Raw genomic sequence first — 71,343 nt, 5'->3', positions numbered from 1 at the left:
TTTTGGCTGCCCTGGACTCACTTTGTAGACCAGGCTGGCCTCGAACTCACAGAGATTCGACTTCATCTGCCTCCCTGAATGCTAGGATTACAGGTGTGCACCACCGGTCCCAGCTCCGTGACAACATTAAATATGGGACAATATTTAAATAGCTTGCTGTAAAAAAAAAAAAAAATTGTAAGCTTGAAACCATGTTCAACATTGTTGCTTTTTCCTCTAGCAGAGGGAAGAGTTGAATATAATGAATAGCTCTGGATTAGAGAGACCTTGTGGAGCCAAAAGAAAAAGTCGTTGAGTTATTGTTACGGTAAGTGTCATGTGTCTGTTTCTATACAAAAGTGAATTTTGGAGTAGTGATGGGACAAGAGAGATGTAAAACATACTTGGGAAAAGGAAGATGGTCTTTTTGGTGCTAACATCGTGGCCCTTTCATAACAATTAAGTACACTTTCTACTTTTCCAGCAGACATGAATATTCACAGTAGATTTGCCCCTCTTTTGGTTTGCCATACAAAGAAGGCACTGTGTCCACCACTCAGGCAGGCTGTAGGATGGATCTTTAAACCCTGTCTCTGTTACCTACCTGTGAGTTCTTGGGTAGTTAGACAACGGCCATAAGCAACAGGTGTTCTATAGTAAAATGCAGACGTTTGTGTTAATATCAGATTTTAAAGTGTTCTTGGGAGAATTAGGTGTCCATAATCCATATAATCAATGAAAACTAAGAGAGGTGATCCCTAATCTAAGGCTATATAGCAAGTATGGTTTTTCAGCTGATACTTAAATATTTACTGTTTGATCATCCCATACATACTTTAATTGAAAAGATTCCTGAGTTCTGAAGTTGTGTTGCTCAGCCTGTTTGTTTGAACTTTGTCTGTTCTTTGCTTATGAAATGCAATCTGATCCTGATCCTGAAGAGATAAGTCCTCTCTTCCTAGGAGGGTTAAGAAAAGCATTTTAGAGACACCAGCCTGGAGCTAAGATTTGGAGGATGTGGTTGTGTTTGGCAGATGGAAACTTAGCTTGTTTTGTTGGAGACCCAAGGATAATGATACTCATTTTATATTCTGGTACTTGTTTACTTTTTAAAAAAATTGTTTAACATATATTTTAAATGTTACAGATACTGCAGTAACCAAAACACAATGTCCTAACCATAGTAGATGTTATGTTATAGTAAGAGAGACAAGCACAGGAACATACATAAAATACTTATCTTAAAGTTGGATAGTGATGTTGAGACAGAAGGTGATAGGAAGGGACATGAAGTCTTTTAGGTAAGGTAGTCAAGGTGTGGTGCTTTTTGAGGTATTAAATTTCCATCTTCTACTTGAATCAAGCAATGGAGAAAGCTACATGGAGGAACAGGGTGTAGGCAGAAGAATCTAAACTTTATGAGGTGCCTGTGAGGATGAAAATGGCAGAAATTCCATATTATGAAGGGCAGTAAAAAACCTTGGATTTTATTCTAAATGTGGTAAGAAACAGTATTTTAAACTTGGGAATTGTCATGGTCTGTTTTGAAGTTTGATAGCCAAACATTTTGTTGCCTAAGAAAATCGTTTCCTGGTTTTAAATTGGTTTTTGTTTATTCCTGTGCACCACACTTTCTTGACTATTGAGGGAAATTGTGATGCTTTGCACTGGTAGTTTAATGAAATAATCTGATCCATTTCCCAAGCTCTCAGCAAATTCAGTTAAAGAGTTAAAGCAGGGGAATTGTAAGCTACAAAGCTAGCTAGGCAACCTAGGGAGAACCTTTCTTAAAATGTAAAAAGGATAGGATATGTAGCTCAGTGATAGAGTGTGAAGTGTGTGCAGGCCTTGGGTTCAATCCCCGTCTCAAGACAATAAAAAACAACATACAGTGTTTTTGTTTGAGCAGTCTACAGTTTAGTTTAACAAAGATTTATTCTAGACTGCTTTGCAAACCATGTTATCTGTCATGTCTCCTGATTCCTTTCAGTGATGAATGGTATCTAGAGCCCAGAGTCTCAGTGTTCAGTAGTGGACATTACTCTGATTGCATTTCTCTGAGCTGACTGCTGACACTATTAGGATAAAAACACATTTTCATGTGTACACACGTCTGTTTTCCTCTATATAGTACAAACTGTGACCTAATTTTGGTACTGCCGTCTTAATTCCAGCTAACTGCAGTACAGCGTTCATTCTTTTCTATTTGTAACTTCCTTCTGTAACTGTGGGGAATATATGTTCCATTATCCAACTCTGATACACACAACAACCAGTATGTACTATGAGGAAAAGCCCCCTAACTAGGGTTCATGTATTGTATACAGTTTGGGAGGTTGTGTGTGCCTGTGATCTCAGTACTCTGGGATCTGAGGCAAGCAGATTAGAGTTCAATTCCTGCCTGAGCTACATAATGAGCCTGTTTCTCAAATAAAATAAAATACTAATTGTTTATTATTAATACTGCCTTTAGTTTGAATTTACATGGTCTCATTCTATATCAGAGTTATTATTTCCTTCTTTTGGGTGATCTTGTTATTTGTTTGGAACAAATTGTCTTTTGGTTTGTTTTGAAACGGCCTTACTTTGTAGGTCAGGCAGCTTGGTATTTTATAACAAAGGCTGGCCTCAAACTTGTGGCAGTTTTCCTCCTTATCTTCAAGTACTGAAATTATAGTTGTGGGCCACCACACTCAGCTGTCATTTGCTTTTGTGTCATTTTACAGCTCTCTTGCCTCCTTGGTAGAGGTAGAGGCCAGTGCTAATTTATTTTTGACCAAATAAATAAGTACAGTTTTAAAAATATTTTTAAAATGTAGTTTTAAATACAGTTTTTAAAAATTTCTACTTTCTTACATAAAATATAGCATTTATTTGTACTTTAAATTTTTTACAATTGGATGCTAGGAAGTGGTGGCATGTACCACTTTTAATCCTAGCACTGGGGAGACACAGGCAGGTGCATCTCTGAGTTTGAGGCCAGTCTGCTCTACAGAGATATTTCCGAGTCAGCAAGGGCTGTAACACAAACACCCATCCCAATTAAAAACATTTTAAAAGAGTCCCTTAACTGCTAAGTTATTTCTTCAGCCATCATTTCCTCTTATTAAGGGAAATGTTTAATCAATATTAAGTGTTTTATATATAGATGATCTAGTATAAAATTTATTTTGTACTTATATTTTATGGAAAGCTGTTTTTTAATTTTGATTTTCTCAAGACCAGAAAGTAAATGATGCTTTTCATCTGTCTAGATTACAGGTAAGCTAATTTTGTTTTGTTTGTTTGTTTTTGTCTTATAAAATAAATCATCTCTTTTTCAGATTGCACCACATCAGAGTTTCTTCCATCTTTTGTGGTGTCTTAGACCTTCTTGTTTATCAGGGTATGGGGAAAATATAATTTTTTAATTTTTATTTTACTATGTGTATTAGTGTTTTGCTTGCATGTAGGTCTATGCACCATGTAGGACTGGTGCCCGTGGGAGCCAGAAGAGAGTGTTGGATCCCCTGGAATTGGAGTGAGAAAAGGCTGTGAGCTGTCAAGTGGGTGCTGGGAATCAAACTTGGGTACTTGGGAAGAGCTGCCAGCGTTCTTAACTGCTGAGCCATCTCGAGCCCAAGAAAGCAGAATTTCTTTGAAAATTCACTTATGACAGCAAGTGCTTTTTAAACACCATATGTACATAGTACTACTCTACTAGGAAAGAACACTAAACTTTTTTACTATATTTTTAGCAGTGCACAGTAAGTTAATAAGTGAATTACGAAGTGTTTTATGATGTGATAAGTGCTGTAGAGAAGGATAAAACAGGAAAAGATGATAGGTAACATTGGCATTGGAGTTAATTTACAAATTAGAGTGGTCAGAAACAGTCTCATTAAGGGGTGATATATGAAAAAATAGTTATTGGGCTATTAAGAGAGCTATGCACATACCTGGAGAAAGAAAGCCAAGGACGGAAGAAAGAAAATGCAAAAATCCTGAGTAGAGTGTGTCTAGAAGAGAAACAGCTTGGGAAGCCATTGTGGCTGGACCCTGTAAGAAGAGTCAGGAAGAAGTTAAGAGAGACAGTGAAGATTTGAGTATGGTGGAGAAACAAAAACCCCAAAAACTATTGAAAAGAGCAGAAGTATGTAATTTAGCTTTCTGTTTACATGGGATTATTCTGCTGCAGGGTAGAAAGTGTAGATAGGGTAGCAATACAAGGATTAGCTTGTTTAGAATTGCTATTTAAAAAAAAAAAAGAAAAGAAAAAGAAAAAATACCGTACTCTGAGTGCTTCAGACAACCAACTTTTTTCCTGTACACTCTGAAGACTAGAAATCCAATATCAGAGTTTGTCTGGAGGTTGTCGTGGCTTACAATAGCTGCTTTCTCACCGTGTCCTCACATAGTCTTCACTTTCTGGTATGCTGCTTTGCCAACTCCGGGAACCCTAATCTCTTGTTAGAACGTTAGTCCAGTTGAATCAGGGCCATCCAGATGACCTCATTTAGTCATTCTTAGAAGCGTTAGTCATTCTTTAAAGATCATATGACCAAATAAATATATCACATTCTGAGTTGGTAGAGATTAGGAATGGCACATAGTTAGGCTTATAACAGATAAGAATCAGCTAAGAAGACAGAGTAGTTTGAACCAGATTGCTAGCAGCAGAAATTAATGAAAAGTTGTTGGATGTGGATTTATGAATTTTCAAATGATGCCAACAAAATTTTGGCACCTTAATTGTGAGGTATAAAACAACAGAGTGCAAAAGCGACCCTTGAAATTTTTGGATGAATTCAGAGCTTTCTGTCAGTGTAAAGAAGGCCATTTTTTACTTCCTTTGACTAGAAGGCAATTAGATTCCAGGGGCTCATTTCTGTAAACTTAGCCTCATATTTAGGGTTTGAGGGTTGATTTTGACAAGGACAAAGAATGCTCTTTGCTCAAGATGTTGTTAGCAATTTTTCTGATAACTGTTTCCTAAAAGGCCTCTGGTGAATAGATAAGCAAATCAGTGTTTGATATGGATTCCTTCCACAGGCAGTCCTTAGCACTCTGATACTCACCATGCATGAATCAACAAAGTGAACTCATTCACCATTTGGTAAGAAATGCATAGAGCAGTATCCGCTTATGTGATAAGGGTGGATATTTTACTGTTTAACAAGGAGTTACTTGATGAGTGTATTCATACTTCCTAGGATACTATCACATGAACAGAGAAAAGGGGCTTAGGATGTGAGGAGTTTCTCTGTGATGCCAAGAGACATCTGAATGATGGCTACTGCTGTGCAGAATGTTGAAAATATTGGACACAGTCACTATTTAGCACAACTGTGACTGCTTATATTTACATGTAATGTAGCTTACATTTCTCAAAAGACTGTTGGCCTTTTCTTATACTTGGTAGCCTTACAAGCACATTATTGTCTTACTTTGTCTATTTGCAGCACGGAGCTACATTTTCTACACATCTGTATGCTTTGCATTCAATTCTCATATCCTCCAAAGCTAAATTTTAAAGCTTTTCCAAGTGACTTTTGGAACACTGGTATCTGTTTATTGGTACTTCTTCTTTTGGTTAAATTTATCACTCACTGCGATAAGCAAGAGTAATGTCTGTGCCTTTCATAAGGAAATAATAAAAGGTGTTGAATGAAAATGAGAACGAAGGCAGGCATGATGGTGCATGCATGCCTTTAGTCCCAGCGCCATGGGAGGTAGAGTCAGTTGAATTGTTTTGAGTTTGAGGCCAGTCTGGTTTGCAAAGTGAGTCCAAGACAGCCAAGGTTAAACAGAGAAACCCTGTCATGAAAAAAGCCAAAAGGAAAAAAGAAAATTAGAAAACTGGAGGTAGTAGATTGATGAAATAAGTCATCTATTGTCGCTTTAGCAGGAGGTGCCTAGTATGCCTTTGAGATCCTTTTGAGCTGTTTTCTCTGAGTTGTGTTCCATTTTATTCGGTGAGCTTTTACATTCTCTAGCATGCCATTTTCAGTGAGTTTTGATATTTTCATTTACAAATTTATATGTAGGCTCCAGTCCAATATCTGTTCCTTGGATACTTGGCCTTTTTGATACATTGTGAATACTCTGCCTAGAAAAGTAGATGTATAGTGAGCAACAAATGATTCTTAGTTTATACAGAAGTCTCTAGATGCCAAATAAGAAGATATGTTGTAAGTTTGGGAACTTCATATGTACCAGGCATTGTCCTAGGTGTTAAACAACAGTGAACAAACTGAATAATAGTAATGGAAGTGTGTGTGGTGATTCTTGTCTATTAGGGCCCACATTCAGTGGAGAAAAATGAAATAGAAAGGATGGAAAGGGTGTTTGTGAGTTGGAATGGTGAATAAGGTGGTCAGAAAAGGCCCCACTGAGAATATCTAACAATTGAGCAAAGATTTAAATAGAGAGAGAAACTTTGAAGACATTTAGAAGAAAAGTCCTTAAGCAAGGGAGGGAGAGGGTGATGAAGGACATAAAGACCTTGAAATGGAAATAGTTCCTGCTTGCTTGAACCATGACAAAGACCAGATTAGGGGAAAAGCAAAGAATTGGCTCAAGCTGGGAGCAAGGAGTCAGGTTCCCTTGATGTTTGCAGGTTTCTAAAGGAATGCGGGTACAAGTTAGGGGTGCATGTCTAATTGGAATATGTTCCAGAAACCCTAGAAGACAAGAGGTGGAGACAGTTAACAGATTTTTGTTGTTTATTTGTTTTTATTAAGTTCTAATATAAAGGAGAACAGAATGGGAAAATTAGTTTGAGGCTGGGATGTTTGAGAGAATTTGCTTGTTGGTTGCATTGTTTGTTTGGTTTTTAATTTTATTTTTTAAAAAATTAAAAATTTTTTTAAAGAAGAGAAAGGATAGCCTGTTTACTAACTAGAAAGGTCCTGTAGAATGTAATAAGTTGATTGATAATGCAGGAGAGTGGCAGCAGAACTGTTATCAGAATGTAGTTGTGAAGAAAGCAGGTGGAATCTTACATAGATTATTGATTGAGCAGCAGCAGGTTGTCATCCTCTGTGAGAGAAGGAAGCAAGCTGTGCTTTAGCATGCACGAGGTTTGCTAGGTGCTGGCAGGAGCACAGGGAAGGTCTGTGTGGGTGTGCACTGATGGCTGTACTTTAATCTTGTTCTAGATAACAGTGTTGCTGTGTGAAAAGATTATACATGATAGTGTGAAGGACTGAGAAGATGCTCATCTTTGGTTTGTTTACTTCCTAAATGTGTGTTATGCCCAGTTCTTGAGACCCCAAAAAATTATCAGGAATCGACTCTGCTGTAAATACATGAGGGTTTAATGTGTACGTGTTCTAACATGGGACCCAAGTCTCCCTGACGCAGCAGTAGAGAAGGGGGACCCTGAGGCCTGGGTGAACGGGGTTTTTAAAGGGAAGAACCACAAGCTGGGGGGGGGTTTCATGCCTTGGCGTTACAGGATTGGGTAAAAGTCATAGGGGCGAGGTGACCCTTTTGCTGAAGCTTAACTTACAATGGCTATTCTTCTGAACTGCTTCTGGAATGTTGGGGAGAATTTTCCCACCCGATTCTGATTGGTTGTTGCCAGAGGAATTATCTCTATTTTCTACCAAGCGTTTAGTCTGTGATATTTCCTGGAAGCTGTTGCTAGGAGAGTTAACTCTGTTTTCTGCCAAGTACACATTCTGTGAGTCTTCCTGGTACCTGAGTTCAGCCCCTGGTAACAGGTGTGCACAGATGGCTTCTTATCTCAAAATGGAGTCATCCAAGCTAACTTAAGCTCTTCATGTGTACTGCTTATTAAACCTGTACTGACTTCACAGCTAAAGGAAGGCAAAAGAAGGGCCCAAATTTTATTGTTTGTTTATTTATTTATGTGTGTAAATGTGTGCACATGTGGAGGTCAGAAGGAAACCTATGGGAATCAATTTTCTCCTTTCACCATGTAAGTCCAGGGAATCATTAGGCCTCCTGGCTTTTCACTGAGCCATCTTGCTGGCCCAGTGCCCTGGTTTTCAAATTACCCAGGTTGATAAGATAATGAACTCCTATTGGTATTTTATTGTGTGTATTGTCTCTCAGGTTTGCAATAGCAGAGAAGAAAACCACAAATTGCATATTCCCTAATCCAAAAAATTTTTAAATTTTGATTGCCAGAAGTATGCTATGAAAATGTCAAATAACAAACTTTGTTTTAGTCACAAAATTATTAAAAAAAATAGATGAGGGCTGGTGAAATGATTCAGTGGGTAAAAATGCTTGCTATGGAAGACTGACAACCTAAATTCGACCTGACCCTTTCTTTCCTCCCCTCTCTTTTCCATGTCTCTCTCTCCCTCCCTTCCTTCACTTTCTTTGCATTTATTCAGTGTGTGTAAGGGGTTGGTGGGTGGGAGCCACGTAGCACCAGTGTGGATACTGGAGGACAGTCAGTTATCAACTTCTACCACGTAGATAGGTTGTAGGGGTAGAATTCAGGTCATCAGGTTTGGCAGCAAACACCTTAATCCGCTTAGCCATTTCTCCAGCCCCAATTAAGAGTTTCTATCAGTCTTTCCTGCAGTGAGTTTGGCCTTGAGACTTTTTAGTGACAGAAATATAAATAATATTTCTACTTTGTCTTATAGGTTCTGAGGTGCCAAGTAAGAAATTAATATAAATAATGCTGGAAAATTCTAAATGCAAACTGCTGATGAAGGAAAGGTTTGAAACAAATATGTTTTTGAAGTTGCCAATGAAATGACTATGAAAACGGGTCAAGAAGACCAATGGAAAACCACTTAGGAGGAAAACATAGAAAATGTACACTTCAGAAGAGAAATGTAACCAGAGAACTCAAAAAAATAAAAATATACCATGTATGCCCTCAGCAGGGGAGAAAGATTTATATTCATGTACATGAGATTACTCAAATAGATAATCAAATATATCAGTGCCTTGAATGTAAACAAAGCTTTTGTGAAAACTGAGAGATCATATACTGGAAGAAACCGTATAGATGTGATATGTGTGAAAAAACCTTCATCCAAAGTTCAGATCTTATTTCACACCAGAGGATCCATAATTATGAGAAACCTTATAAGTGTAGCAAATGTGAGAAGAGCTTTTGGCACCATTTAGCCCTTTCAGGACACCAGAGAACACATGCAGGTAAAAAGTTCTATACCTGTGACATCTGTGGCAAGAATTTTGGTCAGAGCTCTGATCTGCTTGTCCATCAGCGAAGCCATACAGGTGAGAAACCTTATCTGTGTAATGAGTGTGATAAATGCTTCAGTCGAAGCACAAATCTCATAAGGCACCGAAGAACTCACACAGGTGAGAAACCGTTTAAGTGTCTGGAATGTGAAAAAGCTTTTAGTGGAAAATCAGATCTTATTAGCCATCAAAGGACTCATACTGGTGAGAGGCCCTACAAATGCAACAAATGTGAGAAGAGTTATCGGCACCGTTCCGCCTTCATTGTCCATAAAAGAGTTCATACCGGGGAGAAGCCGTATAAGTGTGGTGCCTGTGAGAAGTGCTTTGGGCAGAAATCTGACCTTATTGTACACCAGAGAGTCCATACAGGTGAGAAACCGTATAAATGCTTGGAGTGTATGAGAAGTTTTACTCGGAGTGCCAACCTAATTAGGCATCAGGCAACTCACACTCATACTTTCAAATGCCTTGAATATGAGAAAAGTTTCAACTGTAGCTCAGACCTCATTGTACGTCAGAGAATTCACATGGAAGAAAAACCACATCAGTGGTCTATGTGTGAGAGTGGCTTCCTCTTAGGTATGGACTTCATTGCCCAGCAGAAAATGAGGACTCAAACAGAAGAGCTACATTATAAATACAGTGTTTGTGATAAAAGCTTTCATCATAGCTCAGCCCTTCTTCAACGTCAAACAATGCGCATTGATGAAGAGTACATCTGTAATGTAAGTGAAAAAGGTCTTGATCTCAGCTCTCATGCATCAGAAACCTCACGGATATCTTGACAAGAAGTCACATAACCTTTTAAAAATGTACGTATACATCAGAATTCATTAAGAGAAAGACTTCTAGGTGAATTTCAGATTTCTGTCAGATCTCAGGTGTCATTGGGGACCAGAGAGAGAGTCTACCATCTTAGGACACCTTTATTAGCCACACTTGTGAAGAGCTAAACAAATGCTCTGGGTTTTAGAAAATCTTCCTCAAAAGAAGAGTCATACAGGTAGGAAGCCTTACATGTGCAGTATGAGAGCTCTCCAGCAGTGTTAAGCCCTCATCTTTACAAGAGAATCACACCAGAGAACAACTGTTTAAATGCTTTGTGTCAGCAGTACTCCAAACAGTATGAACACCTTACTGGATATCAGAAAATTGACCCTGGGGAGAAGCCCCAGAAATGACAGGAAAAAGCTTCTAGAATTCTGACTTTCTTAACCCTCAGAGAAGCCATAGTGGTGTAAATGGATATTTGTCTTGAGTGTGGCAAAAACACTTGTTGGAGAGTCTTACTTGGGTTTGCATCCTCCTAAACAAAAATCAGAGGAATGATAACTGTCTAAATGAGAAAATCTTATTAATTTTCAGCTCTTGGGGCATATCAGGGAACTCACTTCAGTGAAAACCCATAAATGCTTTGTATCTGAGAAGCTAGCAGCTCTTACCTAGTTGGACCCCAGAGAACCAGTTCTATTGAGGAAAGTTGCTCCAGTGAGAGTTATAGCTGTGGGTGAAAATCTGTACATAACACTGTGTATAAGAAGAGCTGTCTCATAGTTGAACCACATTGTAAAAAAACTAAATAGAGTTGTATAGAAATACTGTCTTAGTGACCTAGAAGCTTGTTTTGGAGGAGCTGGGGCAAGTCAGCATGGATCTGGAGGGTAACTCAGGTAAAGATTCTTTTCTTTTGTCTGAACCACTTAATGATTGCTCTAGTTTTACTTCTAAAACATAAGGCCAATAAAGGAAACGACTGTAATCTTGTGTATAAGGTAGGATATGGGTTATTGTTGGAAGAAAGGAGTGCTTTGAATTTTGATTTCCATTTTCTTGTTTGATTTTTTTAAGAATCTCTTGGCTAGAATGGGAATGGTTGCTAAGAACCTAGGGAGTATTTAAGTTTGGGTTAAAAATCTCAGTAGTTTCCTGTTTGCATGATCAACCTCAGAAGAAAGCAGAATACTCAGCTGTTTACTTAGTAAGAGCTGCCCTCAAAATTGTCCTAAGTTGTCCAAAGTTGACCCTGAAGTATCTTTTTGAGTCATCACTGGTTTTTGAAATTTCACATTTATAGATCCATGTTTGTTTCAAATCAAAATAACAAATTCTAGGATACTGGTTATAATGGTGTCATAGTATCCAGGTTTTTGTGACTTGCCTCATCTCTTTGAGTGGTAGATACCATATCAGCCACTGTGCAGCAGAAGGAATTGGAGCAAGTTGTAAGGCAGAGAAAGCAGAAGAGAGACACAGTGAAGCATTCTTAATAGAGGAACAACAGGACACTGATTTTTGAGGGTCCTGACTCCAAATCTAATATATATATTTTTAAATTCTATTATCCTGATGCTTGCAGCAAATAAGCTTCATAATGACACAGTTCCTTTTCATTTATTTCAGTTCTGTCAAGGAAAGAAAAATACAGTTTAATCCCAGGGAAAGGATTGCAGTCAACACAATATAAGGTATATTCTTGGTTTGAAATGCAGGATTCTAAATGTTAGAGAAGTGGTTGGCAGATTTACCTAAAGTTTTAAGGATAAACATTGTGTCGGTACAGTAGGCTAATTGATTGTCTTTAACATTCTTTGGCTAGCTCATGACCCAAGCTTCTAAGTGACCATCTAATGGTCACTTCTCATTGTTTTTCTTTTTTTGGCTTAAAATATTTTTAATACAAATATTTTAAGTTCCTGCATAATTGAGACTAATTTTTTTATTGCTAATTACAGTCCTCTGGTTTTGTTGTAATTAATTTGGTGAACACCAGTACTCTAGGGGTTATTAGTGTTTGGAGTCATGAAATTGGTCTGATTCTACCTTACATGTGGCTGTAAGCTCTCAATGTGATTGTTGTTTGATAATCATAATCTTAAAGCCAATGAATTTAGCTCAGTAAGGAATCTGGTTCCAGTTCCTTTTAGAAAATAGGTTGTATCAGTTGTTTGTTTGGTTTGTGTGTGTGTGTGTGTGTGTGTGTTTTGCTGTGTAGCCCTGGCTGTCCTGGAACTAGCTCTAGACCAGGCTGGCATCAAACTTGAAGATTGTCCTGACTCTGATTCCCTAGTGCAGGGATTAAAGGCATGCACCCCCACTGCTTGGCTCTGTGTCAGTGTTTTTGATCTGACACATTCAGTAATTTTTTACAACTAACTTTAGTACTGTGAAAAAAATTTCCTATTGTGATAAACACAAAATATGTTTTTTTCTCTTTGGGAAAAATCATGCAATCATGCCTATCAACTGGCAGAAGTTTGATAATTATGAAATGTAACATAATACTGGGTGTATGGCAATGACAGTAAAAAAAAAAAGTCACTGTGGCTGCTTATTAGTCAGTAGAGAGAAAGACCATGGAGAAAGAGAGAAAGTTTAAAATATTAGTAGTTTGGTGACTTACCCTTTCTTCAGCCTGTCTCACTTGTAATTGTCTATAGTTTCTAATTAAATTAACAGTGGACCATTCCTCAAACAGAACTGTGAGGATGTAAAACAGGCCTGAGGCCTTTTAACTGTGGTGAGAAGGTGTTGGTATTATTTAGCATAACCTGAGGTTGGAGAGGATCACATGGGAGCCTGTAACCAAAGCTAGAAGGTAACTTTTGGGATGGATGGAGGTTCCCTTGAAGCAGTGCCAACCCAAATCTACCTCAGGTAAGTAGTTAGAGTAACTTTTTCAAGATTTCAGACCAAATAAGATAAATTATATTCCGTCCATGTACTCCTCTATGCTTCATGTTTTTGTTTACCTTTAATTCTTCAATAAACATTTGTTCTAAAAAACTATTGTTGTCTTCACTGAATGCTATGAGAAATTAACATGTCCCCTACATTTACATTGGGGCATTGTACTTGATGATGCAGTGTGTAAGCTTAATTTTAAAGTTTGGGCCCACACTTTCAGATGGAGCTGTAGTAATGCTCATCCAGAAAATTTGGGATTTTTCATTTGGTTTTTGTCTATATATGAAAATAAATCATAAACTTACTCTACTGATTTCCTAGGAAAAGCTTATGAATGGGCATTTCCCTTTCCCATCCTCATTTCTTTTAATTTTTCTTAACCTATCAAACTTAACAAAATGTATTTCTGCATCTCGCCTATAATTTTATTTACATCCTTGTCAGGTAGGAAGACTTACAAGTATTTCACGATTCTTGCTCTCTGATTTTTCTTTTATGAATCTCAGAACTGCCAGTGGCACTCACTGCCAGTGGCAATACCAGTACTTGGAAGGTGGACAGGTACCTGTGAGTTCAGAACCAGCCTTCTCCACATACTGCATTCCAGGCCAAGCCAGGGTTATATAGTGAGAAGGAGGAGAGGGAGGGAGAGAGTGTGGGAAGGAAGAAATAGAAGGTAGAATGGCTTTAGATACAGGGAAAAAAGCAACAGGGTTCTAGGAGCCTCTCTCTCATACACACACCTTCTCTCTTTCCTTTTCCTTCCTCAGATGAACATTTAAGATTAAATTTAGCCTCTCCCAAAATAATCTCCCTATCATGACCCTTAATTGAGTCACAACTACAAATGCTGTATATGGTAAAGTAGGTTCTAGGGATGCTGTGTCTTAGTAATGAGGAAGTCTTCTAAACTATATAAATACGATATTCTTAGAAATATTATAGAAAGTATAAGTGGATGAAGAACCAAGTTCATTTCCACATATCATTTTCCTCACACTGATCTGTGAATTAAAATGCAATCCCCATCAAGGCCGCAGGCAGATTTTCTGTGTAAAGTGACTACTGATTCAAAGGAGATGCAAATGGCCAAGAATAGCCATGCCGCTATGAAAAGAAAAGCAACGCAACTCTGGAGAATTACCATTGCCACATCTCACCCTGTCATATGTTTATGGTAATGGCATTTTATGGTACAGGGAAAAGAAGACAAGGACCTCAATGAAATACTAAGTGATTACTTGGTGGACAGATAGACACATAGTGTCACAATTTGCTTGAGGCCATTCATTGTAGGTGATGGAAGTGATCAGGTCATCTTCCCTTGTCCTAAACTAGGACATTTAAGTAAAAATGAGCTACTGAAAACAGTGAGTCACTGATGGCAAACCTCAGAAAGGCTGAAGACAGCACTGTTTCAACCTATTTAAAATTTAGCAGAATTGCCACTGTACTTGGTACTTGAGTCAAAATTTCAATCTTGATATTCTACCCTACAGACAAACTCACACCGTACAAAGCAGTATTGTACAGTGATGGTCCTTAACACTATTTCTCTAACAGAAAACACTTAGAGACAAACGTTTACCTTAACAAATGGTTAGAACTGTGTAGCAATACCATTATTATATGGTATACTGCTGTGGTCAAAAAGATTACAGAATACTAGAACATTCCTGTCTAGTGGCTGTAATTTTCACATTAAATTTATGTATCTGTATTTATAGGAAATACCTACAAAGGACATTGTTTTGTTTTCTCTACGAGATGTATCTTGACAAACTTCTAAATAGTTTTCATTAGCTGAAACCTTAATTTTCCAAAAATAATTGATGCAAAAACTAGTGTTACAGTATAAACATTTGTTATGTGATTTTTATGGTCAAATCAAGGTAATTAGCATTTGTCTTGATTTGTTTTTGGGGACAGGGTTTATCAGTATAGCTCTGACAATCCTGGAACTCACTTTGTAGACTAGGCTGGCCTTGAACTCACAGAGATCAGCCTGCCTCTGCCTCCTAAGTGCTGGAAGTAAAGGTATTCACCACCACACCTCACACACTTCTCTTTTAACCTTATCATTTCTTTGTGCTGGAAGTTCTCTCTTACAGTTCTCTATAAAATATGTAACATTATTAATGATAACCTTATGTTACACTTTTATTCTAGTTGCATGCCTCCTAATTCTTTTAATCCTCAGACAGTTCCATTCCCTGGTGACTAAGCATTCAAATATATGAGCTTTTGAGTAAGTCTTACTCAAACCACAACACTTGGCTTAATTGTTACAGATGTTTAGAGTCCATAATGACTGGCACCGCATGGCAGCAGGCCGTAAGCATGGGATCAGCACCACGAATTTCAGAGCTCACATCCTCAAGTGCTTTTCTATTCCACAGTACTAAAGTTTTCCACATTCTTCAAAACCACTGCCATCACATCAGGTTCTGTACAGCAGTAGCCAACTCTCTGATACCAACTAATATATTATTTAGTTTTTTGCTGCCGTTGACCACAACCAAAAGCAACTTGAGGAGAGGGTTGATTTTGGCTTACAGTCCAGAAGAAGAGTCTGTGCTGACACAGAAGAGACACGACAAGCTCAGGTATGAAGGCAAGAACAGACTGCTTGGAGTTTACATCTTGAACTGTGAACCTGAAACAGAGCATGTTGGAAGTAGATGGTGCTTTTTAACCTCAAATCCTACTCGCAGCAAGACTGAATCTCCTATTCCTCCCAACAGTGCCACCAACTGGAAAGCAAGTGGAGTTCTGGAGTCTAGGGGAGACAGTTCTCATTCAAACCACCACAGCCCTTTATTTATTTATTTATTTATTTATTTATTTATTTATTTATTTATTTTTGGCATAATCTTGGGAATTTTATTAAATTTACTTAAAATTACACCTTGTCCACCATTCCCCACCACTCCTGGCTAGGAATGCTTGGGCACATTCACTCACGCCTTGTCAACAAGGACACGGGATTTCTTTACGAAGACTCACTTTTCCCCAGCAATGTTTTGGCAGGTCCCCTGACTTCTGCACTCACTCTTGGAACTTTCCATGTCCTTTTAGAGGGAAAAGGGAAGGCTGGGCTGTCTACAGATAGCACATTCCCTGATTCCTACTGTGATCTACATGCAGGAATGACCCTCCCCCCCCCCCACTTGTGGGCAGTGCCCTATCTGGGTGGTTGGACTCTACATCCAGATAGAAAACTGAAGTGCAAGCCTTATCTTGACCCCCAAGAGGAGGATGAGCACACCAGCCATCCTTCTGTCATGGGCTTCATCCAAGGCACATGGAGTACTGAGCCTCCAGCTCCACCATCCACTTTGGACAAGAGAGGGAGGCACAAGTGGGGGTGGCAGTTTAGTGTACGACATCATCAAATACAAACCGGTGACACTTGGAGAGGAACCTAACAACCTCACAGAAACCTTCCTAACTTAATCCCCCAGGGCAGCCAGGCAACAGGTAAGTTTGTTGTGCATTCAACACCTTTCAGAATAACTGTGCATGCCTGCCATAAGGGGTCAGAAAGCGGTGATGGTGTTCACTCCCATGACACCCTCGACACAGTGGAGTCAGTGGATTGTCTCTTCCCGCCCTGGGATGGTGGCTCCATCCTGCCCTCCTCTGCTCCAAGCATTATTTATTCTAAAGTCCTTTCAAACATTGCCTCTAGAGAGCAGCAGAAGGAATTCAGGGAAAAAGTAACTAGTCAAACAGGAAAAGAAACAAAATCAAAAGCCACAAACCAAATCTGGTATATTATTTTGCAACAACAGAAAAAAACCCAAGTCCTAAACAATAATAAGACAACACAACCTAGAGGAGAGGGCATTCGGAGATTACAGGCAAGGCTAAATAAGTCCTTACAGCTGACTGCTGAACTTTGCTATGACGGTGACAAGAGCTGTTATATTCCTGCCCCAGGACCTCCTTACAGCAAAACAAGTAGGATGCTTTCTTATTTTCACACAAGAGCAGAAGGCCACTCCCAGGGTTCAAGAGCAGAGTAGAGGTGTGCCTGTTGGGTTCTGGTGGCCTCATTGACTTTTTTTTCCCCAAGCTGCTTATACTTAACCAACAACGTTCCATAATTTCTGAGTGAGATGGACACCTTCAAAGGCAAAGATATGGGCTTCAGGATCAGCTGCATTTCTGTGGGTGATGCCAGTAGCTAGCCCAAACCTAAGAGATCCTCCCTTTATGACTGGAGGCTCTTAGTTAAGATCTTGTTCCTGTGAACACATTTGAGGCACAGCATATTGTCTTCCAGGTGTGGGGGTGGAAAGGTACAAGCTGGGAGCAGGAAGAGGGCAGTCACTTTTCCTTTCTTATCAGGTACCCAGGCTTGTCCAGCATGGAAATGCAGGTGAACCCAGCCACACCACCACAGCACTTTTTCCAGCTTCTGTTCCACAGTGATATCTGAGCCCTTCAGGGAAGGGAATTAGGGGTATACATGTTCTCTTTAGGCATAGAAGTCACCAATTTTGCCACTGGGTCTTTTGTTGTTGGTCTCTGGTATTCGTGTGTAAATAAACTAAAAATAGAATTACCCTATAATAGGGCAACATTTTTGTCTTCTTGAGCACATATATTTTTTGTGCTGAATGTTTTGAATACCTCACTTCTAGTTACACATAGAATATGTAGCAAATTGTAAATAGTATCTACTCAAGTGTGCTATAGGCTTATGCTTTACTGCACCTGTAAGTTTCATTTGTACCATGTGGTAAGGGCCTCTGAGAGCCAGGGAAAAGAAAACTGAAAATAGCTACATAGACTGAGCAATGACCTTGAATTTATGTGAGTTACATTACATCCTCTCTGCATCCCTTTCTTAGGAAGCCTTTTCAGGGGCCTTGGGAAAAAGACAAGGAGACTACCATATGGTTTAGTCTCTGCCAAAATGCTTATGTGGCTTTGCTACACTCCTCTAGAAGCCCTTCCCTCCTCAATATATGAGTCATTTTCAGAATCCTATTCTATGAGCTTAAACTAACCAATAAAATGATATATTACCATGTATGGGAGACAGAAAAGCTAAAACCCTAGGTGGCTGTAGTGGCACACACCTTTAATTGCAGCACTCAGGAGGCAGAGACATGTAGACATTCTGATTTGAGGCCATCGCGGTCTATAGAGGGAGTTTCAGGACAGCAGAGCTACTGAAGAGAAAACTTGAAACAACAACAACAAAACAGTAAATATATGTTAGATTTTAGATAGATAAATGAAAAAATAAAAGAAGCAAAAACCCTACAAAAGGTTCTGCTTCACTGCTGGGTCCTCTGGAAAACCAGTATGAGCCATTTTTCCAATCCTGATTTGTTTTAAATTAGGAATTTGGGGTTGTCTAATTTGCTTGTTGAGTGCTCTGGTTTCTTCATATGTTGAGGGTAGTGATCAAAAGAATAATTTGTGGTTTTCTTCCATTCTGCAGGCTATCTCACTCTTAGTTTGACATAATACCATTTGTCTATTTTTGTTTTTGTTGCCTCTGCTTGTGGGGTCTTAAAAAATTAGTTGTCTATACCTATATTTTGAAGTGTTTCCACTGTTTTCTTCTAGTACTTTCAGAGTTTCAGGTCTTCCATTTAACTCTTGGATCTGTTTTGTGACTCTTTGTATTTGGTTACAGAGAGGGATCTAGTTTCATTCTTCTGCCTGTTAACATGCGGAATTGGTTCTTCCTAAATGGAGCAAAATCTGTTTCAAAGCTCTTCTGCTGGTTCCCCTTGGACTTCCTGCATGGCGCTGTCTATTGACACTGCTGGGCTACAGTAAGAACAGAAGATGTTGCCAGAAAGCTGGATCACAAAGTCCTGAAGGACTCCTGCTCCTCCTTTCCCTTTTAACTCTTCCATGTGGGTTTCACAATCTCCCTGCTCCCCAGTACCATAGGAAAGGATATAAAGCCCAATCACTTGGTACTCCAACATCTCCAGGCTCCTTTGAAAGCTTTGCTAGATATCTTCTTTGTTCTAATGTGTGTGTGTGTGTGTGTGTGTGTGTGTGTACAAGCATGCCACAGTGTAAATCAGAAGACAATTTGTAGGAGTTTGTTGTCTCCTTCCACCTTATGTGGACTGTGGACCAAACTCAGGTTGTCACCGTTAGCAACAAGTGCCTTTACTTGCTGAGCCATTTCACTGACCCATTTGCTAAATTTATTCTTGGTTGACATTTTTTCTCCTTTAATTCTTTTAAATATGGTATCTCTCTACCTTCTTGCCTCTGTCACTTCTGAGGAGAAATTGGCTATTAATCTCATTGGAAAATGTTTTACTAAATGAATTGCTTCTGTTTTGCTACTCTTAAAAAGCTCTCTTTGTACTTCCCCTTTGGTATTTGATTGTAATGAGTCTTTGTAGCTCTTTGAACTTATAATACTTAGAGTTTGTTGAGCTTATTGGATGTGAATATTCATGGGTTTTGTCAAGTTGGAGTTTTCAGCATTAGTTCTTCAAATAACATCCTTACCCAACCAACTCCTCAGAGTCTCTCATGAAGAATGTCTCACCTGACACTGTCCACAGACCATTTAGGCTTTGCTCACTAATCTTTAGAAATTTCTTTTTTTATATACCTTCTGCTTGTTTTTAAAGATTTCTGTCAAGAGAGAGGAACTTCGAGTCTCCTAATGTTCCATCTTACTCCTAAAGTTTCTCATAGAACAACTTAGACTCTTGCAGAGATATTTCTGTGTTGATTAAAAAAAATCAATATAATGGAAGAGTCTTTTCTCTTCTTCAGCTGAAGAACACCATCTTCAATTAAGACAAAATTCAAATTTCCAGGTAACCCGTCAACAGTGCATTGTTCATCTAAGACAAAACACCCTCAAAACCAAATGCAGAAACTTTAAGAGGTGAATGGAAAAAAAAAAAAAAAACAAAGAGAAAAGCAAGAAAACACATTGTATAAGACATTTTGTGGTCTTCATTTTGGAAAACAACTAAATAGAAACTCATCCAGCTTCAACTCTAGATGTAAAAACAATTTTATTCACACCCTTGGATACAATGAGAGTGCATGGTTTTAATTTCTCATTTAGTAAGTATGTAGCAGACACTTGCTCTGAAGCCATGCCTGTGAGAGAAATTGTGTCCTCACATTACTTACAAGAGAGAAGTAACAGTTCTCAAGACAGATGTGACTGTGTACTCCAAGGCAATGGTTTATTGCTTTTGTTGCTAGAACATATATCTTCAAATCTATGGGTCAATCAGTGTGATGACAATGATGATGATTTTGCTAACCCATAGTTCTATAGATGAAGACTCTAGCCCAAGTCTCTCAGTAGTAACTGGAGTGTTGACTGTACCTATTCCATCAGGAGAATTCTTCTCTTTCCAGCTTCTAGATTTCATCTCTTCTTCAGTGTAGTCCTCTTCCACTATTTTCAAAACCAGCAGTGAAGGGCCAGTAACATCTCTTTAAATCCCCTGCCATTAAATTATTTTGGATAATACCACAGAGAGGTTCTCCTTTCTTACTGACTAATGTGATAATACTGAGCTGACCTGGGTAAATCCAGACAGTCTCTCTGTGCTGACTTGAGTGAGAAATGTCCCATTTTAGTCTCTGTTACTTTGAAGACTTGGTTCCCAGTTGGCAGCGCTGTTTGCAGATGTGGTTTGCTTTGCAAGAAGTGTCACAGGGTCAGCTTTGAGACTTCACAGAATCACCCTAGCTCCAGTTCTTGTGGGTGAGGTGTGATTGCTCAGCTTCCTGCTCTTGCAGCCATGCTAGAGGCTTGCCTGCCAGCCTTCCACCATTTTGGCTTCTTAGCCCTCTGAAACCTGAAGCTAAATTAAACTCTTTTCCCAATTTTGACTTTAACATATCTACAAAGTCATGCATGGCAACTCCTCACTGGTTTGAAGAATCCAAACATGAGGATCTTGGGAAGGGTCTTTACAATGTATAAAACAGGAAATTATGCTTTTCTCATTTTTCTTCTTCCTAGATTAATGTCTTGGTAGAATTTGAAAACTGTTTCACAAGAAATTCCAGGAAGGTTAAGTAACACTAATGGAAACATTAAAATGCAGCCTGAAAAGTGTTCAATTTCAGGTCAAACAATGACTGTACTGTAAAAAAATCCTAAGTAGGTCCTCAAAGCATGGAAATCTGGAAGACAGAAATTGCAATTATTTAAAGGGTAGAGATTTAACAGAACACCTGTTTTGTCTGCTTTGTTGGAGCTATTCTTAAGTGAGAGACTATTTTTTTTCTGAAGATGGACTGAGGGTAGGATGGGTACTGGCTCAGCAGCACCACACCTGGTTGCTGTCTTGCTCCCCCTCCCAACTCCCCCTCCCCAATAACATTTCCCCAAGGCACAGGTGCTTTTATCCTTTATCATTTTGGGCTGTCAGAGTTTTTTCACGGTGGATTATCCTGCTGTCATTGTGGGAACGTGGCTAGTCATTTTGTTTCCTCTTGGAAGTTTGAAGAATTAGAGATTACAGCTGAAATAACTAGAAGTGCAATGCAAGGCATGCAACTCCTTGAAGACAAGGCTTCTGGGGTCGGACCTCTGTTGGACTTCTACAGGTCCCCCACACATCATGTCCTCCTTAGAAGAACAGAAGATTTGCAGTTCTCCACCCACACCCACCTGACCCTCAGGCCAACGTTCTTACAGCCTGGATTCTCCCAGTTCTTATCGAGGCTTAGGTTGTTTTTCAGTTAATTCCAGTACATCTCCCATTTTAGCTAGCCCAGTCTTCTAGCTAGTCTCAAAATTGACTTCCGGTTGCTGAGTACTGAGCACAAGTAGGAGGAGATTCTGGGATTTTCCAGCATTCCACCGCATTGCAACATATTCCTATCTCTCTTCTCTGCAGCACTGGCAGGTTTGTGGATCCACTGGGGGACAATTCCATTCACAACCGCCAAGACGCCTAGCTCTGAGCGCCATAAAGATTAGCACAGAAAGACATCTGGGCAGGCAGTTTTCAGTCATTAGGAGTCCTAAAAACTACTGTACTCTCCAATTGTGAGACTAGTACCAAGAATGTGTTGTTGACCAGGCTATAAACAAAGAAACTGCCTTCTCTGAGGCTCGAACTCAGGACCTTCAGATTATGAGACTGACGCGCTGCCTACTGCGCTAAGAAGGCTATCAGGCCTGGCTTCTCGTTATGGCATACAGGAAACATTTACTGGCTTCTGTTTGTCCCCTTCCTCACTCCTGCCACTGTGCTGCGAATTCCTGCATTTGTGTTTGTTTTGAGGCGGGGATATTTCCAAGATAGCCAACACAGACTGTCTTACTGCTGCACTCTTGAAGAGCCCCACAAGCCTTAAAACCATGATGCAGGGTTGAACAAGGGTGCCATCTTACATTTTTGCTCCATTGTGTGTCTTTTTTTTCCTCTTGGGCGTCACCTCTGCCCTGTTGCAACAGTGTCTATCACTGAATACTTAAAAGTATAAACAGCTCACACCTGGGAGAGGTGTGCAAGACAGTTGATGCAGATTTGCAGGTCCAACCGTATTGTTTTTAATATTATCCTCAAAATGTCTCACATTGATACTATCGTAGGGCCTTTGTTTGTTTGTTTAAGGTTTAGTTAATTTTTCATTTTTATGTATACAATGTGTGTTTGCATGCACACCTGTACACCAGAAGAGAGCACCAGATTTCTTTTTAGATCGTTGTGAGCCACCGTGTGGTTGGTGGGAATTGAGCTCATGAAGAGTAGCCAGCGCTCTTAACCTCTGAGCCATCTCTCCAGCCCCCATTTTTGTTTGTTTTGATTCTCTCCCCCCCCCCACTTCTGTGACCCTCAAACCTATTAAGGATCTTATTGACATTATTTCACTCAACCTATCCTTTTCTTCATAAGCCTGTATATCGTTATTCCTATCTTACTGATGAAGCCAGGACTCAGTAGAACAAATCACACACTGGTGATTGACAAAACCAGAAAAGAAGAGAAAAGAAAAGAAAAGAAAAGAAAAGAAATGGCTCAGCTTTAATTTCTTTTCTTTGGAAATTTCATGCAGGTTGTCCTAGTTAGGATTATTATTGCTGTGGCGAAACAGCATGAGCAAAGCAACTTTAAAGGAAAGGGTTTATTTGGCCTCTGCTTTCACATGACTATTCAGCATTAAAGGAAGCCAGGACAGGAACTCAAGTTGGTCAGGAACCTGGAGGCAGGAGCTGGTGCAGATCCATGGAGGCCTGCTGCTTACTAGCTCCACATGGCTTGGTTTCTTATAGAACCCAGGACCATCTGCCCAGAGGTGACCGCACCTACAATGGGCTGGGCCCTCCCCTATAGATCACTAATTAAGAAAAGGAGGTACAGGCTTGCCTTATGGAGACATTTCTCAATTGATGGTCTCCAAGGACTCTAGCATGTGTTAAATTGACACAAACCAGCCAGCCTATGTAGACTAGGCTGGCCTTGTCATTCCACAAATCTTAAGCAAAGCCCCTCCCTTCATGTTAGCTATGCTCAGAGAAAATGACCGTGTTTCAGTATTAAACCAGAATCCTGCTTGGTTGAGAAAGAGCTGTGGAACCTCCAATAGAAAGCTCTGCAAGGGCTCTAGCTTGAGTTAAACTGACATAAACCAGCCAGCATACAATGTATCTTCATCATATTCCCCGCCCATTCCTTTCTTATTCTCCTTACACGTTGCACCTTCCAGTTTCATGAGTTCATGCAGGTAACACTTCATAGTATTCATTTTCGAGAAGAAAAACATCTATTCATGGAACAGCACAGATCTAAAAGGCCACCCAGAGAATAAATGTCAGCTCCACACTGTCTGACCTAGAGGCACTTATCTCTCCAAGTAACCTCACCCTCACCCTGCCCTGTCCCCACTGTCTTCTCTTGGGAATACCCAAAAACAAGGGCTGGAGAGGGAAGGACATAAGCAGGAGAATGCTGGCATCCATCCCTTCCCTCTCATTCTAGACCACTGAGTGCTCTGTCCTTTGAGGAATCCCCCGCAGGCTTTAGCTTTCCCAACACTCCTTTATTTACCATTCTGTGTTGCTGGAGTTGAAATGCAGTGCATCACATATGCCAGGTCAGGTGCCCTGCATGCTCGCTCTGTCTTTAACCTGGTGTGTGTGGCTTCTCTGTTTGGGGCTTGAGGTCTGCTAATTGCTCTTTGTAATGTTAAATCACCAGGTAAAGCCCTTTATGTTTCATTCAGAAATGACTGGACTGAAGAACCCAGTCGCCTTAATTTCTTTCACACTGCTCGCTGTGGTAATCCCTGCTACAAACACTGCAGGGGCCCCGGAGTAGTCCAGTCCCTTCTCCCACGCCCCGAGGGTACAGCAGGACTTCACTGTCTGGGGTCTGCAGCCCTGAAGTCCGAACCTGAGGTCTCCAGAGTGGCTTGGATTGAGACTCCCAGAAAGGAACCGGGAGTCCCGCTTGAGGGTCTGATTTAGCAGGTAATTAAACAGCTCAAGGAGAATCGAGCAGGTAGGTATTTTGGACGGTCAACTTACTATGGGTTTGGAGGTAGCAGACAGAGCTGATTCCTATGATTTTTTTCATCTAACACGTATAACAACGGGATTGGAACTTCTATTTTTTCATAATTTCCCACTCTCGGGTACCAGAGTTAACACAGTGGAACTCCTACTCTCCTCTCCCCGATCCCCCATCTCCCAAAGAAATTAACTATCTTGTTAAAATGTAGTAATTGAGCTCGCTGTGCCCAAGAGCCACACCTCGGCAGAGGCTCAGTAGTTTTGATAATCGAGTCCAAGACGCAGTTTAAGGCTCTTGCGGGATGAAGCTTTCCTGGGACATCCTGAGAGAGTTCGTAAGGCCCGTGTCGGCTGCGCGCGCACAGCTCTTCTAACCGTGGAGAGTACCTGGATCGATACCCGGGACAGGGCCGTGTTGAGATGAAGACCCAGCAGAGCTCCTGGACCGGCTGGCCGGGACCGCGGCCCCGAGGGTCCTGACAGCCTGGCGGTGGGGCAGTTTGCGTTCAAAGCGGAGCGCTGGCTGCTGCGGTTGCTGGGAGATGCGCGCCACGCGTCAGGGGTCGCGCTTCTAATAATTCTCCTTTGTCCGCGGTTGTTGCGGCAGCAGCCGCCAGTGAAGGGACTGAAGCTCTGAGGGTCCCCGGTGAACAGGATCAGCCGTGTCTTTTCATCAATAGTTCGCTGAAGAACTAACGACTGGGAAGGGGGAGGCGATGCCCGGCCTTGGCGCCGTCAGTTACAGGAGGTGGCGGGCGACTTGGGAGTCACAGACTTTCGGTGTCACCGAAGCTCCTGGTGGCGGCAAGGAGAGGAACCAGGTGTCAGAATGAGGAGACTTCAGGCCGGACCATCCCAACAGCCAGGCCGGAGGGAACTCCAGGCATCCAGTCCTGCCGCGCAGTCTCTGTCTGAACCTGTCTGTGTCGCCTTGGGCTTGGCCGGTTGTCGCGGGGGCTCTGCAGACACCCAGACCCAAAGCGCCCAAGGTAAGTAGATTCTGGGTGACCTGAAAATACTCATTTCAAAATCTCAAGTTCTCGACTCCTCCACGACTTCGCTGAAGGAAGAAAATGAGCACAGGATAACCCACTGCATTACCCAGAAGGAATGGTAATTCAGTAAACTTGGGAAGGCTATCGGATAGCCATTTCGGGGCGACAGGGAGAACTGTGCAGCAGGAAAATTCTGTCGGGGCCAGAGGGCGGCCTGCCGTCTATGTGGGCTGTCTGGGGCCAGTGTCTCTGGGTTCCAAAAACTGTGGTCAGAGTTCACCGAATCGAGATATTTGTTGCTCTTACATAGAATTTTCTTTCTGCCGAGAGAAACTTTGTACTTAAAACAAAGCGAGGTTCGTAACTTATCCCGCTTTCAAGAAAACCTTGAATTATTGAATATCCCCCACTCTCCTCAATTGATTATTATATGTTCACACATCTGTCAGGCTTGGGAGATACCTGGCCGGTTAGCTCAGTTGGTTAGAGCGTGGTGCTAATAACGCCAAGGTCGCGGGTTCGATCCCCGTACGGGCCAAGTACGTTTTCCTTTTTTACTTCAATGGGTTTTGCGATAAAAAGGAACCAGGACGACTCAAACCTGACAAAGAGCAAAGACCGTGCTTTACAGCTAAAGCTCTCTAAGGCCCCTTCAAAGACCATCTAGCTAACCTACGGAGACCCCCCCCCCCATTCCACAACTGGGGCTACTTGCAGTCTGAGCAAGTGTCTTAACTGTGCTACTCCAGAGTCCTACAAAATGGGATCAAGAGTTACATCATTCCTCAAGCCATTCGCCAATGTCCAACTGCTTGGTGAGGTCCAAAGCATCTTCTGGCAGTTTTCTTAACCTAAGCTTTGTTCCTTCCACTGCTCCCGGTGAGCCCCGTCCCCAGTCTGTGTTGTGGCATTTCCGGGAACCTTTTGGTGACCTTCCCCATTACATTAGAGAAGGCAAACATCAAGATGTGTGTAATGCAATAATCAGATGTTCTCAGATATTTCTCCAAACTTCTCTAATTAAAGTCCTGGGAACCAATTTAGGGCTTTACACACTAGGCAAGCACCGTGCCGCTAAGCCACATCCCAGTCCTTACATACTTTAAAAAGTCTGTTCAGTGAATTTGTGCTCCAAAGTCTGTAGGAGGCACGCTTTCCTCAGAGAAAGCGTGTAAATGGCAACTCATGTCTCTGAGACCCCACGAAGCCCTGAGTGGTTGTAATGTTCCAAGATCAGGATGACAGGGAAGGGCAGAGTGTGGCAGATGAACACAGAGGCAGGGGGATTCTGGAAGGTTGAACTCAGTGGAGCTGAGCAATGGGAGAGAGGTGTCTTAAGAGATGGGAGTTTCCACTGCACTCATCTGAAGTGAATAAAACAGTGAGACAAATGTTTCTCAGACTCCAGTTGACTGGGTTAGCGATCCTCAGAAGTTACACGGTCAGAACAAGTTCTAGGGGATGATTCTAAGTCTACAGTTTATGAGATCTTAGCTCTTAGAAGAAACAAACTAAAAAATAGTCACAGCCTTGTACAATAGCAAAATGATGAAGGTTTCACACAAGAGAAATCTCAACATTCAGGACTCATCCTCCACTTGCTTCCCTGTGACACCTAGAGAAGTACCTGAGCATGGGGCAATAGGAATCTTTTTCTTCTTCTTCCTCTTCTTCTTCTCCTTCTTCTTCTTCTTTGTGACATTATAATGGAAAAAAAAATGGTTCTGGAGTGCTCTCTGTAAGATCTGCCTTGCCTAGCCTTGTCTCTACCAAGTCCTTTGCACAGATATATATTCAGTCCTCAGATTTTAAGTAAAGAAAAGAAAAATCCAATCATGTTCTCCAAATTTGTTTACTCCTTAAACATTGTGAGCAGAGCAGCACTTGCACAATGTGGGTGAGGATTCATTTGTCAGCTGAGTAGTGCATGACTTTCACCCCTTTTGCGTCTTAACTGCAGTCAGGCACCTTCAGAGCACCAGCCTTAGAAGGTAGCTGCCTTGCGTCCTCCATTCCCTGATAGGGAGTAAGAGCAAATATATACCTGCAGTCCCAGTGTGGCCTGCATCTCCTCTCTACACATCTCACCACACCAAAAGGAGCTTATTTCAATGTGATCAGTCGTCATCAGCACTTTTTTTTTTTAATGTGACTTGGAATTCTCCCAGTCATTCCTTGTCACCCACTGTCAAAATGCTACACAAGCAACTAATAAATCCTGGGTGGCAATGGAGCCCCTTCTTGTCCTCTCTGACGTTAGACCTCAGGGCCTTCTGGCAGGAGATTGACAGACCCATAGCTGCACTGAGACAGACTCTGACCTCAGCAACTATGCAGATCTCTCTTCCCTGAACCCCTCCCACTCACCTATTTTCTCCCCCCCCCCCCCCAGGAACAAGGCATCCCTCCCTATTCTCTTCATTGCTCAGCACTGACTGGTTGTTTAATTAACAATTACAGAGAACAAATAGTAGCATGTTTACACAAACTTCAGACAGGTGATGTTTAAGCATCACAATGCAATGTCCGGATTGAAACCAGATACTGGGGTAGATAATTCAGCATGTGAATGAACAAGGGTAAATTGTATAAATTCCACAAGAACTTCATGCTAACATTTTCCTCTTTAAGTCCAATAAAAGGAGGCTCCTTTTCTTTCAATACAATAATAATTATAAAACAGTTATGACAACTGTTAGGTAAGATTTACATGTGCAATGTCCAGTCCATGTGCATTTGGCAACTTAGGAGAAAGTACGTGATTATCTTATCTTGATAAGTTTAGAGTTCTATACCTAAATTAACTTTTATCTTTATTGGTATTACCTAAATGAAATAATTTTCTTAAATTCTAAACAACTTAAGTTCAATTGTGGAACTCTAACTATTTTGTCTTCAGCTCCACCAGAAACTTGAGAAGGAACAATATTTGTTACTGGAGTAAATGGGAAGTGCATGTTAGCAGCTTCCAAAAAATAAAAATTGACAGAGATAGTTTGCTGCCTGATCACCCAAAACTCTATATAATTTGGAGCGTCATCTTCAGCCTTCTGGCTCATGATATATATATGTGAAGCAGGAACTATTTAGGACTTGCTTACCCTGTCTTGGCAGAGTTTGGCAGTTGACTTGGCCTGCATTTACGCTTGCCCGTTTTAGGAGAATTCTGTCTGTTGTGAAACGAGGTCATTTTCATTTTGCCTGGATGGCTTGTTTGCCATATTTGAAGCCATCTCCATATGAAGGTTCTTTGACGCTCATCTTCTTCTTTGAGATAGTCTGGGTGCTGCTAGGAGATGACCTGTCTCATTGTCAAAAAATCTTTAAAATAAAATAATAAAGGCATTTAAAAATGCCATATTCTGTAGGTGTCTGAGATTTTTTAAGACTTCCCTATCTTTATATAATCATATCTATCTGTTAAACCTAGGATGTATACTCCTGTGATAAATTAGACTAGTGTCTGATATGACTATGAGTTAATTAACAATAAACTTGCATTACCCAATATCCTAACCTTATTTTCTCTCTGAATAAGATCATTAACAACTTATAACCATCTCCCAATGACAATAAACATTTATAGCCACGGAAAACAACCAAAAACCTACCCAACCCCCTTTAAAGCATATTGGATGTCGTTCTTATAAATTTTTTTTAGCTGATTTTTTTGGACATGCAGAAATCCTGTTAGGGGGCCCAAAGGAAATTGGGAAAAAATGGTTAATTAAGCAAGCATTAACATTTGTGGTCCAGTCTTTGAATGTTGAGAAATTTCAGGCTCAATAGAAGTCCTGTTTGGAACAATCTAAAATGCTGGACCAATTGAGATTAGTAGCTTTCTTCAAAGCTTTCTTGGGAGCAGGCTTTGATGAGAAACAGCAACTGAAGCAGTTGAGGCAGGAACAAACAGAATGCTGGAACATGCAACATGCTGGAACAGATGTATTAAAGTCTCAGCAGGATGAATTCTGTCCAGTTTGTTCCAGTGTCTCTGGTGTCCGGTCCTTTTGTTCTACAAACATACAATTTCTCACAAACATTATACCTAAAATTTGAAACTAAACTCTAAATCAGTTTTATCTATGGCAATTAAAAGAATGGCACAATGAATTTTGAAGATATTTTAGCCAAGGATTTATTGGAGCCATGTGTTGTTGAAGTTCTGGCTGGAGACGTCTCTCAGGTCTCAGTCAGTTTCACAGTTGTTCCCATGTGAAGGGATCAGCACTGTATGTTGCCTGTTCTATTTAGTCTTCTTGATTGCTCTCTTCTTGTGTGTGGCCAAGATCTTCAGGTGGTCTTCCTCTGTCATATCTGATTTTTATTAGTTTTGATAGAAGCCATAATTTCTCTTCTTTGTATGAATATAGGCAAAACCTCTTCCCCAGTGTAACACATTCCCTGCTCTCCATTGTGAGGTTTGAAAAATAGAGGCTGAACTAGTTTGGCAGTTTTTTCTATAGCCAGTGTCTCTGTAGCCATTGTTTGTTGTTCATTAACAGTTAAGACATTTAAGGTCAATAAAGCATTAGGTCATCTATCTCTGTGGGTCTTTAATACCCCTCTTTCTTTGTTAAGCTTGTCCCCTAAAGTACAACTGTATCTTTCAATGACTGCTTGACCAGTAGGATTGTGCTGTATACCTGTGATATGTTTTATCTTATAATATGTAAAAAAAAATTATTCCAATTTATTAGAGACATATGCTGTAGCAATATCAGTCTTAAATTCTTTAGGTATGCCCATAACTACCATCATTTCTAATAAACGCATAATAACCGAATCAGAACTTTCAGAACTTAAGGTTGTTGCCTGTTGAACCCCTGAATATGTGTCTGCAGTATGGTGCACATATTTCAGTTTACCAAACTCTGTAAAATAAAGCACGTCCATTTGCCAAATTCCATTTCTTTGGTTACCTTTAGGGTTACTTCCTGCAGGTAGTGGAGTCTGGCTATATAAAGAACAAGTGGGACATTTTCTCACAATTTCTTTAGCTTGTTGCCAAGTGATAGAAAACTCTTTTTAAACCTTTGCTGTTAACATGGTGTTTTTTATGAAATTGAGGCCTCTAACACACTTCCTATAAATAGTTGATCAATTTTGTCATTGCCTTGTGCTAGAGTGCCTGGCAGACCCATATGAGATCTGATACATGTTATATACAACAGATTATTTCTATTTCTAATTATTTGTTGTAATTGAAGAAACAGTGAAGTTAAGTCCAAACCATCCTAAATTCGATCAGCAGTTTCTATGTGCAGAACAACTGTTTCTGCATATTGAGAGTCAGTGACTATATCGAGAGTTCTTGAAAACCTGATAACACCAAGAGAATTGCATATAATCCTGATTTTTGAACTGAATCATAAGGATTCTCAACCACTTTACTCACATTTTCTGACTTATAATCTGCCCTTTTTGTTGTATTGGCATCAGTATAAAATGTGGGAGCTCCAGAAATTTTTACTATACGAGGGGGGGAGAATCCAATTAGTTCTTTTTATAAACTGAAGTCGCTTGCTTTTTGGGTATCTGTTGTTGATTTCTCCGAAAAATTCACTGCAAGCTCTTTGCCAGTATTCATTGTCTGCCCAAAATGAGGCAAACACAGCATTGGTAATGGGCACCACAATTTCAGCTGGATCTATTCCAGCTAATTGACGAAGTCTCATTTTTCCTTTTAGGATCAATTCAGACAGAAACGTTTTCTATACAAGTTTTTAATTTTGTTTGTGTGCCAAAAATGTCCATTCTAAGATATAATCCTCTCTCTGCATAAGAATTCCTGTGGGAGAATGCGTGGAGGGCAAGATAACCAAATTACAGGCCATCTTTGGATCGATACGGTCTATACATTCATCTTGTAATTTCCTTTCTACCAGAGTAAATTCATTTTCAGCTTCAGCTGATAATGTTCTTGGACTATCTAAGTCCTTATCACCCTGTAAGGTTTGAAATAAGTTAACTTAGCTCTTGAGCAGTTAAACCAATGGTAGGCTGTAGCCAGTTAATATGTCCCAGCAATTTTTGAAAATCATTAAAAGTTCTTAATTGGTTCTAATTTGTGCCTTTTGTGGTTGAATTTTCTGTAGAACTATTTTGTATTTTAGGTAATTTATAGAACCTCTTTTTTGTATTTTTTTCAGGAGCAATCTGTAATCCCCAACAGGGCAAAGTTCTATTTACTCCATCAAAAGTTTTTTCTAATGTTTTTGTATCGGAAACAGCCAATAAGATATCGTCCATATAGTGGTAAATTATGGATTGAAGAAATTGCTTACGAATTGTCTCCAACAGATGTTGTACAAAATATTGGCACAAATTAGGACTGTTTAACATCCCCTGTGGTAAGACCTTCCAGTGATATCTGTTTATTGGACAGCTTCTATTCAAAGCGGGTACTGAGAAAGCAAACCTTTCCCTATCATGTTCATTCCTTAGGTAACAAGGAAGGCAATGGGATTCCAGATTGTAAGGATCCCAGTGGCCGAATAATTTTGTTAATTGCTTTGAGATCTGTTAACATCCTCATTTGCTAGATTTCTTTTTGATGACAAATACAGGAGAATCCCAAGGGCTGTTGTATTCCTCTATATGTTGAGCCTCCAGCTATTCCAGGACTAGCTGTTCTGGTGCCAGTAATTTTTCTTTACTCATAGACCTTTGTTCAGTCCAAATAGGTTAGTCCTCCAGCCACCTTAGTGGTAAGGCTGTGGGGGTTTTATCAGCAGTGGCTTTTCAACATGAAGTTGAAAAGATGGCCCCTGCTGTATTTTGTTTATGGACAGCCTGTAACTGTTTTTGATGGCACTTTTTATAATAATAATAATTTTAACTTTTTTATCATTATTATTATATTATTATTATATTTTTTTTGGCTTGCCTCTGAAATTGGGGGAATGTTATTCTGCGTTTTCTATTGTTGTAACAGATCTCTTCACCTTAAGTTCATGGTTATCTCAGTCACATATGGTCTTAATTTTCCTGTTTGACCTTCTGATCATGTACATTTAAGCCACCTGACACTTTGTTTTACTTTAGATAAAGTTCCAACTTCTTGGAATTGGCTATCCACCTCTTGAAGTTGCCCATCTGAAGGCCATGACTTAGGAGTGATAACTGTGACATCAGCCCCAGGATCCACCATGCCTTCAATTTCAATATTATTTAAAATTATCTTTAACTTTGGCCTTTGATCACCTATTGAAGTTTGCCATCATATTTGTTTCTTGTTTCCTTCTTGGCTTTTGATTTATCTATAGAACTTGCTCTGAGCTCGCTGTCTGATTTTTGAATGTTTATTCTCAGAGCAGTGGTGTTTAATTTTCTTGTGTAGGAGTATATCTGTCCTGTAATGGGGTCTGTGAGAGGACCCCTTGGGCATTATTTGATAAAGGATTACCCCATTTATCTGTTATTGCTCTACCTTCACTAGGTCAGTGTCGACCTTTGCCACATCTGCTGCATATTCTGGGAAGCAGAGGCTCCCTTTAAATTATTAAATTTTAAATTATTCAATTATTTTGGTTTCCCTTGTAACTTCCCTTGTAGGAATCCTGGCCACACAATTAAGACATTTTGGCTTCTTAGCCCTCTGAAACCTGAAGCTAAATTAAACTCTCTTCCCGATTTTGACTTTAACATATCTACAAAGTCATGCATGGCAACTCCTCACTGGTTTGAAGAATCCAAACATGAGGATCTTGGGAAGGGTCTTTACAATGTATAAAACATTGTAAAAAATTATACTTTTCCCATTTTCTTTCTTCCTAGATTGGTGTCTTGGTAGTATTCGAAAACTGTGTTTCCCAAGAAATCCCCAAAAGGTCAAGTAACACTTAGGGAAACGTTACAATACAACCTAAAAAACGTACAATTCAGGTCAAACGACTGACTGTACTGTAAGAAAGATCTAACATAGGCCTCACCGCAGGGACATCGGAAAGACAGGAATTGTAACTATTTAAAGGTAGAGATTTAACAGAACACTGTTTTGTCTGCTGTGTTGGAGCTATTCTTCAGCAAGAGACTTTTTTCCTGAAGATGGACTGAGGGTAGGATGGGAACTGGCCCAGCAGCACCACACTGGTCGCAGCCTTGTCGTCGCAAACACACCCCACCCCCGCCCCCGCCCCCGCAAGGCGAGGGTAGTTTAAATCCCTTATCAGTTTTGATCCTCAGCGTTTTTTCATAACAGATTATCCTGATGTCATTGTGGAAACATGGCTACTCATTTTATTTCCTCTTGAAAGTTTGAAGAATTCAGAGGGAGGCTTGCAGCTCCTTAAAGATAGACCTTCCCGGGTCTCCTGCAAGTCGCCCGGGCATCATGCCCTCCTTAGGAGGACAGAATCTTGCAGTTCTCCACTCAGATTCCCCTGCCTCCCAGGCCAGCGTTCATATAGCCTGGACACTTATCTACACACAAAGTTCACTCCCGGTCCCTAGGTTAGTACTGAGCACCGGGAAAGGGAGGCTCAGCTCAACGAGTGCCTCAGAGCCGCCAGAGTCGCCTGCGTCCTTCATGGCTCTCATCTTCATAAAGCCTAGAACAGACGAACACGTGGGCAGGCAGTTCTCAGCTAGTATCCAGAGCTGGAGTTCTAAGAATCGTCTGCAATCCGAATTTATCCATGAATATATTAGAGCTTCAAGATCGTGTTGAAGGGAAATCATCATCCAATCAGCAAAAACTGCCCTCTCTGAGGCTCGAACTCAGGACCTTCAGATTATGAGACTGACGCGCTGCCTACTGCGCTAAGAGGGCAAGACAGTTGAGCATTTGGGTATGTATTACAGGAAGGATTCACTACTTTCTACTTGTCTATCCCATCCCGCCCTGTGTTTTGAAGATCCTCACAGAGTGAAGCAATGGTGTGGAAGGACACGGACAGCCGAGTCTCTGCTCTTCCTTTCCTTTGTTGTGAGTCTCTGTTCCCTCCCCTGTGTCTCCCACTCCTTACCCCTGCACAGCGCCCTGCAGGAACAGCGCCTGTGAACGAATACGCAGAAGAATGAACAGCTCCCATCAGGCCTTGGAGACAGGTCTGAAGGGCAGTCCACGCAAACCTGCAGCTCCAACCTTGTTGTCTTGGATAGTCTCCCCAAAATGTCTCACAATGGTATTACAAGGGGACCCCGTTGTATATTTTGTGTCTTGTTTCTTTTCCCTTTCCATAACCCAAAAATCGATTAATTATCTTGTTGACATTATTTCACTCAACTTATATTTTCCCCATAGCCTTATATCTCTATTCCTATCTTACTGATAAACCCAGGGCTCGGGAGAACTAGTCACACACTGGTGATTGACAAAGCCAGACAAGAAACAAATCAGGGCTCAGCTTTAATTTTGTTTTCTTTAAAAATTTCATATCGGTGTACAATATCTCTTCATCATATCCCCCCAAACCCTCCTGTCCTGCCTCTGACAACACATCTCTGCCCCAGTTTCATTAGCTCATGCAGGTGACTTTTTTCTTTTTTTTTTTTTTTTTTTACTTTTTTTTCTTATCCAACATTCTTTTCATTATTATTTTTTATTATTAATTACACTTTATTCATTTTGTATCCCCCCACAAGCCCCTCCCTCCTCCCCTCCCGATGCCACCCTTCCTCCCCTTTCTGCATGCATGCCCCTCCCCAAGTCCACTGATAGGGGAGGTCCTCCTCTCCTTCCTTCTGATCTTAGTCTATCAGATCACATCAGGAGTGGCTGCATTGTCATCTTCTAAGTGGCCTGATAAGGCTGCTCCCCTCTCAGGGGAAGGTGATCAAAGAGCAGGTCAATCAGATTATGTCAGAGGCAGTCCCTCTTCCCATTACTATGTAACCCACTAGGACATGGGCTACATCTGTGCAGGGGTTCTAGGTTAGAGTATGAGTCTCTGGGAAGCTCCCTGTGTTCAAATTTTCTTGTTCTGTTGCTCTCCTTGTGGAGTTCCTGTCCTCTCCAGCTCTTGCTATTTCCCACTTCTTACATAAAATTCCATTCACTCTGCCCGACAGTTGGCCATCAGGCTCAGCATCTGCTTTGATAGTCTGCACGGCAGAGGCTTTCAGAGGCCCTCTGTGGCAGGTTCCTAGGTTGTTTCCTGTTTTCTTCTTCTGATGTCCATCCTCTTTGCCTTTCAGGATGGGGATTGAGCATTTTAGTTAGGGTTCTCTCTTTTGCTTAGTTTGTTTAGATGTACAGATTTTAGTGGGTTTATCCTATGTTGCATGTATATACGTGTGTGTCTTTTTGCTTCTGGACAAATCACTCAGGATGATCCTTACCTGCAAAGTTCATGATTTCCTTATTTTCCATTGCTGAGTAATACTCCATTGTGTAGATGTACCACAACTTCTGCATGCATTCTTCAGTTGAGGGACATCTGGGCTGTTTCCAGCTTCTTGCTATTACAAATAAAGCTGCTACAAACATGGTTGAGCAAATGTCCTTTTTGTGTACTTGAGCCTCTTTTGGATACATGCCTAGGAGTGGTATGGCTGGATCTTGAGGAAGCACTATTCCTAGTTGTCTGAGAAAGCGCCAGATTGATTTCCAGAGTGGTTGTACAAGTTTACATTCCCACCAGCAGTGGAGAAGGGTTCCCCTTTCTCCACAACCTCTCCAGCATGTGTTGTCACTTGAGTTTTTGATCTTGGCCATTCTCATGGGTGTAAGGTGAAATCTCAGGGTTGTTTTGATTTGCATTTCCCTAATGGCTAATGAGGTTGAGCATTTTTTTTAGTGCTTCTCTGCCATTCGATATTCTTCTACAGAGAGTTCTCTGTTTAGCTCTTTTCCCCATTTTCTAAGTGGATTACTTGGTTTGCTGCTTTTCAGCTTCTTTAGTTCTTTATATATACTGGATATGAGTCCTCTGTCAGATAAAGGGTTGGTGAAGATTCTTTCCCAATCTGTAGGCAGTCGCTTTGTTTTGATGACAGTGTCCTTTGCTTTACAGAAGCTTTTCAATTTCATGAGGTCCCATTTATTGATTGTTGCTCTTAGAGCCTGTGCTGTTGGTGTTCTGTTCAGGAAGTATTTTCCTGTACCAATGAGTTCTAGGGTATTCCCCACTTTTTTTTTCTAGCCGATTTAGTGTGTCTGGTTTTATGTTGAGGTCTTTGATCCACTTGGACTTCTTTGTTTTGTGCAGGGTGATAAGTATGGATCTATTTTCATTTTTCTACATGTAGACAGCCAGTTGGACCAGCACCATTTGTTGAAGGTGCTATCTTTTCTCCATTGTATGGTTTTGGCATCTTTGTCAAAAATCAGGTGTCCATAAGTGTGTGGGTTTATTTCTGGGTCCTCTGTTCGGTTCCATTGATCCACCATTCTGTTTCTATGCCAGTACCATGCAGTTTTTATAACTGTTGCTCTATAGTACAGCTTGAGATCAGGGATGGAGATACCTCCAGAAGATCTTTTATTGTAGAGGATTGTTTTAGCAATTTTGGGTTTCTTGTTATTCCATATGAAGTTGAAAATTTTTCTTTCCAGGTCTGTAAAGAATTGTGTTGGCAATTTGATGGGAATTGCATTAAATCTGTAGCTTGCTTTTGGTGAGATGGCCAGTTTTACTATGCTAATCCTGCCAAGCCATGAGCATGGGAGATCTTTCCATCTTCTGATATCTTCTTCTAATTCTTTTTTCAGAGACTTGAAATTTTTTTTCATACAAGTCTTTGACTTGCTTGGTTAGGGTTACACCAAGGTACTTTATGTCATTTGTGGCTATTGTGAAGGGTGTTGTTTCCCTAATTTCTTTCTCAATCCTTTTGTCTTTTGTGTACAGGAGGGCTACTGATTTTTTTGAGTTAATTTTGTATCCGGCCACTTTGCTGAAGGTGTTTATCAGCTGTAAGAGTTCCCTGGTAGAGTTTTTGGGGTCACTCATGTATACTATCATATCATCTGCAAATAGTGATAATTTGACTTCTTCCTTTCCAATTTGTATCCCCTTGATCTCCTTCAACTGTCTTATTGCTCTAGCAAGGACTTCCAGCACTATGTTGAAGAGATATGGAGAGAGTGGGCAGCCTTGTCTTGTCCCTGACTTCAGTGGGATTGCTTTAAGTTTATCTCTGTTCAGTTTGATGTTGGCTATAGGCTTGCTGTATATCGCCTTTACTATGTTTAGATATGTGCCTTGTATCCCTGATCTCTCCAATACTTTAAACATGAATGGATGTTGGATTTTGTCAAATGCTTTTTCAGCATCTAGGGAGATTATAATGTGGTTTTTTTCTTTCAGTTTGTTAATATGGTGGATCACATTGATGGATTTCTGTATATTGAACCATCCCTGCATACCTGGGATGAAGCCTACTTGGTCATAGTGGATAATATCTTTGATGTGTTCTTGGATTCTGTTTGCAAGTATTTTGTTAAGTATTTTTGCATCAATGTTCATAAGGAAGATTGGCCTGAAATTCTCTTTCTTTGTTGAGGCAGGTGACTCTTAATGTTAATGTGTTAACATAGATCCAAGAGACCTCCCAGAGCAAAGAAAAATGGTAGCTCCACAGTGCCTGACCCAGGGGCACTGACCTCTCCAAGTTGCCTCACTTTCACCCTCCCTCGTCCCCACTTCCTGCTTACCTACTGGGCCTCACACTCTGCCTAAGTCTGTGTAGACATTCAAGTGACATGGGAGTGGAGGAGGTGCAGAGCTCAGAGCTGCACTGGGTTCTACCCACTGGTTTCTCACACAAGCAAAGGATGCTGTGCCCAAGAGCCACACCTCGGCAGAGGCTCAGTAGTTTTGATAATCGAGTCCAAGACGCAGTTTAAGGCTCTTGCGGGATGAAGCTTTCCTGGGACATCCTGAGAGAGAGTTTGTAAGGCCCGTGTCGGCTGCGCGCGCACAGGTCTTCTAACCGTGGAGAGTACCTGGATCGATACCCGGGACAGGGCCGTGTTGAGATGAAGGCCCGGCAGAGCTCCTGGACCGGCCGGCCGGGACCCCCCAGGGTCCTGACAGCCTGGCGGTGGGGCAGTTTGCATTCAAAGCGGAGCGCTGGCTGCTGCGGTTGCTGGGAGATGCGCGCCACGCGTCAGGGGTCGCGCTTCTAATAATTCTCCTTTGTCCGCGGTTGTTGCGGCAGCAGCCGCCAGTGAAGGGACTGGAGCTCTGAGGGTCCCCGGTGAACAGGATCAGCCGTGTCTTTTCATCAACAGTTCGCTGAAGGACTAACGACTGGGAAGGGGGAGGTGATGCCCGGCCTTGGCGCTGTCAGTTACAGACTCGGAGGTGGCGGGCGACTTGGTATTCACAGACATTCGGTGTCACCGAAGCTCCTGGTCGCGGCGATGAGGGACTGTTCCAGATGTCAGGAAGAGGAAACTTCAGGACGGACCTTCCCCAAAACCCAAGTAGGACGAAACCTCAGCATCAGGTCCTGCAGTGGCCAGCGCCGACCCTGTCCTGCGCCGTGGGCTTGTGCGGTTTGCGGCTAGGGCTCTGCGGACGCCCAGACCAGAAGCGACCACGGTATCATCTGGCAACCTGTAAATACCCCTTTCAGAATCTCAGGTCCCCGACTTTTCGACTTCATAAAAGGAGGGAAGGTTTGACACCGCGAGCCCTCCCCCGAACGCAGACACCGAGGACACGAAAGCCTTCTTGAGCCTCTTTGAGTTCGCGCGGAGACAGCTAGGAAACTCCGTGAGGCCAAGGCTTCCCCCCAAACTTCCGGAAGAGCCAGTAGTCTAAGGACGACGGTAAATCCTTGTTCAAGCTGAGCCGAACTGACATCCCTGCGCCCTAGGACTACGGTCGAAGAGGGGCGCCATCTGGCAGAGGCCTTCCTCCCACTGCGTTATCTAAACGTTTTGGGCGAATGGATTCTGAAATTGAGCAAAACTGGAAAGAGTACAAATTGTCACTGAGAGGCAAGAGGGATAGCTGCCCAGCAGGCGAACTCCATCGGGGATGGTAGGGGGCTTGCAGTTTGTGCGTCCGCTGAGCGAGAGGATTGGACTGGCTAGGGCCTTTATCTCTGGGTCCCACCAACCATGGTCGGGAACTCATTGCCAGGTGACATGTGTTAATCTTCTACAGCATTTTCCTTTTTCTCAGAGCTTTCTACTTAGAAAAAAAAAACGAGGTTCGTAAGTTTTTCATCTTGAAGAAAATCATAAAATTTCGAGAAAAAGCCCTTTCTCAATGACAATTTTATCCTCAATTACCTGTAGAGGTCATTGGGAAGGCTTGCACGTAGTTGGCCGGTTAGCTCAGTTGGTTAGAGCGTGGTGCTAATAACGCCAAGGTCGCGGGTTCGATCCCCGTACGGGCCACACGTATTTTAGTTTAGTGGACTTAGGCCTTAAAACGAGGAAGCAAACTTGCTATGAATGGACTCTGTGTGGCTGTCTAAGGCATATCACCTTCAAAGTGTCCCGTCTGGATTGACCTATGCCATCTATCTAGGTTCTTATTTTGTGGTTTAAGGTCCTGAAAGCACAGATGGAGTAGAGAACCAGAAGGAATCCCATCTGGAAGTGTGGGAAACAGCACTGAATACCTGGGCCTGTCTCCATGACACATTTTATGTAGCGCCCCTCCTCCCCAGCCACACTGACTCCACCAGCTGACTTCCTCCAAAGCTGTGCGCATTAGAAGGCTGGCTAATGCTCCTGGAAGAAACCCAGTCCTGGCCTCTCATTGCCTCTTCACTTCTGTTTCCTGCCTTCTGCTCACTGGAGACGCTGAACTGGAGAATGCCGGCTTCAGAGCCCCAAGCTGTCCCCAGTGTCCAGCTGCTTAGTGAGGTCCAAAGCATCTTCTGGCAGAGAGCTTTCCTGACAGTTTTCTGAACCTGAGTGTTGTCCCTTCCAGAGCTCCCAGAGAGCCCAGCACAGGTCTGTGTGTGACATTTACTTGAACCTTTTAGTGAGATCCCCATTACATTAGAGAAGGCAAACATCAAGATGTGTGTAATGCAATAAATCAGATGTTCTCAGATTTTTCTCCAAACTTCTCTAATTAAAGTCCTGGGAACCAATTTAGGGCTTTACACACTAGGCAAGCACCGTGCTGCTAAGCCACATCCCAGTCCTTACATATTTTAAAAAGTCTGTTCAGTGAATTTGTGCTCCAAAGTCTGTAGGAGGCACGCTTTCCTCAGAGAAAGCGTGTAAATGGCAACTCATGTCTCTGAGACCCCACGAAGCTCTGAGTGGTTGTAATGCTCCAAGATCAGGATGACAGGGAAGGGCAGAGTGTGGCAGATGAACACAGAGGCAGGGGGATTCTGGAAGGTTGAACTCAGTGGAGCTGAGCAATGGGAGAGAGGTGTCTTAAGAGATGGGAGTTTCCACTGCACTCATCTGAAGTGAATAAAACAGTGAGACAAATGTTTCTCAGACTCCAGTTGACTGGGTTAGCGATCCTCAGAAGTTACACGGTCAGAACAAGTTCTAGGGGATGATTCTAAGTCTATAGTTTATGAGATCTTAGCTCTTAGAAGAAACAAATTAAAAAACAGTCACAGCCTTGTACAATAGCGAAATGATGAAGGTTTCACACAAGAGAAGTTATTCAAGGAAAGCAGCTCAGGGTCCATTTGATTGCCAGCTCTATTCTCAACATTCAGGACTCATCTTCCACTTGCTTCCCTGTGATATCCCAGGGAGCAATGGGAATCTTTTCTTCTTTCTGTGACATTATATAATGGAGGAAAGTAGTTCTGGATTGCTCTCTGTTGGATCTTCCCTTGCACTGATATGTAATCAGTCTCTCAGATTGAGTGTGTGTGTGTGTGTGTGTGTGTGTGTATGAGAGAGAGACACACACACATACACACACACACAGAGTGAGAGGGGGGAGGAAAGAGAGAGAGAGAATTAGGTTCTCTGAATAAATGTGATTTGGAAATCTCTTTAGTTCTTCCTTGTTATCTACTGTGAACCTGCTTCATAAGGAACGTATAGATCCTGTGCAAAAAGCAGCCCTTACTCACTCTCTCTGAAGTTGGACTTTTCAGGGTTTTCTGGTCAGGAGATTGACAGACCTGCAGCTGCACTGAGACAGCCTCCCATCAGCATCTTCACATCAGAAATGTTGAGTCTTGGTCTCCAAGCACCCTGCATCTATCTGCAGCTTGTAATCAACATAGCCTCACTTGGAAATTGCACCATATCAGCTAGTACTGCATCTGAAGCATTTCATATCCAGAACGAAGGAGTCCACTCCCCTCTGGGATTCATCTAAACAAGACTCTCTGAGCTGAGGGAGCAGGTTCACTTACAACTGCCATTTGCTGTTCCCTTCCTTCTTGTTTCACACTCCTCTGCCTTTCTCTTCCCTCAGAAGCCTTAATGCTCTCCTTTGAAGAAAAGTAACACAGGAGGTTCTTTATTCATTGACTGAATGAGTGAATGAGCAAATAAATAGTCCTCAAGCTCCTTCTCTCTTCGTACTATTCTACTGCATCCTCTGCTTCCAGCTTACCTATGTGACTAGAGACAGTCCCCTTGCAATCCACAAATATCGTCTGGCTTTCAGTTCCATGTGTCCTTTTCTATTCTAAAAGATTTGTTGAGCTTATTCTACATAGTCCAGCTGAATTTGGCAGCAAAAGGACTTGTCCACATCTGCCCTTTTCGGATCCAATGAAGGCCCAGGTATTTTTCACAGGGTCTCAGAGCTGGGAAGTGGCAAGACTCAAATAGGAAAGCAGAGGTAATTATCAAATAATGAGTTCTTCATCTCCCCCAATTCACCTGTCACTACTCAGTCTCCACAGTAACTCATCCACTAACATGCCATATATCTAAGCTGCCAAGTTCCACAGCCTTGAATTTAGACTGGGCCCCTGGTAATAGTCTCCTGCCCTGGAGCTGGGACTCCATCTGTCTGGGACTCTGCCAGGGCAGTTCCAGACAAGTTTGGCGGTATTTAGGCCTAGTATGCAGATGGAATTCTCCTTTCAGAGAAAGAACGTGAGTGTGGTTTTGTTAATACAGCTTCTAGAGTGAAGAGCACTGAGTGTTCAGCTCCAGACCCTTCTCCAGACGGGGCTGTTTGTGTGTTTCCAGCACTTCACGTAGAGAAGCCTGCAAATGAGCCCTGTATGCAGACACTGCTGTTTTCTCACTTACATAGGTTAGAAGATTCTTCACCGGAGAATCCAACGTGCTGAGGTAAATCTGCAGAATGTGTCTCTGAACCTGAATGCAGAGCTTCTCTCATTCCCCCTCACTTAGCTGTGCCCTAATGGTCACTGTCCTTGGGCTCTTGTTCCTGAAAAGCAGGCCCCTGTTTCATTCTTCCAGGGGGAAAAAAAAAAAAAGACTGTCCACAATCTTATATTTCAGATTCCAGAACAGAAGAAAGTCTGTCCCAGATCTGGATGGTCTGTGGTCTATGTTCTGGGTTATGTAGTCTACTCAGAAGAGATGGCTCAAGAGTTTCCACTCAGGATTTCCCAGCTATCATTGTGTTCTTGGTAGGTTCATTTTTTTTTTTTTTTTTTTCAGACTAGGAATGTGATGAGGGAGCATTTGTAGTCAGAGCCTCTGGGAAGAAGCAGGGCAGAGTGTAGGGCATCCCACACTGCCTTCTGAAGGGAAGGATGAGAAGTGTCATCGCAGGGAAACGGTGCCTGTGCAAAACACAAGGAGGGAAGAAGGATGGAGGAGCTGGGACACTCAGAGACACCCCGAGGAGAATGTTGAAGATTCTGGAGAGCTTTTGAGGGAAACTGGGCAAGCGGCTCAAATGGTCATAGCAAAGTGATTCTCAGGTTTCCTCAGAGCTTAGAAATAAGAAACTTTGGCTAGCTGGGATGAGGGTCACGTCCCACTGGCTAAGCGGAGGACTGTCCGCAGGACGTCGTTGGTGGCGGTGCGCGGCGGTGGGAAGCTCCCTGCCTGTGAGGTGCAGAACGACCCCACTGTGGGAGAGCGAGCAAAGAGAAGGACGGGAGGAGGGCAGAGTGCTCCCAGCGCAGCATGATGTGTAGGGCTAGGGGAAAGTCCCAAACCTGGGAGAGAGGAGCTTCTGACCTGTGAGTGAAAGAACAAATGGAGACACTTAAAAAGGTTTGCCAAATGCTCAGACTAACGAGGACGTGATTGTGTTCAAGGGAGGACCAAAGTTTGTGCTTAGAATGTGACGGGAAGGAAGCTAATGAGGCTAATTTTGAGTTCTCAATGTAGTGGAGTCCAGTATATTTTCAAAGAGGTGGAAGAAGTAGATTGTCAGACTGTTGCTGGAAAGGCGACATAATAAATTGGAGGATGTGGGCATCGATCCCACTACCTCTCGCATGCTAAGCGAGCGCTCTACCATTTGAGCTAATCCCCCATGCTGGTGGGTTCCTTCTTTTCTTTCCTTTCTTTTATGGGCAATGAGTCCGCTGGTTGTCATAATTATGTGCGCTAGTTAGGGCCCAGGAAAGCATGATAGTCAAGGCCCAAAACTCAGAGCCGGGATTCTCATCGCCTAATTGCCCAAAAGTGTAAGGAGTGAACTAGGAGCCTGAGACGACAAGAGAAAGTCAGAAAAGTAAGCCTGTTTCTGTCGGTTTCGAATCGGGGAGCTCTGAGGGCCACTATGCTACGGACGGAAACACCCTTCAGTGCCAGTTCTAGACCCTCTAGCATTCAGGATAGACACCGCATCCCTCCTAAAGTGCTATGCAGAAGTTACAGACCCACACGAACAGAGAGAAGCGCGGGGAACGCAGCCAAACCGATGATAAAGGCCACAGTGGAGAGGAGAGACCCTGGCACAGGGGAAGACTCAGAGGTGTGGCTTCGGCGGCCCGGAAAGAGGACAGAGCTCAACGGAGGAAACAGCCTTGGTGTAGGAATCCCCGGGCGGAGACGCGGTGGTGCATCTCAGGGGAATCTGGAGTGTGTGAAACGCAGGGAGAGCAGGAGGATGAGGGAGCCCGATGACCATGAGACACAGTTAGGAGAACTTTGCAGATGCTGGAGAGCTCTTGAGCGCCCCTCGGCAGGTGGCTCAAATAGTCACAGCACCGCGTAACGGGAAGGTTCTCAGTTCCTCAGAGCTTAGAAATGGAAAATTGAGACCAGCAGGGATGGATGGGGTCAGGATCTACTCAGGCCGCACGGAGGTTTGCTTACGCCGCTTTCGGCAGCAGCGCAGGGCTGTTGAGTAGCTCCCTGCTGCGGCGACGAAGAAAAAAAAAAAAATCCCCACGACGGCGAAAAGATAGACAAACACAGGGAAATTCCCAGAGAGGCGGGCAAAGCAAGCTCAAGATGCGGAGGTTTAAGGGGAAAGTCCTAAATAAGGGCGCACAGAGAGGTCCCGACTCAACGTTTGCAAACGCTTTCAAACATTTGTGAAAGGCACAGAACAACACGCACGGTGCGAACGGGAGAACCCTCGGGAGACTGTGAGTGTGCAGAAAGTGTCTCCAAACACCGTAAGAAACATTAGTCTCTTTCTTGTGGATCACGTCAGCCTTCCCTCCGTTGGTGTCAGCCAATGACACACAGAAACCCTACTAGGGACTCCCTGTGGCCGACCATCCTCCCTACCCCACCCACATTCCCTGGGGACTTTGCCTTTCGGTGGGGATCCAGGTCCCCCTAGCTCTTTTCACTGCCCCTCAGAGCCTCTCCTCAGAGCCCATCTCTAATCCTTTGTGTCAGCTATTGATCAGAAACGCTTTCTAGCATGACCCTCCAGGAACCACACTGAGCGGGGACACAGGCAGGGAATTTCCACTGTCCTTCCTGCCCTCCATTCTGATCTCTCTAGATCTACTCTTAGTCCTCTAGCAGCTACCTGCAGGAGCCCCTCTTCCCACCTACCTCCACTCGGTGGGACCATGGTGCCGATCCTGGTCCCCTAGCTCTTTCCATTGACCCTCTGATACTTTCCTCATAGCCCATCTCTGCAACAAAGTTTTGACTTCTTTAAAAACTCAGTTATGGCATGTAAATACATTTTTATTTTAATCCCAAGAGTGGGATATGGGGCTGCCTCAGTTTATCCACAGCTGACAATTGCCTTGTGCAGCTCAGAAAGGGGTGTGGTTTTTGCCAGCTACAGTTAGTGGAATTCTGAGGACCCTGAGAAGGTATAAATACCAGAGCCAGGAGAGAGCCAAACAAACAAACAAACAAACAAACAAAAACAACTTGGAAAAATAATGCTGCTGCTGGTTCATCCTGCTGCTGCATTTGCTGTTTGCTGTTGTGCTGGACCGCTAGATATCCTGATGACTGAGATTGGTTTGCCCCAAAGGACCCAATGGCCCTAACCAGCCAGAGGTAGCTAAAGAGAACTCCACCCCCTCTCCCCACTAACCTTTCTCTCCTACCTAGTGTTGGGTGTTGGAAGTTATCAGGAATGATAATGGGGTGGAGAAGGAAGGTAAAGTCATAAAAAGATCCAATTAAAATAGATTTTAAAAATACACGCTACACATCTCCATTCCTTTGGTCATCCACCAACCTGCAGGAGCCCTCTCGAGCAGGAACCCACATCCACCACACTTGCCTAGGATCCAGAGTGGCCAACTGCAACTGAAAAATACCCAACAGAGACAAGATCAGATATCTACACCACGAAACATCTCAACTGTCACAACTCCACTGCTTATGTGGACAGGCAAGACAGTATGGCTCCTCAAGAAGACAGTACCCTATTGCATGAGGCCTGGAGAAATGCAATATAGCTGAAGCATAAAACAAGAGCTTCAAAAGAGTAATTATGAATGTGTTTATTAACGACTTTAAACCTATTGAAGTCCACCGATATTGAGACGTAACCAGACATGCCTAGGCCTTGCTATCTAACACAAAAACAGCTGTTTTGTCTTCCCTAGCTCAAAATTCAATACTTGCTGCTTAGAATAATGACAGAGATAAATGTATATTCTGCGCAAGCTATACCACAATAGCCTGCTATGTTCTTTTCTCACAGGTATGTAGGAAGCTGGAAGGTCCTCAAACTCCCAAGACAGGGAACAAGAAAGTTCCCAATTTCCCCTATCCCATATCCCAACCAATCTGCTTAAAGGTCAGCTGAAATGCTTTTTCTAGCTACCTAGCCATAATGTGCCTGAAATAGAATTGATTCTTCCAGATTGGTTGTGGTCTTTTCCTTTAAAAACTCACTCGGAGAATGACTTGACATCTCAGTCAACTGCCAAGTCTACTGTGTCCCTGATTATGATCAGTCTTGGGTGAGTGTTCAATAAACCATTCATCTCTGACTGAGATCTGTGTCTGAATGGTTTTGAGGCTATTCTTGGACTATAAGAAACCTTTAAAAAAGATATGAAAAACTAACAAACACTGCTGAATAAATGTTTAGTTTGAATGAAAGTAGCCTCCATAAACTCGTAGGAGTGGCACTATTTGAAAGGATTAGGACATGTGACCCTGTTGGAGTAGGTTTGGCCTTATTGGAGGAAGTGTGTCACTGGGCTGGACTTTGAGGTTTCAGAAGCTCAAGCTCACTCTCTCCTCCTGCTGCCTGCCTGTCCAAAAGTAGAACTCTCAGCTCCTCTCCAGCACTATGTCTGCCTGAGTGTTGCCATGCTTCCAGCCAAGATGATAATGAACTGATAATGAACTCTGAACTGTAACCCAGTCCCAACTAAATGCTTCCCTTCATGAGAGCTGACATGGTCATAGTGTCTCTTTACAGAAGTAGAAACCCCGAGACAATGAAATAAGAAAAACATTTCAAGACATGAAAGTAAATACAATCATTAAAGAAAACCTAAACTGAGCTGAAGCTGGAAATAACAAACTTAGGCTAAAGTAAGCCTCATCAATAGACTATAAGAGATTTAAGAGAGAATTTGAAGACAAGGTAGAATAAATGAATAGCTCAGTCAAAGAAACTGTTAAGTCTAAAAATGTCTAATCACAAAACATCCAGAAAGTCTGATCAAAGGCACACAAAAATATTTTTAAAGGAAGTCGGAAGAGAAATCTTCTCTAATCTAAAGAAGGAGGTACCTGTCCAAGTAGAAGAAGCACACAGAACACCAAAGAGGACCAGGAAAGAAATTATTTTTTTTAAGATTTATTTATTATTTATACAACATTCTGCCTGCACACCAGATCTTACTATAGATGGTTCTGAGCCACCATGTGGTTGCTGGGAATTGAACTCAGGACCCCTGAAAGAACAGCGAATGTTCTTAACCTCTGGGCCAGCTCTCCAGCCCAAGGAAAGAAATTCTTTCTCAGAGCACATAATACTCAAAGCAATAAATATATAGAGTAGAACAAAGAAACAATATATTAAAAGTTACAAGGGAAAAATATCAGTCATATAAAGGCATGCCCATTAGAATAACACCTGAGTTTTCAATGGACACTTTGACAACCACTAGTGCCTGGACAGATGTTCCACAATCTCAGAGAGAATACAGATGTCAACCCAGACTTCTACACACAGTAAAACTGTCAATCACAATCAACTGGGAAAGAAAAGCATTCCACAAGGAAACCAAATTTAAATAATTTCTATCTACCAACCCAGTGCTACAGAAAACATTAGAAGAAAAACTTCAGTCTGAGGAGATTGGCCCATCCAAAAAAGAGACAAGGAAAAATAATCCCAGAACAGTAAATCAAAAGAAGGGGAAAAACACACAACAACGACAAAATAACAGAAATCAACACACACTTCTCTTTGGTAACAGACTAAGAGGTTAAATTAGAAAACAGAACCCATCTCTCTACTGAATCTAAGAAATAAACCTCATCACCAAATATAGAGATCACCTCAGGGTAAAAACATGGAAAAAGACATTCTAAGCAAATGAACCCAAGAAGCAGGCAGGTGTAGTTATTTTAATGTCAGACAAAATAGACTTTAATCAAAACTGACCAGAGAAGAAAGAGGACACTTCATACTCTTTAAAGAAAAAATCCACCAGGAGAATATTACAATTTCAAACAGTTATGCATCAAACTCAAGAGTACTCAAGTTCATAAGAGAAATACGAGTACAGCTAAAATCACATATTTATCCTCACACAGCGACAGGGGTGACTTCCATTCCCTACTTTCCTCCATGACAGGTCATGAAGACAAAAACTAAACAGAGAAACACTGCAGTTAAATAACATCACAAGTCAAATGGACCTCACAGACATCTACAGAACTAAACACTAAACACTAAGGAATACACTTTCTTTTCAGCAGCTCATGAGACGTGCTCCAAAACTGGCCACATGCTAGGAGACAAAGCAGTTTTCGATAGATACAAGAAAATTGAAATTACCTCCTACCTCTTATCTGGATTAAAGCTGGATAGCAACAGCAGCTGAAAGTCTACAAACTCATGTAAACTGAGAAATTCACTACTGAATAAAGAACAGGTCACTACAGAATTCAAGAAACAAATTAAATCCTTTTAAAACTGAATTAAAGTAAACATACCTTACCCACACCTGTTGAACATAAGGAAAGTGGTACGAAGAGGCAAGTTCATAGCACTAAATGCCTACATCAAAAGCTACAGAGATCTCATAATGGTAACTTGGTTACATAAATGTTTTTTTTTTTTTGAAAGCTCTAGGCAATGACAAGAGGGAATAACAGCCCAACAGAGAAGACAGCCAGAAATAATCAAACTCAGAGCTGAAATCAGTGAGACAGAAACAAACAAATAAACATATTTTAAAAAATTCAAAGAATCAGTGCAATGAATTGCTTCTTTGAGAAAATCATCATAATTGTCAAAGTTTTATCAAAATTACATAAAATACAAAGAGAAGATCCATATTAACAAAAATAGAAAGGAAAGGGGAACATTACAGCAAATACTGAGGAAACTCAGACTATCAGAAGGACTTACTTTGAAAATTTATATTCCAGCAAATTGGAAAACCTACAAGAATTGATGAGCTTCTTGATATTCATTACCTATCAATGTTCAGATCAAATTAGAAATTAAACAAAGTTATAACTTCTAGTAAAATAAAAGTCCCCAACCCAAATGAATAAGTACACAAAAATAAGAAGCTCAGGGACAAATGGACTCAATTCATAATTCTACCAGACCTTCAAAGAAGAATGAAGAATAATACTACTCAAATTATCCCCAAAAAATAGTATCTGAGAGAACATTTTTAAAAAGCTAATATAATCCCAATACCAAAACCACAGAAAGACCCAACAAAAAAAAATAGACTAACATAACTTATAGACATACATGCAAAAATTCTCAATAAAATAACTGGAAACAGAATCCAAGAACACATCAGAAAGGTTATCTATCGTGATCAAATTGGTTTCACCTCAGAGATGCAGATGTGGTTCAATATATATAACTCAATAAACACAATCTACCATATAAACAGACAGAAAGGCAAACACCACCATCTTATTAGCTGTAGAAAGGACCCTTGAAAACATCCAACACACCTCTGTGGTAGAGGCCATGGAGAGGTTAGGACACACCTGAGTATAATAGTAGCAATTTACAGCAATTCCACAGCCAACATCAGCCTAAACATAGAAAAACCCAAAGCATTTCCACTACTATGTGTGGAACAAGATAGGATGACCACTCATTCCGGTCTACCTGATAGATCATTTGAAATCTTATCAAAAGCATTAACAAAACTGAAGATCAAGGGGAAGCAAATAGAAAATAGAGAAGTCAAAACATCTTCATTTGCAGATGACATTTTATACATAAAGGACCTTAAAAACTGCACCAAAAAATTTCTATAGCTGATAAATTATTTCAGCAAAATAGCAGGATACAAAATTAACACATAAAAATCAGTGACCCTCCTACATACAAATGACAAAGAAATCAGGAAAACAACACCTTTAACAATTTCCTCAAAATCTATACTGGCATAACTTTAACCAAACAAGTGAAACACATGTAAATAAAAAACTTTAAGAAACTGAAGAAACTTAAGAAGACATTAGAAAATCTTCCATGCTCACGGATTGATAGGATTAATATCGTAAAAATGGGCATCTTGCCAAAAGAAATATACAGATTCAATGTAATCCCCATCAAAATCCCAACACAATCCTTCATAAATATTAAAAAAAAAGAAACAACCTTCAAGTTAATATGAAAATACAAAACAAACAAACAAACAAACCTCAAGGTAGCTAAAATAATCCAGACCAATAAAAGAGCTGTTAAAGTATCACCTCCCAGCGTATTACGGAGTCATGGTTGTAAAAACAGCATGGCATACACGTGAAACCAGATATGTTGATCACTGAGATCGAATTGAAGACTCAGACATCTATGGACAACTGTTTGTTGACAAAGAAGCCTAAAATACAAACTGTAGTAAAGACAGCATCTCCAACAAATGGTGCTGGTCTAACTGAACAGCTGCATATGCAAAAATGAAACTAGATCCCCATCTGTCATCCTCAACAAAACTCAACTCCAAATGGTTTTATGCCAACATAAAACCAGATATACCGAATTTGGTAGAAGAAAAAGAAAGGAACAGGCTTGAATTCATTGGCACAAGAAAGGGCTTTCTGAACAGGGCACTGATAGCATGGACGCTAAAATTAATAAAATGGAATCTTATTAATCAATTAATTAATAATCTTATTAAAATTAATAAAATGGAAGCTAAAAAAACCCTCTGTACAAAAAAGGACAGTATCATTTGGCAAAAACAGCAGGCTCAAGAAAGGAGGAAATTCTTTGCAAATTATACATCGGATAGAGGGTTAATACCTAGTATCTATAAGAACTAAAAAAACTGAACATCAAGAGAACAACACGATTAAAAACGGCTACAGTACTAAGCAAAGAGTTCTCAAAAGATGAGATTCAAGTGGCCGAGAAACAAATGCTCATGAACCTTAGGTATCAAGGAAATGAAAATCAAAACTCCTTTAAGATTTCACCTTACCTCAGAAGAGCCAAGATTAGTAAAGCAAATGACAACACACGCTGATGAGCCTGTGAGAAGGGGAAACACTTACTCATGATTAGTGGGAGTCCAAACTTGTACAGGTACTATGGAGGTCCGTGTGGCGGTTCGTCAGGAAGCTGGGACTTGATCTACCTCAAAATCCAGTTAACGCTGGGCAGGGTGCTGCCTCAAATCTCAGAACATTTAGGGCAGAGGCAGGAGGATTTCTGTGAATACGAGGGTAGTGAGTTCCAGAGTAGCCAGGGCTATGCAGGGAGACCCTGTCTCAAGCAAACAAACAAACAAGCTAATAAGATCCAGCCATACCACTCTGTGGCATACACTATGGAGATACTAGCTCATTCATGTTCAATGGTGCTGTATTTGTAATATCCAGAAGTTAGAAACAGCCTAGATTTCCATTAACTGATGAATTCATAATGAAAATGTTTATACAATGGAACAGTATCCAGTTGTTAAAAGAAATGGTATTCTGAAATTTGCAGCAAATGGTGTGCTACAATCCGAATAAGCACAGAGGTATGTACCTAGAAAAGGAATAAGGTGCCTGAGGAACGGCAAATAGAATATAGTGTTATGGAGGAACAAAGATAAAACTAGAATAGAATGGGAGGGCTAAATAGGTAGTTTGATGGACGAGAAGGACAAAGGAGGGAATGTGGGGAGGGACAGCTAAGAGTAAAGGCCATTTGAAAAATCACAGGGAAACCTACAGCAAGCTTCCCCATAGGGATCTAAACGCAGCCACCATTAATAACGAGACAGCGCCCTAAGTAGACCTCCAAGCACACCAACTAAAACCTTCAGGGTCGGGAGTGGGTTGCTTCTTGTTGAAACATTGGCCTAAGAGACCCCATGGAAACCTCCAAATGTCGCAGGCTGTTGCCAAGGCTACCGGTTACTCCCCACAATCCAATTGTTAAGCCGTATTGCTGAAGATAATTGCTTTTGTCACTGAACATGGAGAAGTCAAGGCGGTTTTGAGAAGGGGCTATGTTCCTCCTCAGATACACAAATCACAGCCTTGGGGAAAGCCTCGGTTGATCAGCCCAGCTCTCAACATCCCTGATTTTTATTTTATTGTTATTATTATTATTATTATTATTATTATTTTACTTTTGAAATATTGCAGCCATAAGAGCTGTTGCACAACGGATATTGCAAGAATTCATTTGTTAGAGAAGTAAATGACTGAATGACTTCACACCTCTCTTTGTGTCTTAACTGCAGCCAGGCATCTTCAAGCTGAGAAAGCATCTGCCTTGCTTCCTCCATCACACGATAAGAAGTTCAATTATTTACTTGTGGCGTATAGTGTAGGCTAAATATCCTCACCAGCCATCTCACCAAGCAGTTGGAACTGGTTTCAATGTGATCAGTGACCATCAGCAGTTACTTTATTTTCAGATATGACTTGAAATTCTCTCCAGTCCTTCCTTATCACCCACTGTCAACCCACTGCATAAGCAACTAATAGATCCTGGGTAGAAAAGGAGCTCCTTCTTGTCCTCTCTGAGGCTGGATCTCAGGCCTTCTGGCAGGAGATTGACAGACCTGCAGCTGCACTGAGACAGCCTCTCACCTTAGCAACTTCACATTAGAAATGTTGAGTCCTAGTCTCCAAGCACCCTGCATCTATCCCTGTAGCTTTTAAAAAACATCATTTGGAAATTGCACATACTAGTTAGTACTGTGTCTGAAGCATTTCACATCCAGAACAATGGAGTCCACACCTTTCTGGGATGGATTTATCTAAACATGACCCCCTGAGCTGAGGGAGAAGGGGCCGTTACAATCTCCCTTTGTCACTCTCTTTCAGGTTGTGTTTCGTTGGACTGACACTCTCTTTCTTCAGAAGTCTTTCCTTCCTGATCTTTTTTGAAGAAAAGAAAATACAGAAGGTTCTTTATTCAATAACTTAATGAATGAGCAGGAAAATAGTCCTCAAGTCTTTCTCTTGAGTTAACTCTATTCTGTTATACTATTCTGTATGCTGTTATACTGTTATTCTGTATTACTGTATTCTGTATTGTACTGTTATTCTGTATACTGTTATACTATTCTGTTGTATCCTCTGCTTCCATCTGTGTCTACCTGTGATGGCTATTCTTAGTTGTCACTGTCACTGTATCTGGAATTAACTAAAACCCAAAAATTGGCTGGCAAAACGGAGAGATTTTTATTTGGTTACATCACTTGAAGTAGACTTCTGGTCTGAGTCTTTGAGGTGGGAAGAAAAACCTCTAATGCGGGCCCCACCTGCTGCCTGTGGTCCTCTAGAGAGGACATGGAAGAGGAAGGTTATTGCTCTTTTCCTGCTTGCTCTTGCGCCACTAGCAATTCTATTCCTTCACTGGCATCAGAGCCTACCCACCAGGGATTCTGGCATATACTGAAGATCAGCTGAGACACTCAGACTCGTGGATTCAACTACAAGATTCTTGGATGTTCCATTAATAGGCAGCTAAGGTTGGATTCGCTGGAGGGCAGTCTGCAAGTCATTCCAATATCTGCTTTCTCTCTGCTTATATGGATTCATTCTATAAGTTCTGTTATTCCGGAGAATACTGACTAATAGACTACCCAAGTGGAGACATTCCCCCTATAAGCCACAAAATATCCTGTGGTTTCTAGTTTTATATGCCTTTAACTACTCTAAATTTTTTTGAGTTTATTCCACATAGTTCAGTTGAATTTGGCAGCAAAAGGACCTGTGCACACCTGCCCTTTCCAGATGCAATAGACGTTCAGGTAAATTGAAAATTTTTCACTGGTAAATTGAGTATTTTTCACAGGGTCTCAGAGCTGAGAAATGGCAGAGCCTGAATTGGAAAGCAGAGGTTGGGTATCAAATAATGTCTTCTTCCTCTGCCCCAACTCACCTGTCACTGCCTGTTCCACAGTAACTCTCCCACTGACAGGCCAAATACCGAATCTCCCAATTTAGACTGGGTTTCTAATAATAGTCTCCTGCCCCGCAGCCGGGGCTCTGTCACTCTGGGGCTCTGCCAGAGCAGCTACAGGCCGCGGGGGGGGGGGTGGTGGCATTTAGCCCTAGGCTCCAGGAGGAATTCTCCTGCAGAGAAAGAGCAACTGGGTATGTTCTTGCTACTACAGCTTCTGGAAGCAAGAGAGCAAACTGCCTGTTCAGCTCCAGACCCAACACCGGCAGTCCCTTCTCTGGACTGGGTTGTGTGTGTTCCAGCATTTCACCCAGCAGAGAAGCCTGCGGCTGAGCCCTGTGTCCAGACGCTGCTGTCTTCTTACTTGTAGAGGTTGGAAGATTCCTCTCCTGGGAAAATGAGAGGCAGACATGAATCTGCAGACTGTTTCTGAACCTAAACCGGGAGTCTGTCCCACTCCCTACCCCAGCCTCTACCTCCCCGTAGCCTCAGCATTCATTCTCCTCATCCTCGTAGCCTACAGCGCGCCCCCCCCCCCCTTTTTTTGGTCCCCTTTTCAGGACCTTGGATTTGGCCCTCAGCGTAGAGGCACTGCTAACTAGTATGAATCTTCTACTGATGGGCCAGGAAAGGCTTCCACACTGCTTCATTCTTCCAGGAAAAAGAAAAGAAAGAAAAGAAAAACAAAAAAAAAGAACAAACAAAGAAAGAAGTGTCCAAGATCTGGCTTTAGATTCCAGGGCATAAGAAGGCTGGTCTGGAGTCCAGATGGCCCACAGGACATATGGGTCCACAGGGATCTGCCTTTTTTCAGACTGGCAATGACAGGGAGTAGATTTCCAGGTAGAGTCAGTAGGCCGGACTTTTTACTCTCTTATGAATTAAATGGAGCCATAAAACATAACTGTTTCCGCTCGGTTTCGAACCGAGGACCTCTCGCGTGTGAGGCGAGCGTGATAACCACTACACTAAGGAAACGATAGAGAAAGATGCTCTTTGGGCTTTTTCTTCTCTCTATAAAGCAAGATGCATCCTGCCTCCTTTCTAGAGTGGCGCGCAAAAGTCACAGATCCACATCAACGGGGAGACTGTCCAAGAACATGCCCAAGCCAGAAAGCAAAACCGCAGCGGAGCGGCGAGGCCCCGGCGTGCAGGGAAGGAGAAGACGTGCGCCTTGGACGGCGCAGTCTTGGAGAGCCCGCGAAGGGGGAGCACCGGGGCAGGAATCCACGCTCCGGGGCCCCGCGGAGCACCGCAGGGGAGTCCCAGCGAGTGAAACTCAGGGAGGCGGGAGGAGGCCGATCGCCCGGACACTCGAGGGGAACGCTGCGGACGCTGGAGCTTTGGAGAGAACCGGGAGGGAGGTCCACGCGCTCCCAGAACCGCGCCAAGGAATGACTGTTCCCGCAGACCCGAAAGCGCAAGTTGGAGACTTGGCGCGGGGGGGAGTGGGGGACGCGTCCCGCCCAGGCCAGGGGAAGCCGGTCCGGGCGAGGCCGTCGGCGGCCGCGCGGGGCGGTGCGCAGCTCCCCCGAGGCGCAGAGCAACCCTGCACGACCGCGGTGGAGCGAGCAAAGAGAAGGGAAAGATTCCGGAGAGGCGGGCGGGGAGGGCGCAGCTCGGCGCTGTCTAGAGGAAAACCCCAGGGCGGGTTGCACAGAAGAGGGTCCGACCCAGTGTCCGGCCTGTCAAAAGACAAGTGCGGACGCCTAGAACATCTGTTAAATTCACCGAATAAATGAGTGGTGCGTGCTATGGGCGTGAGGAACGGGCAGGTGACTGTTAAAAGGGGAACTGAAGTTTGTGTTTAGAGTGTGACGGGAAGACAGTGTGTGTAATCCTGTCAGTTTTGAGTCTTCAGTGTAGTGTAATAGTTTACAAGAGCAGTGGAAGCGGCAATTGTCAGGCTGTGTCAGGAAGGCGACATAATAATTGGAGGATGTGGGCATCGATCCCACTACCTCTCGCATGCTAAGCGAGCGCTCTACCATTTGAGCTAATCCCCCGGTGGGCGTGTGGATTTCTTGTACTTCCTTTGCAGGCCAGTGAGTTCACTGTCCGTCACGCAGTTCTGAGATCCGGGTAGGGTTCAAGAAAGCATGGGAGTCACAGGCAAAAGGGGTAAGCGGAGATTCCTATCTCCTAACTAAAAGTGTAGGGAGTGAGTTGAGGGCCTGAAAACACATGGGGGAGAGAAGAAAAACTAAACAAAGGAACCAAACTGATGTTTCCGCCCGGTTTCGAACCGGGGACCTCTTGCGTGTTAGGCAAGCGTGATGACCACTACACTACGGAAACACACCCATCAGCATCCGTTTTCCTAGTTTCTCCACATACGTTCAAAACCTCCTTAGCTAAGGGGTTGATGGTGGCTTTTCTTTCTATATGTATCACAGAGAAATGCTGCGTAAGTCAAATGGACCTAGCACACATCTACAGAACATTCCAACTAAGCACTAAAGAATACACTTTCTTCTCAGCAGCTCATGGAAACGTGCTCAAGAATTGGCCACATGCTAGGACACAAAGCAAGTCTTGACAGATGTAAGAGAATTGAAATAACGCTCCGCTTCCTACCTGACCCCCGAGGATTAAACCTGGATATCAACTCAACAGAAAGTGTACAAACTCCTGTTAACTGGACAATTCACTACTGGATAGAGAACAGGTCAAGACAGAAATCAAGATATAAATTAAATACTTTTAAAACTGAATGAAGAACAACATGCACATGGCTATTGGACATAAGGAAGGGGGTTCTGAGAGACAAATTCATAGCACTAAGTGTCTCTCTCTACACGTTTATATATTGCTATATGCTTACCATTATATATTTAAATATAAGAGATAAATATCTACTTATATACTGATATAAGGGATTTCATAATAGTAACTTAGTAATACACCTGAAAGTTCTAGAACAACAAGAAGGCATGACAACCCCAAAGAGGAGACAGCTAGAAATCATCAAATTCCAGGATGAAATCGATGAAATAGGAACAAGCAAACATACATACAAAAATAATACAAAGACTTAATAAAATGAGCTTGTTCTTTGAGAGAACATCAGCAAGACTGAAAAACTTTTAGCAAAATTAAAGAAAAAAAGAGAAGTGACCCTTATTAATAGAAGAGAAATGAAAAGAACATTGAAAAAGACACTAAAGGAATTCAGAGAATCATGAGAACATACTTTGAAAAGCTATCGTCCACCAAATTGGAAAGCCTACAGGAAATGGAGAAAATCCTGATATGTGTCACCTATCAAATTTAAGCCAAAGTCAAACAAGCAATTTAAACATACCCATAACTTCTAGTAAAATAGACGTCTCCCTGCACCCCAAAAAGCAAGGGGTGGCCAGATGGATTCAATGCAGAATTCTTCATTCTTCATGCAGAAGAATGAACAAAACTCCTCAAATTGTTTTAAAAAAAAATAGCAACTGAAGGAACATGTCTGAATTCTAAGCACAAAGCTTTTATTATTCCTGTAAAACTTTGCAAAGACCCAACAAAAAATGTATAGAGCAATAGCAATTATGGACATAGACAAAAAATTCTTCATGAAATACTTACAAACTGCATCCAGGAACATATAAAAAAGGATATCTATCATGACCAAATTGATTTCACCCCAGAAACGCAGGGGTGGTACAATATGTAAATCAATAACCATAATCTACCACATAAGCAGATTGAAAGACAAGAAACATCATCATCTCATTAGATGCAGAAAATGCAACACCCCTTCATGATAAAAGTCCTGGAGAGACTAGGGATGAAAAAGACATACCTCAATATAATGCAATTTACAGCAAGCTCACAGCCAACATCAACCTACAGAAACAGATATTTGAAGCATTTCCACTAATATCAGGAACAAGACAAGAATGTTACTCTTTCCATATCTGTTCAATATGGTATTTGAAGTCCTATTGGGAACATAAAGAAAACTGAAGGAGATCAAGTGGATGCAAAGTGTCTTATTTGTAGATGACATTATTATTTTTTTGTTTTTAAATCGTATTTTTTAATTTTTTTAAATTAATTACAGTTTATTCACTTTGAATTCTTCCTGTAGCTCCATCCCTTTTTCCCTCCCAATCCCACCCTCCTTCCCCCTTCTCCACCCATGACCCTTCCCAAGTCCACTGATTGGGGAGGCCCTCCTCTCTTTCCTTCTGATCTTAGTCTATTAGATCTCATCAAGAGTGGCTGCATTGTCTTCCTCTGTGGCCTGGTAAGGCTGCTCCCCCCTCAGGAGGAGTGATCCAAGAGCAGGCCAATCAGTTCATGTCAGAGACCGTCCCTGTTCCCATTACTATGGAACCCACTTGGACACTGAACTGCCATGGGCTACATCTGTGCAGGGGTTCTAGTTTATCTCCATGAATGGTCCTTGGTTGGAGTATCAGTCTTAGAAAAGACCCCTGTGGCCAGATTGTTTTGGTTCTGTTGCTCTCCTTGTGGAGCTCTTAGCTTCTCCAGGTCTTACTATCTCCCCCTTCTTTCATAAGATTCCCTGTACTCTGCCCAAAGTTTAGCTATAAGTCTCAGCATCTGCTCCTGCAAGGTAAAGTTTTTCAGAGGCCCTCTGTGGTAGGCTCCTGTCCTGTTCCCTGTTTTCTCCTTCTTCTGATGTCCATCCTGTTTGCCTTTCTGAATGGGGGTTGTGCAACTTAGCCAGAGTCCTCCTTCTTGATTAGTTTTTTTTTTCTTGTGACAGTATTTTAATGGATTTAAGGGAGATTATTATCAGCAATGTGTGGCATTTGGGCATTGCAACACTTCTGTTCCAAACATTATCAAATACTGTTAAATAATAGAATATGTTCAAACTTGGCAGTTTTCTTATGGTTTTCATTCTTTTTGTTTTCCTCAAACTGTTATGTAGGCATTTTTATATTGTCCCTTCAGTCATGCATTACTTGTCTGTGTGCTTTGCACCTAACTCCTAATTCCTCTTAGTATTTCATTGCTACACTAACTCCAGAAATCGTCTGTGTAGCATAAAAATGTGCTATGTAAGCATAAAATTATGCAAACAGATGAGGAGACACATTTTCTATGGGAATTAGCTCTCTGGAAGTCCCTAGCAAAAATACCCTATTGGAATAAGACGTGCTCTTATAATCCTGCTTTCTCAGATGCAAGACTGGAATTGATGAGCCCCCCCCCCTTTTTTTTTGCTGTTTCTCTATGATTCTTGAAACAGTACAATTAACTATTTAAGGAAACATTTCTAATAGATCACTAAAAGCTTTAGCAAATAAGAGTAGAAGGAAAATAAAATTTTAGGAGTGGTAATAAATCAGATTCAGCATCAGGAATTGCTTGTGGAAAAACCAAACATTGTAGGTAGTAAAAGGACAAGAGTTTTAGGGCTTTCTAAAGAAAATGTTTAATCAGGATCTGTTAGGATAAATGCTCTGGATATTCCCACTGCAGTAAAGCTACTACAAAACCATTACCTAACACAGGTATTTATGATGAGGCAGAAAGAAGATAGGCAAACATAGAAAGTCAGAGAGTTTTATATTATACTATAAGTTTTTTGGACAGTCTAGTTCAAACATCTTATCTCTAAGGAAAGATTGTACATCCTTAGCAAGACAAACAGGAGGAATTCCCCTCAATGCTTAGCTCTAGGGGGGTTGTAAATCTTTAGCCAACTTGGTTCGGAGGGCAATGACAGCCCCTGACCTTCCACTCACTAATTAGTAGCAGTAAACTGTGTAAACATCACTAGTTCTACGTTTCCTCTGCTTAAGAGGCTGTTAGGCCAAGATTTTTTGTAAACACTGCTTCTACCAGTGTTGGTGGTATAGTGTTGAGCATAGCTGCCTTCCAAGCAGTTGACCCAGGTTCTATTCCTGGCCAAAGCACGAATGTTAGGACCAAAGCACAAATGTTAGGACCAAAGCACCAGTGTTAGGAGACGTAGGAATGTAGAGAAACGTGCGCCTGAGGGGGGGGGGAGTAAGAGAGAGGAGGGGGGGGAGGGCTCCAGTTCTCTTATAGGGTGACCCAGGGCATGCGCAGGTAGTTCCAGGTGGTCAGCAGGTGGTCTGGGTGTCTTCACAAATGGTCTGTCAGGTCCCTTGGGGCTGCCTGTAGCCTGCTTCCTGATCCCAACAGTTACTCTTTCAGTTAAAATGTAAACTTTGTATTGTTGGTAAAAAGTCTGAATGCTCCAGGAAATATGTCAACTTCAGGTGATTCTTTATGTAATCACTATATAAGTGCTAGCTTGACTTCAGTAAATTGCAGAAGATCCAAACCAACTACCTGGTGTGGTCTCTGTCATTTCGCCTATCTGTGCCTTCCTGATATCCGAATTCTCTGATTTTCCCGTGGACACGGGGCACCCGATGGGGCGGTCCGCAGCATTTCATGGTCACATATTCAAGGTAATTTGATCTTTCTTTTTTTATTTTTATTATTAGTTACATTTTATTAACTCTGCATGATTAGTTTCTTTAGGTGTACCGATCTTAGTATGTTTATCCTGTATCATATGTCTACTATCCAATTATGAGTGTGTATATACCCTGTGTGGATGACCCTAAGGCTTGCATCAGGAGGCAAAAAAATTTCAGCAAATTATCACACAAAAGCCAGAAAGAAACCAGGAAAACAATACCCTTCACAATATTCTCAAAAAATTTCTGAGATAACTCTATCCAAGGAAGTGAAAGATGTGCAAATAAAAAAATTTAAGACACTGAAAAAAGAAATTGAAAAAGTCAGAAGATGGAATGATCTCTCATGCTCATGGGTTTACAAGATTAATATTGTGAAAATGGGCATTTTCTCAAAAGCAATTTACAGATCCAATGCAATCCCCATGAAAGTTCCAGCACAGTTTTTCATAGAAATTGAAAAAAAAATACTTTCAAGTTCATATGGAAATACAAAAACTCACCTAAAATAATCCTGAATGATAAAAACAACTGCTAAAGTGTCACCATCCCTGATTTCAAGATGTATTATGGAGCCATGGTAACAAAACAGCATGGTTTCCACATAAAACTGGACATGTTGATCAGTGGAATCCAACTGAAGACTCGCACGTAAGTTCACAAACCTATAGACAACTGACTGTTGACAAAGAAGCCAAAAATACAAACTGGAGAAAAGACAGCATCCCCAGCCAACAGTGCTTGTCAAACAGGACAGGTGCATATACAAGAATAAAAATAGATCCACATCTACCATCCTGCACAAAACTCAACTCCGAGTGGATCAATGATGTCAACATAAGACTAGATATTCCAAACCTGACAGAAGACAAAGCAGGAGATACAGTTGAATTCACTGGCATGGAAAAGGACTTTCTGAATGGGTCACTGACGGTACAGGCTCTAGGATTAATAAAATGGAACCTCATGAAGCTTAAAGCCTCTATACAGCACAAGACACCATCATGTGGACAAACTAGCAAGGTGTATAATGGGGGAAGTTCTTTACCAATTATACATCTAACAGTGGGTTAGTATATACAATATGCAAGGAACTAAATAAAACAAAACAAAAACTGGACCTTAAGAAAGCAAATATTTGTTTATTTATCTTTTAATTTGCCTTTGCTTTCAAATAACCCTATTTTAAAATGACATATATAACCAAACAGTTATCAAAGGATGAAATACAAATGGCTGTGAAGCAGAAATGCTCAACATCTTCAGCCATCAGGGACATGAAAATCAAAACTACTTTGAGATTTCTTCTTACCTCTGTCAGAATGGCCAAGATCAATTAGAGCACATGATAGCACATGCTGGAGAGGCTGTGGGGAAAAGGAGACATTGCTAGTAGTCAAACGTGGCAGGCACTATGGAAACTGGCGTGGTGGTTCCTCAGTAAGCTGGAACTTGATCTACTTAAAATCCAGCTAAGAGTGGCATTGTGGTGCATGCCTTAAATCCTAGACCTTGGGAGGCATAGGCAGGACAAGCTCAGTGAGTTTGAGGACATGCACTGTGGTCTACATAGTGAGTTCCAGGACAGTCAAGGCTATGCACAGAGACGCTGCCTCAAGCAAGCAACAAACACAAACGAGCTAATGAGATCCATCTGCACAGCTCTGAGGCAGACACCCAAAGGAGTCTACATCCAACTACAGAGCTACGGCTCGTTCATGCTCATTGTTGCTGTATTTATAATATTCAGAAATTAGAGACAGCCTAGAAACAGTTATTCATTAACTGACGAATGAATAATGAAAATGTGGTGCATTTATACACTGGGATATTACTCAGCTGTTAAGGAAATGATATTATGAAAATTGCAGCTAAGTGGATGGAGCTAGAAAAAAAAAATGACCCAGAGTGAGGTAATCCAGATGCAAATGACTAATGCATTATGTTCTCTCTTATATGCGGCTGTTGCTTTTAAGCTTTTGGTATGTGCACTAAAATCAGAGAGGTTTGGTACCCAGTAATGAACTGGGGTGCAGGAGAGGATCTCTCAAGGAAAGGGAGATAGAATACAGTTGTTATAGAGGGACAAAGAGAAAGCTGGAATAGGATGAAATAGTTGGAGGGAAGAAAAGGGTAAGAAGGGAATATGGGGAGGGACATCTCAGGACTTGTCCACAACTGCCCCTTTCTGAGGCAACAAAGGCTCGGGTAAACTGAATATTTTTCACAAGGTCTCAGAGTGGAGAAGTGGCAAGCCCTGAATTGAAATGCAGACACTGAGCATCAAATAATGAGTTCTTCCTCTGCCCCAGCTCACCCGTCATCGACTGGTGTCTGTAATAACTCACTCGCCAACACTCCAAATATCTAATCTCTCAACCTCTACAGACACGAATTTAGACTGGGCTCTTGCTAATAGTCTCTGGCTGGGACTCTGTTACTCTGGAACTCTGCCAGGGCAGTTCCAGACCAGTTTAGCATTTGGGCCCAGGCTGCAGGAGGACATTCTTCTGCAGAGAAAGAGCAACTGAGGATGTTCTTGCTTTCACAGCTTCTGGAGGCAAGAGATCAAATTGTTCTGCTCCAGATCCTGTGTCAGCAGGCCCTTCTGTGGACTGGGCTATGTATGTGTTCCAGCACTTCACCAGACACAGAAGTGTGCAAATGAGCTCAGTGTCCACACACTGCCATTTCTTCCTCACCTGAGGAGCCAAAGTGCAGAAGCAAATCTGCAAACTGTGTCTCTGAATCCAAACCTGGGTTTCTTCCCTTTCTCCTCCCCACCTGTAGCCTAAGGGTGACTGTCCTTGGCCCCCTGTTCCAGGTCCTGATACCTGGTCCTGAGCTCTGAGGCACTGCTCGTGGGGCTATTCTATTGACAGCCCAGGCAAGGCGGCCCATTGCTTCATTCTTCCAGAAAGAAACAATTGTCCAATATCAAATTCCTTCCTTCCTTCCTTCCTTCCTTCCTTCCTTCCTTCCTTCCTTCCTTCCTTCCTTTGCATTAGTGTTTTGCCAGCATGTCTGTCTGTCTGTGTGACGGTGTTGGATTCTCTGGAACTGGAGTTACAGACAGGTGTGAAGCTGCCGTGTATGTGCTGGGAATTGAACCTGGCTCCTGTGGAAGTGCAGCTTGTGCTCTTAACCGCTGAGGAATATCAAATTCCAGATTCAGGAACTGAAGAAAACTAGTCCGGATGTAGGGTAGTTCATTGGGAAAAGTCCCAAGTTAGATAGTCTAACCAAGACATATGAGGCTCAGTAGGAACTCAGCAGCCAGAGTGTTCTTGGTGGGTTCGGCGGTTGTTTTTCAGATTAGGAAAACTGGGTGTGTGCGTTTCTAGTTAGAGCCACAGGTAGGAGGGAGGATAATCCCCGGGTTTTCCTCACCTCCTTCTGAAAATGGGTACATGAAACATTAGAGTTTCTGTCCGGAGGACATGTAGAGTGAGGAAAGTGTGATGACCTTTACATCACAGGAACACCTTACAGTAACCTCACACCTTCTGTTATTTCACAATCCAAGACACTGTATCCTTGCCAAGGTGCCATCAAGAACTTACATATCTAGGTTAACGGGGGAAAAGGGGAAACAACCAAAGGAAGCAATCAAACCACGAATAAGCGCCGTGCACGAGAGGTGAGCTAACGACACAGGGGAGGAATAAGGAACAAATAAAGGCGCAGCCAGACTCAAAAGTCACAAAGCATCTGGGGGATGGGGTTGTCCCACTGCTACTTCCATGCCAGTCGCGTGCTCTACCTTAGCTGACCCCTCAGTGACCTGGACCTTCAGATCCCTTTTATCTGCAGTGGGCCTACCCCAGGACCGCATGACTGTCAATTCCCAAAGCGCAGAGCCGAGCACTCACAGGCAATCTGCCCAGAAGCTGTTCAGGCTTGTAGAACCTATGTCATCTCTCCAAGATGGTGGTTCTCAACCTGTGGGTGGGGGAAATGAGTGACCGTTTCTCGGGGTTCACCTAAGACAACTAGAAAACATTTACAGTAGGATTCATAACAATAGGAAACTCACAGGCATGAATTAGCAATGAAAATAGGTTTATGGCTGTGGGTCACAAGAGGAACCATATTAAAGAGTCTCAGCATTAGGAAGGTTGAGAACCACTGCTCTAAGAGAAAACGAAAAATGTTGAGAGGGCGGTGCTCATGGGAAAACGCGGAAAGTCAACAGAGTCCTGGTAGGTGGGACGCTGTGGCCTCCTTTGCCTGTTCTTGGAAAGAGGATGGGCCACATGCTCCTTTAGGTCAAGAAAGATGGTGAAAGGCCCTCGCGGGCTGGACCACGGCAAACAGGTCAGACCATGGCCTAGCGGTTTTGTCTATTGCCCTCTACCCCACCCCTCTCCCCCTTGCTAAACCATTAGATTACATTCCTAAAGCCAGCAAGGTCTATTCCCGTATTTGGCCACTGACTCATTCCTGAGACTGAACGTCAAGATCCAACATCAAAGGTCAAGATCAAAATTCATTATTTGACTAACCTAATTAAACTACCGAATCGTAACTTATTAACATGTCCTAGCTCATTCTAATACAGATCTTCCCTTTTATCCTCTTAAATTGACACTTGCCAACTAGGAATAACAATACCTCAAGATCCAGCTATACCACTCCTAGGCATATATCCAAAAGAGGCTCAAGTACACAACAAGGACATTTGCTCAACCATGTTTGTAGCAGCTTTATTTGTAATAGCCAGAAGCTGGAAACAACCCAGATGCCCCTGACGAGATCTGATAGAGTAGGATCAGAAGGAAGGAAAAGAAGACCTCCCCTATCAGTGGACTTGGGGAGAGGCATGCCTAGAGAAGTGGGAGGAAGGGAGGTATTGGGAGGGAAAAAGGGATGGAGCTACAGGGGGAATACAAAGTGAATAAAGTGTAATTAATAGAAAATTTAAAAAAATTAAAAAAATTGGAAACTTAAAAAAAAAGTTGACACTTGCAAAGCTATTTCTGCTACGGTTCCTGTCCTTTTCGATCTGAAAAGGCCACTTTGTCCCTTTGCCTTGGGTATGGATGGTTTGTGCACCTCACAGAACATGGGTTCCTTCGGTGTACTCTAATAAGCTCAAAAGTGTCAACCAACGCTGTTCCCGCCCGGTTTCGAACCGGGGACCTCTCGCGTGTGAGGCGAGCGTGATAACCACTACACTACGGAAACACCCTGCGGGAACAGTTCGGTCATTTTACAATGTCCAGGAAGGACATCGCGTCCTGGCGGCCCGGAGTCCTGAGGAGCCGAGTGGACGGAACCTCAGGAACCGCCGCCAGAGCCGAGAGAAACCGTGCGGAGAGGCGAGGGCCTGTGGCGGCCTGCGGCGGGCGAGAGCGAGCTCCCGCGAGGGGACGGTCCCCGTCGGGGCAGGGAAGGGCTGTGCGCGCGGCGCTGGCGGGGGCGGGGCGGGCCGCGGGCGGCTCCGCCGAGCACAGAGCGACCCACAGAGTCAGGATGGCGCGGTGAGCAGAGACGGACGGGGAGGGAGGATCCCGAGAGGCGGGCGGAGAGCTCACGGCTCCGCGAGGGTTAAGCGCGGTTGTGGGATCGGAGCGCGTGGGAGCGCGTCTGCCGAGGGAGGGAGCGAGTAAAGGAGACAAAAACAGCTAATGGATGCCCAGGGGCCTGCGTGCAGGGTGCGGGGGGAGAAGCCTGACTGTGTGCTCAACACTGAAGCTTGTGTGTGTGACAGGGAGAAGGCGCGTGAGGGTAATCTCGTGTCCTCGAAGTATCGGAGTCGAAGGCGACATAATAATTGGAGGATGTGGGCATCGATCCCACTACCTCTCGCATGCTAAGCGAGCGCTCTACCATTTGAGCTAATCCCCCGACGGGGGCCCGGATTTCTTGTACTTCCTTTGCAGGCCAGTGAGTCCACTGTCCGTCACGCAGTTCTGGGATCCGGGTAGGGTTCAAGAAAGCATGGGAGTCACAGGCAAAAGGGTAAGTCGAGGTTCCTGTCTCCTAATGGTCAAGGGTGGAGGGAGTGAGCGGAGAGCTGGAAAACACGTGGGAAAGGGAAGGAAAAGAAAAGAACTGAGCCGCTGTTTCCGCCCGGTTTCGAACCGGGGACCTCTTGCGTGTTAGGCAAGCGAGATGACCACTACACTACGGAAACACATTCACGCTTAGCTAATTTCCTAATTTCTCCAGATAGTCAAAACCCGCTTAGCAAACGGTTTGACGATAGCATTCTTTGCATATTCACACACCACGGAGTAGCTAAGTCAAATAACGGTTCCCCTCCGTGTTCAGCCCTCGGTGGCCCGCTCTCCTGCCGCCGCCTGGGCACCGAGCTTGCACACCGCCAGCCACGTCCTGTGGAATTGGTTCCTCTGTGGCTGGATTCCCTCACCTCAGACCACGCCCTCTGCTTCATGGGCTGCAAGTGACCGAGTCTCTTTGTAAAGGGACGAGAAGGCAATGTTCCTTGTGCATCCGTTGTGTTTTCACCGGTCCATTGGCGCACAGTAGCTCAGGTTCGTATCTTGGTTATTGTGAATATGAAGGCGCGAGTGCCCCAAAAATATTCTGACCCGTTACCGTGAATGTCTCAGAACAAAACGAGTGACTCGGAACGCCTTGATTCCACTGTTGTGGCCACGTGCCCACTAAGGGGAAGGTTCCGTGGCGCTCTCTTCAGTTTCTAAAGGAAATGCCCATCCAGAGCACTAAGCACCTTCAGGGCAGCTCATAAAACAGCTCAACTCAAGTGCTAGGGCATCTGTCACCCCCTTCTGGACACCTCGGACACTGCACTCAAACATCATACACAGACTCTTGTGGATCCTCTCAGACTTCTCTTTGTGTCAGCCAATGGTACACAGAAACCCATTTTGTCAGTGTCTTAGTTAGGGTGCTGTTGCTTTAGAGAGACCCCATTACCATGGAATTTTTTTTTTTTGTAAAGGAAAACATTTACTTGGAGCTGGCTTATAGTTTCAGAGATTTAGTTCATTATCTTCATGTCAGGAAGCATGACACTGTGTAGCCAGACATGGCACTGGAGAAGGAACTGAGAGTTCTACATCTTTTTTTTTTTTTAAAGTAAGCAGGTATTTTATTGAGTACTTTTGCATCTATGTTCACAAAGGAGGAATTGCTCTATAATTTTAAATTTTTTTTTAAAATATTGATTACAGTTTATTCACTTTGTACCCCAGCTGCAGTCCCACTCTCATTCCCTCCCAATCCCACCCCCCTCCCTCTTCTCCTCCCAAGCCCCAGAGTTCTGCATCTTGATCCACAGGCAGCAGGAAGAAGACTGTGTGCTACACTGAGCATAGAAGACCTCAAAGTCCACCCCCACAGCGACTTCCTCCAATAAGGCCACACCTCGCAAGAGCGCCACTTCCTGTGGATCAAACATTCAAACACGTGAGTCAAACTACCGCATTCCACTCCCCGGCCACCACAGGCTTGGAGCCATACCATAACGCAGAAATGCATTCAGTCCAACTTCAGAAGTCCCCATAGTCTAACCAGTCTCAAACTTGCTTAAAAGTTCAAAGTATCTTCTGAGATTCATGTAATCTCTTAAATGCAATCCCCTCTAAAAACAAAATGAAAACAAAACAAAACAAACCTCCATGTCTTATACTTCCTATATACAGGGGCACAGCATATACCTTATAGTTCTAAAAGGAAGCACAGTGAAGAAATACTGAACCAAAGCAAGACTGAAAGCCAGCTGGGCAAACTCCAAACTCTGCATCTCCATGTCGTGTCAAAGCGCCCTTCAGATCTCCAACTCCTTTCCTATTTGTTAAACGCAACATTCTCACGAGCTGGTTCCACTCCCTGTTAGCAGCTCTCCTAGGCAGGTATTCCGGGACTCTGCCATCTCCAACATCCTGGAGTCTCCAAAGCAAGCCAGGCTTCACCTTCACAGCTTCATGTCATGGCCTCTTTGGACCTCCACGCAGGGATGCTCTTGCCGTAGTTTTCCTTAGTAACAGAAGGAGATTCCACAACTCCATTCTTCTAGCCTTGACTCTAACGCCAGAACCCTGTGGCCAAAGTGGCCAAGTTCTGCTGTTTGCTGGGGCTGGAACATGGCCCCCTCCTTCAGCTACATCTTCATCAGCTTTCTGGTTTGGATGTTTTCCTTCACTGCCTAAGCCTGGTTGTCCTGAACCTTGCTCAGGCTGACCTTGAACTCAGAGATCTGTATGCCAACTGTTCTCTAATTCCTTTTCACAAGGGTGGGGTCTTGCCATAGTCCTGGTGTCTCTTTACAGCAATAGAAACTCTAGAACAATGGAATAGGGAAAACATTTCAAGACATAAAAGTAGAACTAGACTCACTAAAGAAAACCAAACTGAAGGAAAACTGGAAATAAAAAACTTAGGATGGCAATCAAAAACCTCAGAGGTAACCCTCATCAACAGATTAAAAGATAATCAAGAGAGAATTTGAAGACAAGGTAGCATAAATGGTATCTCAAAGAAAATGTTAAATCTAAAATCATCCAGTCACAAAACATCCAAAAAGTCTGATAAAAGCACACAAAATATTTTTAACAAAATTATAGAAGAAAATTTTCCTAATCTAAAGAAGGAGGCACCTGTCCAAATAGAAGCACACAGAACACCAAACAAACAGGACCAGAAAAGAAATTCTTCCCTAGAACACATAATATTCAAAACTCTAAATATATAGAACAAAGAAACAATATTAGAAATTGCAAGGGAAAAGGATCAATCTTGTAAAGGCATGCCATTAGAACAATACCTGACTTCTCAATGTGTGGACAGATGTTCCTCAATCTCAGAGAGACAGATCCCAGCCCAGACTACTTCACACAGCAAAACTGTCAATCACAATTAACTGGGAAAGAAAAGCACACCACAATGAAACCAAATTTAAATATTTTCTATCTACTAATCCAGCTCTACAGAAAACATTAGAAGGAAAACTTCAGTCTGGGGAGATTAGCTACATCCAAAAAGTCCCAAGGAAAAAAGAATCCCAGAACAGTAAATCAAAAAAGGGGAAAAAAAAAACTCACACCACTATAAGAAAAGAACAGAAATCAATACACACTGCTCATTGATAACAGAGTAAGAGGTTAGATTAGAAAAAAGAATCCATCTTTTTACTGAATCTAAGAAATAAACCTCATTATCAAGGATAGGCATCACCTCAGGGTCAAAGGATGGAAAAAGATATCCCAAGCAAATGGACCTAAGAAACAAGCAGGTGTGCTGATATTTTGTCTGAGTAGAAGAGATAGAGAAGGACAATATATACTCCTCAAAGGAAAAGTCCACCAAGAGAATACTGCAATTATAAACAGTTATGCACCAAACTCAAGAGTGCTCAAGTTCATAAGAGAAATACCAGTGCAGCTAAAATCACATATTTATCCTCACACAGCGACAGGGGTGACTTCCATTCCCCCCTTTCCTCCATGACAGGTCATCCAGACAAAAACTAAACAGAGAAACGCTGCAGTTGAATCACATCATAAGTCAAGTGGACCTCACAGACATCTACAGAACTAAACACTAAACACTAAGGAATACACTTTCTTTTCAGCAGCTCATGGAACTTGTTCCAAAATTTGCCACATGCTAGGACATAAAGCAAGTCTGGATAGATGTAAGAAAATTGAGATAACACTCTGCCTCCTCTCTGACTGCTGTGGATTAAACCTGCATATCAATAGCAATAAAAACTATGCAAACTTTTAGAAACTGAATAACTTACTACTTAATGAAAAATGGGTCAAGATGGAAATCAAGAAATGAATCCTTTTAAAATTGAATAAAGATAAAAACACAGCATACCCACATCTAGGAAAGTGATTCTAAGAGGCAACTTCATAGCACTAAGTATGTCTCTCTATGTATATCATACACACACATGCACATGGAGAGGTCTCATGGTAGTAACTTAGTGACGCCCCTGAAAGCTCTAGAACAACAAGAAGGAATAACACCCCAAAAGAGTAGACAGAAAGAAATAATAAAAGTTAGCCTGAAATCAATGAAATAGAAACATACAACCATATAGAAAACAATTCAAAGAATCAATAAAATAAATTGGTTCTTTGAGAAAACCAACATGACTGACAAACTTTTAACCAGGTTAAATAAAATAAAAGATCCATGCTAATGAAAATAGAAATGAAAAGAACATTGCAGCAGATACTGAGGAAACATCGTATTGCAAGAACATACTTTGAAAAATCTATATTCCACCAAATTGGAAAGCCTACAAAAAATGGATAAATTTCTTTTACATAAGTCACATCAAAGTTAAGTCAAGATCAAATAAATAATTTATACACACCTATAACCTAGAAGTCCCCAAATCCTGACAAAAATAAAAATAATAAAAAAAAGAAAACCCTGGGGCAGGTGGATTCAATGAAGAATCCTACCGAACCTTCAAAGAATAAAGAACAACGTTCCTCAAATCATTTCAAAAACACTTCTCAAATTATTTAAAAAACAGGAACTGAAGGACATTTCCTAATTCTTTTTATAAGGCTTCTATTATCTCAGTAAAATTATGCAAAGACCTAACAAAAAATTTATAGATCAGTATAATTTATGGACATAGACAAAAAAGTTTCAGTAAAATACTGGCAAACTGAATGCAAGAGCTTGTTAAAAAGGTCATCTATCATGATCACATTGGCTTCATCCCAGAGGTGCAGGGGTGGTTCAATATATGTAACTCAGTAAACATAATCTACTACTTAAACAGACTGAAAGACAGGAAACACCATCATCTCACTAGATGTATAAAGGGCCTTTGACAACATCCAACTCTC

The 71,343-nt window shown here is 42.2% G+C and overlaps 1 protein-coding gene and 11 non-coding genes across 12 annotated transcripts in view; 3 read left to right on the top strand and 9 right to left on the bottom strand.

The window, feature by feature from the left end:
• Positions 1-11,034, top strand: part of Znf322 (zinc finger protein 322) — an 11,973-nt gene extending 939 nt beyond the window's left edge. Inside the window, exons 2-3 of the mRNA XM_021626523.2 lie at positions 221-307; positions 8,586-11,034. Of these exons, the coding sequence (XP_021482198.1) occupies positions 8,964-9,944 (981 nt within the window). The 5' untranslated portion in view covers positions 221-307; positions 8,586-8,963 and the 3' untranslated portion in view covers positions 9,945-11,034. The remainder of the gene's footprint in view (positions 1-220; positions 308-8,585) is intronic.
• A 10,882-nt stretch (positions 11,035-21,916) lies between these two features.
• On the bottom strand, positions 21,917-21,989 carry Trnam-cau (transfer RNA methionine (anticodon CAU)). The gene has a single exon. It is a non-coding gene; the product is annotated as a tRNA-Met (tRNA).
• Positions 21,990-25,793: 3,804 nt separating this feature from the next.
• On the top strand, positions 25,794-25,867 carry Trnai-aau (transfer RNA isoleucine (anticodon AAU)). The gene has a single exon. It is a non-coding gene; the product is annotated as a tRNA-Ile (tRNA).
• Positions 25,868-34,029: 8,162 nt separating this feature from the next.
• On the bottom strand, positions 34,030-34,102 carry Trnam-cau (transfer RNA methionine (anticodon CAU)). Its single transcript has one exon. It is a non-coding gene; the product is annotated as a tRNA-Met (tRNA).
• A 5,452-nt stretch (positions 34,103-39,554) lies between these two features.
• Trnai-aau (transfer RNA isoleucine (anticodon AAU)) lies at positions 39,555-39,628 on the top strand. Its single transcript has one exon. It is a non-coding gene; the product is annotated as a tRNA-Ile (tRNA).
• A 3,939-nt stretch (positions 39,629-43,567) lies between these two features.
• Positions 43,568-43,640, bottom strand: Trnaa-agc (transfer RNA alanine (anticodon AGC)). Its single transcript has one exon. It is a non-coding gene; the product is annotated as a tRNA-Ala (tRNA).
• An 11,381-nt stretch (positions 43,641-55,021) lies between these two features.
• Positions 55,022-55,094, bottom strand: Trnav-cac (transfer RNA valine (anticodon CAC)). The gene has a single exon. It is a non-coding gene; the product is annotated as a tRNA-Val (tRNA).
• A 955-nt stretch (positions 55,095-56,049) lies between these two features.
• On the bottom strand, positions 56,050-56,122 carry Trnaa-agc (transfer RNA alanine (anticodon AGC)). Its single transcript has one exon. It is a non-coding gene; the product is annotated as a tRNA-Ala (tRNA).
• Positions 56,123-56,341: 219 nt separating this feature from the next.
• Trnav-aac (transfer RNA valine (anticodon AAC)) lies at positions 56,342-56,414 on the bottom strand. Its single transcript has one exon. It is a non-coding gene; the product is annotated as a tRNA-Val (tRNA).
• A 9,238-nt stretch (positions 56,415-65,652) lies between these two features.
• Positions 65,653-65,725, bottom strand: Trnav-cac (transfer RNA valine (anticodon CAC)). The gene has a single exon. It is a non-coding gene; the product is annotated as a tRNA-Val (tRNA).
• Positions 65,726-66,315: 590 nt separating this feature from the next.
• On the bottom strand, positions 66,316-66,388 carry Trnaa-agc (transfer RNA alanine (anticodon AGC)). The gene has a single exon. It is a non-coding gene; the product is annotated as a tRNA-Ala (tRNA).
• Positions 66,389-66,604: 216 nt separating this feature from the next.
• On the bottom strand, positions 66,605-66,677 carry Trnav-aac (transfer RNA valine (anticodon AAC)). The gene has a single exon. It is a non-coding gene; the product is annotated as a tRNA-Val (tRNA).
• Between the last annotated feature and the right edge of the window lie 4,666 nt (positions 66,678-71,343).

Source organism: Meriones unguiculatus, chromosome 19 (assembly GCF_030254825.1).
Source record: "Meriones unguiculatus strain TT.TT164.6M chromosome 19, Bangor_MerUng_6.1, whole genome shotgun sequence".
NCBI classification, from domain to species: Eukaryota; Metazoa; Chordata; class Mammalia; order Rodentia; family Muridae; genus Meriones; species Meriones unguiculatus.
Note: the sequence above shows the minus strand (reverse complement) of the source record. Positions and strands in the feature narration are given on the sequence as shown.